Below are 52,079 nucleotides of genomic sequence, written 5' to 3'. Positions count from 1 at the left end.
TGTCTGTCTTTTTATTGACTTTCTGTTCTGCCTTCTCATTGGTTGTAAACCCAGCCACATGACCTCCTCCTCACTGCCTTTCTATACAGACCTCCAGGTCTCTATGGTTGGTATTGAGATTAAAGGCGTGTGTCTTCATGCTGGTGGTGTCCTTGAACACACATAGAGATCTGCCTGTCATGTGATCGGGATTAAGGTGTGTGCTACCACTGCCAGACTTCTGTAAAATGGCTTGTTATTAGCTCTGACCCCCAGGCACTTTTTATTAACATACAAATAAAATCACATTTCAGCACAAATAAAATATCACCATACCCACATGACAAAGGAGAAAATTGACTCCCTCAAATTGTCCTACACATGGGCTGGAGAGATGGCTCAGAGGTTAAGAGCACTGCTTTGTTCTTCCAGAGGTCCTGAGTTCAATTCCCAGCAACCACATGGTGGCTCACAATCATCTGTCATGAGATCTGGTGCCCTCTTCTGGATTGCAAGGACAGGTGCAGGCAGAACACTGTATATGTAATAAAAAAAATGTCCTACACACACAAACACAAATATATATAATAAAATATAAAAATTTGGAAGTATAATCCTTGATCAGAGAGTCTTTTATTTTTAACTGAACATTTGTTATTTTTTGTATCTTAGGACGTTCTTTTTTTTTTTTTTTTTAAAGATTTATTTATTTATTATATATACAACATTCTGCCTGCATGTATCCTTGTACACCAGAAGAGGGCATCATATCTCATTATAGATGGCTGTGAGCCACCATGTGGGTGCCGGGAATTGAACTCAGGACCTCTGGAAGAGTAGTCAGTGCTCTTAACCTGTGAGCCATCACTCCAGCCCAGGACACTCTTCTTTTGGTCACAGCATACTCATGTCTTTAGAGGTCTCAGTGGGTCAGACAGTCAAGGCTTTATGCTTTCCCTTATTCTAGAGGTGGCCTGTGGAATTCCTTTACACTGTGTGAATATATGTCCAATTGGTTTAATAAAGAAGCTGACTGGCAGGAGAGCCAAACTCAGAATGCTGGGAGGAAGAAGGGCAGAGTCAGAGGGGTAGCAAGCAAGCAGATGCAGAGACATGGAGCAAGATGGACATGCCATACTGAGAAAAGATGCCAAGCCGTGTGGCATAGATAAGAATTGTAAGCCGGGCAGTGGTGGCACATGCCTGTAATCCCAGCACTCGGGAGGCAGAGGCAGGTGCTGTGGATATCGCTCTGTGTAAATAAAGTTCTGATTGGCCAGTGGCCAGGCGGGACAAGAGAGAAGAGAATTCTGGGAAGTAGAAGGCTGGAGAGACACCGCCAGCTGCCGCCATGAGAAGCAACGTGTAAAGACACTGGTAAGCCACAAGCCATGTGGCAAAGTATAGATAAGCAGAAATGGGTTAATTTAAGATAGAAAAAGTAGATAACAAGAAGCCTGCCACAGCCATACAGTTTGTAAACAATGTAAGTTTCTGTGTGCTTTCTTGGTTGGGTCTGAGTGACTGTGGGACTGGTGGGTAAGAGAGATTTGTCCTGACTGGGCTAGGCAGGAAAACTCTAACTACAGGCAGGTGGATCTCTGTGAGTTCAAGGCCAGCCTGGTCTATAGAGCTGGTCGTCCAGGACAGGCTCCAAAGTTACATCGAAACCTTGTCTCAAAAAACCAAACCCCCCCAAAAAAATTATAGATTAATTTAAAATGTAAGAATTAGCTAGTAATAAGCCTGAGCTATGGGCAGGACATTTATAATTAGTATTAAGCCTCTGTGTAGTTACTTGGCAGTGGCTTGCAGGACAGAAATTTCTGCCTACAGTGGCCATGTGAATGAACAAAAGTTGGTCAACTAGGAGAAAACACGGGAAGCATAGACCCCCAAGTTCTAATCTCTTCTATTTATGAGTAACCTTAATCAAGTTGCTTCATTTCTTGGTACCTCAATTTTCTCATGTGTAAAATGAGAATTGTATTGTCAGCATGGTGGAGACACAGCCCAGCATAGTCACCAGGAGCCTGAGGAATTCCCTGCTTAGGGTAAAGAAGGATGCTTGACTATGCTGAAGAATTTCAGGACCAGTCAGAGTGAAGCAAAGTTAGTGATTTTGTTAAAAAGAAGTAAGATGAGGTTGGAGAGAAATTCAGCTGGTAAGAGGACCTGTTGCTCTTACAGAGGAAACAGGCTGAGTTCTCAACACTCACATAAGGTTGCACAACAGTCTGTAATTCCAGTTCTGGGGATCTGATGCCCTCTGCTGGCTTCAGAGGACAACTGAGTGCATGTGGTCCACAGACATACATGTAGGCAAAACACATACAAAAATAAATTTAAAAAGGAAATAGGCACATGCCATGTCTTGTATAATATTAGGGGGACTAGCCTTAATATTATACATCCCAGGGGCTCAGGAGAGAGAACTACTAACGGCAAGGACTATTTTCAGGAAATAGAATCTCAGCATACCGAGCTCTATAGTCCACTTGCTTTAATTCCTCTGGCATAACATCCTATATACACACAGCTTCAGTTCTGTTCTCCTGCCTAGCTCCTTTCTTGCCTGATTTCTCTGTTTATCCACTGCTCCCTCTTAATGGAAGAACTAGATGGGTAAGAACCTGAGAGGAACAAACTGAGATGGGAAGTTAGTTTTTATAGGCAAAACCCACAAAATTTCTTAGAGGGGAGGGGGTTAGTACGGGTCTGTCCCTGATTGGTCCAGGTTTTTCCGGGCCTGGACTTTGTCTTATTTCAGCTTATCTGTTTGCCCTGTCAGGAGTTTTACAACCCATCTCCGGGGTCCGGTCATGTTATCTCCAGAGAGGGGCATCTCGTGGTTAATCGGTCACCACCGTTTTTGGGGGAACTGTGTCTGGGCCTTTGGTGGGGAGATATATATATATATGTTCTGTGGCCTTCTAAGTCACATTGTTCAGCGGATGTAATTTAAAGAAAGGTTTAAAGACCAAGACCAGTTTAAAAATTAAGTAAATCCTAGAACTGGTTTACTTATTTTTCTTATCTTGAAATTTTTCCGGTTGAGCATGGTGTTACAAGTCTTTAATACCAGAACTCTGCAGGTAGAGTGGGAGGGTCAGAGTCCAAGGCCAGCCTCTGCTATACAGTGAATCTGAGACCATCCTACGCTATGGGAGTCTCTGTATGAAGACATAAAACACCTCCAACAAAATTCTTTGGGCAAATGAAATATAAAGTGGTTTTTTAAGTGCATTGTTTATGTCTAAGGGGCACAAAAGAATGCTAATGTAGTTAAACTCAAGAACACAATCATGCTGGTCTAAAGTAACTACATTTTGCTGTTTTAAACACCCTCACGAGTCAGAGATTCTGGTGTTCCTTTCACCCCAGAACTCAGGAGGCGGAGGCTGGCACATCTCTGGGAATTCAAGGCCAGCCTATACTACACCGTGAGTTCTGTGTATGGCAGGTGTTAATCATGAGAACATGTCTCAGGAAACCAAACCCTCTCATTTGAGATGTCCTCATGAAGATGAGCACTGCTTTGTAGGCGACATGGTTTGATCAGTTGTGTGGGGACTTCCTGTCACAGTCATCTGGAAGCACAAACTCAACCCCAAAGTGTTTGCTTCTTCCTCCTTCCCAGGTCCCCTGAATTTTTTAATCTTCTTCTCTTGCCTCAGTATTAGATTTGTTTAAAGATGGAGTAATTAAATTAGTGAGAAGTTTGGTGCATTTGCCACTCACAAAGCAGTGTTAGAGAAACACATTTCAGAAAGAGTGGTTAACTTAGAAACTATGGATGTCTTTACTGCCCAGCTTGTGGTCAAAACGAAAAGCAAGTAGGGCTTCTGGGAAAAATGGCTAATTCCAGGTTTGAGGCTGCCCCAAATGAGCCTTTAATTTCTAGGGAATCTGAATAACTTCTCACTGGCCAAATAATGGATAATTTGAATCTCTATATGTATAACAAATCCAGCAAATTGCCCCCGGTGAATATGTGTAATTCATGTACGAATATATGAGATGTGGAGGGACTGGGCTGTAAAATTAGAAGGTTGAGATTATGGAAGTGTTACAGTGTGGTAGTTTGAAGGTAATTGGTCCCCATAATCTCATAGGGGGACAGTTTTGTTGGAGTGGGTATGGCCTTCTTGGAGGACGTGTGTTACTATGAAGGTGGGCTTTGAGGTTTCCTATGCCCAGTGTCTCAGTGGACTTTCTGCTGCCTGCAAGATGTAGTTAGTACTCCCAGCTACTTTTCCAGCACCAGGTCTGTCTGCAGGCCGCCATGCTCCCCACCATGATGATAATGGACTAAACCCCTGAACTGTGAACTGCCACCTCAATTAAATGTTTTTCTTTCTAAGAGTTGTTGTGGGCCGGGTGGCGCACGCCTTTAATTCCAGCACTTGGGAGGCAGAGGCAGGTGGGTCTCTGTGAGGCTAGCCTGGGCTACAGAGCGAGATCCAGGACAGGCTCCAAAGTTACACAGAGAAACCCTGTCTCGAAAAACAAAACAAAACAAAACAACAAAAAAAAAATTGCTGTGGTCATGTTGTCTCTTCACAGCACAGAAACCCTAAGACATACAGCGATAATGACAACATCTGGGCTTTCATACCATGTGAGTGGATACGTGGAATGGAGGACAGACTGACAGGAGAGAAGGTCAGTTAACTGAGAGGCCAGCATATTTAAAATGTCACGTACATGGATACTGATATCACCCAAACCTCCTTTGAGAAATGTCAGGTCTCTGAACGAAGTCTCAAATCTCGCCAGAAGGCGAAGAGAGGACTGTGCTCGAGAAATGAAGCCTCACATCTAGGGGAACAATCAGAGGCGAGTAGCCCCACCAGAGACCCAATAGTTGGCACTGAATGGAAGGCAAAGCTGTTGGGCAACGAGAAAGCAGATTTGTTGCAGGTGTGAGGGGCGGGGGCACAGAGGAGTGAAAGTCGGGACTTGATAAGAGAAAGCCTGAGAGCATCTTTGGGATCGCTGGCAGAGGCTACACAGGTCCTGTGAAGTACCAGGATATGGAGTGCTGCTGGTAAGTGGCCATTTTGATTGGTATGTGGGACCAAGTCTGACTACAAAGGCAGATAAGTTAAGCCCTAATGGAGGAAAGCACATTCATTCTCCATGAGTGAGGTAGAGAAGATCCAAGGGCTGGAATCTCTATCGTCCCAGAAATTGATCGAGGACTGACTAGAAGGCACAAGCTGCTCAGTGGACCATCATCCAAAAAGCAGGGGCCAATGGGCTAGGTGGTACCAGGACTTTGAGAAAAGCCGGAAGGCGAGGATTGAGCTTGAGAAACGAAGCCTCATTCGTGGGGAATGGCCAGAAGTGGGGGGCTTGCCAGTTGTCCCTGTTAGACGGAGAATCCCAGAGATCCTGATCTGTTAGGTGGCAAAGTAGGGCTGTTGTGGGTGGACCAGGTTCCAGGGTCCCAGCATGTTTCAGACTGCCAGGAGAGCCTTTCCCAGTCAGGGAACCAATGTTGTATTTTAAAAATAGCGCGGGAAGGAGTCGCACTATACAATGGGGCCAATGTATGAAGTTTATTGAGGGAAGGGGTGAGAAGGGGCAGAGAAGGGGGCAGGAACCTGTCCCTGGAGACAAGAGCGAAGGAAGAGAAAAAAAGAGAGACTGGAGGTGTACAAGGCCCGCCTTTTATAAGGAAATGTAGGGAATGTGCACTGGGGGTGCTCTTAGTGGCTGCAGCTGAGGTATATCCTGTCAGGACCCTAAGGGCAGGCCAGTACAGATGCATAAATACTAACAGATGACCTTCACACCAACTACACAATGTTAATTTCAAAGGAGATGGTGCTTTTAGTAAGTCTGGAGGCAGTAACTGCTTGACATAGTAATGTGAAGTATGGTATCTTCCATCCTGCATATTAGAGAAACATGAGCCACATCAATTCAGAAGGCTGTCAGAGGGAAGTGGTGTGCTTAGCAGAGAGCCTGATTTCTGGTACAGCAAGATGAAGTCTGGCTGGTGGTGCCTCCCACTAATCCCAGCATTTGGAAGGTGGAGGCAGAATTAGGAATTCAAGGTCATCCTCCACTGGAATGGGAGTTCAAGGCTAGAAGGTGCTACAAGAAGCCCTGTCTCGATTCCCAACCTCCACGACCAAAGAAACATTTGATATTATTAATTCTGCCAAACACCGGGTAGAGGTGAACAAAAAACAACTCTGCTGGATGGGGAGGCTCTTGCCTGTAATTCTCGCACAAGGGAGGCAGGTACAGGATTACAGAAAGTTCGAAGCCAGCTTGGGCTACATATGGAGTTCCAGGTCAGTTAAAGCAACACAGAAAAATCCTGTCTTAAAAACAAAGGTAAAGGGCAGGGCGGTGGTGGCGCATGCCTTTAATCGCAGCACTCGGAAGGCAGCACAGGGATGTCCATCAGCTTGAGGCTGTTTACAGGCTATTTCCTAGTTCCAGGATAGCCAGGGCTACACAAAGATCAAGCCAAATCTCAAAAGATCAGCCAAAAAACCCAAAGGAAAAGGTGACTTGTTCAGGGCCATACGCCCGTGTTACTCAACCGGAACCTACAATAAGACTGGAAGAATCTGGAAACCATGCCTCGCGGTGTTAGCAAAATAGCTGTTCCGGGACCCTGGAGCAAGTCTCTGGCCACGCAATGCTCTATGGGTCTCGTAGTTTTCTCAGAGGGAGACAAGGGCGCATTGCATGGCGGGAGATGGAGTCCTCTTAGGAAGCCCAGTCCCGGAAGTCCTTGGGCGCCGGCGCAGTGCACTCTTCCGCAAGCGCGGGAGTCTCGGTTTGCGGGTTCTGCCGTAGTCACTGGTTTGGTTTCCCGGGCGCGTCCGGCCTTTTGTGGTGGTTATGGCTCCCCGCGTGGAGGTAGCGGGCGGCCGCAGCAGAGGGGTTGCCGACACTCCGGGCTGCTTGTAGGAGGAGTGGCAAGGGTCTTCAGGGGTCGCAGCGGCCTTGGCTTTTCTCCGTCGCAGTCGCTGTCCCTACGGAGAGGATGAGTTCGGCCTGGGACGCTGATTTCGAGAAGCGGCATCTCTGGATGTACCTGCAGGCACTGGGCTTGGACCCGAGCGTAGGCGCCACCGTCGGCGGGAAGTTGGTGTCTCACGCGCGCCTTGGAGAGTAAGGAGACCCGGGCGGCTGCCGGCCTGTGGCGGGGACCGGTCGTCACCAGTGTAGCGGGTGCGGGGTGCGCCTTAGGCGTGGCCTGCAGTTGGGGCAGTACCGCGGGGACCGCTCACCCCTGCCTTTGTGGTCCGCAGCTGGTGGGAGGCGCGGAGGAACTATCGTGCAGACGCCTTACAAGTAGTTAACTATGGGTTTAACTTCTTATCAGGGAACCAAAACATGTTACAGTGTTACAGCTAGAAAAAAAAAAAAAAGGGGTGGGGTGGGGTGGGGGGGGGGGGGGGGACATATTTAAAATGAAAGTCAGCCTGGCGGCGGTGGTGGCGCACGCCTTTAATCCCAGCACTGGGGAGGCAGAGGCAGGCGGATCTCTGTTGAGTTCGAGGCCAGCCTGGTCTACAGGGTGAGTTCCAGGACAGGCACCAAAACTACACAGAGAAACCCTGTCTCGAGAAACCAAAAAAAAAAAAAAAAAATCAAAAGCCGCTAGCTACCCTTTCTTTTGACACTTCTGTTATTGTTGTGACCCAAAACGAAATATTTTGTTTTTATTTGTGAACTTCAGACCTGGGCTTCTTAGACTTCTGGCTCCAGACACTTGTTCCGCTTTAGAATTTCTTTTTTAAAATTTCTTTCTATTTTTTAAATGTACATTGGTGTTTTGCTTGCGTGTATGTCTACATGATGGTGAGCTGCTGTGTGGGTGCTGGGAATTGAACTAAAATCCTGGAAGTTCATTTAGTGGTCAGGGTGTGTGTGTGTATCAGGAATCTTAAAAGTTCTTATTAATAAAAACAAACCTGAAGCCAGTTATTGGGATAAATGCTGGAAGATCAGAGAAGCAGAACAAGCCACAGCTTCCTCACCTCACCAGTTCCTCAGCTGTTTCCTCAGACTGGAAGCCTCTCAGTCCTCATCTAGATGAATCTCAGCTGAACTGCTGCTCCAAAGCCTAAAAGTTTAACCAGCCAAATGCTTCTAGTTTCTGGTCTTCACAACTTATATACCTTTCTACTTTCTATCATCACTTCCTGGGAATAAAAGCTCGCTTTCTGGGATTAAAGGAGTGAGTCACCATGCTTGGCTGTATCCTTGAACAGATGGATTTCTGCCTCTGGAATGCTAGGATTAAAGGCGTGTGCTACCACTGCCTATCCTCTATGTTTAATATTGTGGCTGTTCTGTCTCTGACCCCAGATAAGTTTATTAGGGAGCACGATATTTTGGGGAACACAATACCACTGTGTGTGTGTGTGTGTGTGTGTGTGTGTGTGTGTGTGTGTGTTTTAATAAAACTCCAGACTGTAACACAGAAACACTGACAGTACTTTTTAAAATCAAGCATTCCATCAGAGGCGGTGGTACATATCTAATCCATACTCCAATGGTTGGGAGGCAGAGTTGCTGAAGGGTGGAGGCCAGCCTAGTCTACATAATGAATTCTAGGCCAGCCATGGCTACATAGTGAGATTTTGTCTCAACACTCATGTCTCAGCATTAGTCCAAAGACATACTATTTTTGATACTTAACACCCTAAGGCATGGCAGTAGGAATTCCATAATGAAACTATTGTGTCTCAGTAAAAACAGGGACCTGTATAGTAAAAACATGTACAACATGCAGTGGTATTGAGTCTACCACGATGTTTGAAGTAGCTGCTGGGTTTGAGTGATGGCATGCACAGCCCAGAGTGCATGCATGCTGTTGTTTGGAATCAAGGCAGTGGTGGTACTGCATGATGCAACATGGGCAAGCAGCACAGAAACACCTCTGGCTTATCACCATATGCATGTTCAGAAACTTACTGTTACATTTTTCAGGACCCTCACATTCACATATGCTACCCTAATAGGGTATTGCAGCTTGGAGTTTCCAGAAACAGGGCTGGAGGCAGTTTTTATTTCACCAAGGGCAAGAAGAACTTGGGATACATTAGTTATCCTCTGTTGCCCCCATCTATCTGTTTTGTGTCCTACCCCCCACCCCCCAGGTTCTCACTAAGTAGCTCTGGCTGTCCTGCAACTCACTATATAGACCAGGCTGGCCTCAAAACTCACCAAGATCCTACCTCCCAAGTGCTGTGACTGAAGACACGAGCCACTACGCCCAGTTTGTTTTGTTTCTTGATACAGTATCTTACTCACCCATCTAGCCTTGTGCCTGTGAAGATCCTCTTGAACCCAAGTCCTCTGGAAGAGCAGTCTGTGCTCTTAACCTCTGAATCATCTCTCCAGCTGTGTGTGTGTGTGTGTGTGTGTGTGTGTGTGTGTGTGTGTGTGTGTGTTTAATGCAGTATAAAGTATACCTGAGGGGCTGGAGAGATGGCTCAGAGGTTTAGAGCACTGAATGCTCTTCCAGAGGTTCTGAGTTCAATTCCCAGCACCCACATGGTGGCTCACAACCATCTGCAATGAGATCTGGCACCCTCTTCTGTATACATAATAAATAAATAAATCTTTAAAAAAAATAAAGTATACCTGAATGAGAAAAATTAATTTGCCTTGACCTCTTGAATAGAATGAAAAATACCAGTTTGAGTGCCATGTCTAGACAGTTTTTGATGCTGTATAGCTTTATTAATCATCTGTCTTTGCTTCTTTCTCATTTGAAACCACTAGGAACATGTTTGACAAACTGAACCGTGATGCCTTTCATATAGTTTCTTATTTTTTATTTCAAACACTGGATGAGTCTCTTGCCAAAGAAGTTTTCAGGTAGGAAAAAATTATTTCATTTTCTTCTTTTAGTTATTTTCAGATTTGAAAATAGACTATTTCTTTTTGTAAGCCATTATCTTGTTTTAAATGAATGTGATAAAATTCTGGTGTGAGCCTTAGAAATGTAGTGCTTAACCTTTTTTTTTTTTTTTTTCCCCCTGTCACCTTTTTTTTTTTTTTTCCCCTGAGACAGGGTTTCTCTGTGTAGCTTTGCGCCTCTCCTGGAACTTGATTTTGTAGACCAGGCTGGCCTCGAACTCAAAGAGATCCACCTGCCTTTGCCTCTCGAGTGCTGGGATTATAGGTGTGCGCCACCACTGCCCGGTTTATTTTTTTCTTTTTAATAAGTAAGGTCTCACTGGTGCTCTATATAGATTTTAACTCAGAGGTCTACATGCCTCTGCCTCCCTGGTACTAGGAATAAAGGCTTGCACCAAAATTGGTATATTTTTTGGTAAATATAATATATAATTATTTATAATAAACTGAACTCAGCTTACAAATATTGACCTAAGAAAAAGAACTATTTTCTCATATAGTGTTTTTAGTTGATTCTAGGAATACTAGTTTAATTCATTTTGCCTTAATATTTCTACTGTGGGGAATAAATTTCATGTCTTTTAAATTTTGCTAAGTTTTTTTTTTTTTTTTTTTTAAGGAGGGTTCATTAGTCTATTGCTTTTATGTTTTTAAGAGATTGCTGGCCTCCATTTGACCAAAAACATGACACAGAATTCCGGAAGCATTGCTGTGAATGGTTAAAAGAGATTTCTGTAAGTATTTTCTTTGTAAGGTAGAAGATGCACACTTGAAGGTCCAGGCATGCCTGTAATCCCAGTCCTTGAGAGGCAGAGGCAGGAGGACCCATGGTGGTCTTTGCGGTGGGTTCCAGGCCAGCCAGAGTGACGTAGTGAGACTGTCTTACAAAAATCAACAACAACAACAACACCAACAATCCCTTAAGAACGAGGATATAGCTCAGTAGTAGTTCATGTACCCAGCATGTGTAAGCCCCGTGTTCCATCAATAGTACTGCAACAAAACCATCCGAACCAAATCAAGAGCAACAAAACAGACTACTAAACTACATCATTCTTTTTGTAAAATGAAGCCTCTGTGTGTGTCTGTGTCTGTCTGTCCCTGTCCCTGTGTTTGTGTCTGCGTAGGCCAGAGGTTGACTTTGGATGTCTAACTTGATCGTTGTATACTTTTATTATTTATTTCTCTATGTAGCCCTGGCTGACCTGGATCTTATTCTGTAGACTAGGCTGGCTTCTGCCTTCCGGTTCTAGGAGCAAAGGTGTGTGCCACCATGCCTGGCCAAAGTTGCTTCTCTTGCTGAAACTGGAGCTTGCCCATTATTGCTGGTTAGCTAGCCAGCTTGCCACCATAAATCTTGTTTCTGCCTTCTAGAGTTCTGAGATTACAGGAACTGCTCTGTCTGTCTGGCTTCTCTTTGGATTCTGGGAATTTTAACTCTGGTCTCTTATCTACTGAGCTATCTTCCTAACCTCCATGTAGTCAGAAGGTTTCTCTGATCCGGCCCCCACAGTCCAGACAAATCTCTCTCACCCATGGTCCTGAGACCCAAGTAAACATTGGGTAAACATATATTAATTACCAATTGCATGGCATATGGCAGGCTTCTTGCTAGCTAGGTCTAATAACTTAAATTAACCCATTCTATGAATCCATGTTTTGCCACATGTTCCATGGCTTACCGATCTGCTGGCATGTTGTTCCTTGGGTGGCAGGCTGGCAACTCTGCCTTTCTCTTCCTGTCTGTCTGCTTGGATTTCCACCTGCCTCTAAGCTGCCTTGCCATAGGCCAATGCAGCTTTATTTATCAACCAATCAGAGCAACACATATTCACAGCATACAGAAAGACATCCCACAGCACCCGTAAAGTGAAATCTTTTTTTTTTTTTTTTTTTTTCTTTAAAGAGACAGGTTTCCTATGTAGCTCTGGCTGGCCTGGAACTGACTGATAGGTAGATCACGCTGATCTTAATCTCATAAAATAAAGTCCTTTATTTCTGTCCCTAACACTGGAATTATGTGTGTAACACTGTACCTGGCTTTTTTAGGTTTTTAAAAGTGGTAGGAGAGTGGGCTGGGGGTCATAGCTGGTTGAAGCTTTATGTTTCCTGACTATTCTGTATTCAACTATCGAAATTGATCTTTGTAAGCCACTGTGCTATAAAGGGGGAATGTTGCCGGGTGGTGGTGGTGCATGCCTTTAATCCCAGCACTTGGGAGGCAGAGCCAGAAGGGTCTCTGTGAGTTCTAGGCCAGGCTGGGTAAGTTTCAGGAAAGGCACAAAGCTACACAGTGAAACCCTGTCTCGAAAAACCAAAAAAAAGGAGGGGGGTGTTGATGGTTTACTGTCCTACAGTGAGGAGCTCATGTGTGGCCTCCACTGCAAGATCACCACACACCCTTTAAAAAAGCAGAGTGATGGGGCTGGAGGGACGGCTCAGTGGTTGAGAGCCCAGGCTGCTCTTCCAGAGGACCTGGGTTTGATTCTCGGCACCTACACGGCACCTCACAAGCACCTGCTCCAGTAAACTACAGTTCTAGGGCATTTGGTGCCCTCTTCTGGCTTTAGCTCCCAGTACATGTACCTGGTACATAGACATACATGCAGGCAAAACCCCCATACAAATCATATAATAAAATTTAAAAAAAATAGTGATTAAAAATGTGGTTGTTGTTGTTGATTGAATCATTTCATGTCTTCTCTTAGGCTGAGTGTGGGAGTAGTTTTCCTCAAGTTGTTGGCTCACTGTTTCTCTTTCCTGGTGGTCCTAAGTTTATTCATCTGATGTATCATTTTGCAAGATATGTTGCGATCAAATATATTAAAACAAAATCTAATGGTAAGTTTACTTACACTTTATTTTGCTTTTTTCAAAACATCTGTGATCATGCTTTATAAATACATATTTTCAATTTAATGCAACATTAACATTGTGTCAATTTTTCTGTAAATAGATGATTTATCCCAATTACATGTAATCCAAGCTATTTTATATAAAATATGTATAGTTGGATTTTTCATTGCTTTGGAGTAACCCTGGCTGGCCCTATTCTCACTCTGGCCAAGGCTGACCTTGATATTCTGATCTTCCTGTCTGTACCTCCAAACTCCTGGGATGATAGGTGTGCACTACCATGCCTAGCTAAGTATTTGGATTTAATAAGAATTTATTTTGTATTTGGGTTTTTGAACATAACTTCTTATTTAAACTAATTTTAGTGAGAGTTTCAGTTTCTAGGTGACTTCTGAATCCAGTGAACTAGTTTCCTTCAAGTAATAAGACATTGTGGAGGTTTCTGTGCAGCATGCTGGGATGTGGATACATTTTTTTTGTTGTTTGTTTTTTCCAGACAGGGTTTCTCTGTGTAACAGTCTTGGCTGCCCTGGAACTCAGGTTGTAGACCAGGCTGGCTTCGAACTCAGAGATCTACTTGCCTCTGCCTCTTGAGTGCTGGGATTAAAGGTGTGTCTACCACCCGGCTTGGGTAAGTTTTTTGGTTTTTTGAGATAGGGTTTCTCTGGGTAGCTTTGGTGCCTGTCCTGGATCTCGCTCTGTAGACCAGGCTGACCTCGAACTCAAAGAGATCTGGCTCTGCCTCCCGAGTGTGTGCCACCACTGCCTGGCCTAGGGTAAGTTGTTTTAACTGCAGTGTGGAGACCCTGCCTAGGAGAATGTCCTTATCTTTATCGTTGATCTGTCTTTACAGTAGTATTTACAGATAAATACCTGACCTCTGATATGTTTGTATGAGTTCTTCATTGGTTATCAGTAACAAAGTGAAGAGTTGCTTAAAAAATGGCACAGGTTTATTTTATATTATTTTTCTCCTGTTTGTCTTACTGGAAAGAGGAGCTCATGGCGATGCTGTCTGATCTTGTCTTCCATATAGATTCTCAACGTTTTGCAGAAACATTTAATGTAAAGTCACAAGATATGCACAAGTGCATTGCCAGAAGCCATGTAGCACGTAACAGATTTTTACAAATTTTGCAAAGAGAACATTATGTTACCCAAAAATACCAGGAAAATGCACAGTAAGTAATATTTTAAATTTAGAAAATAGTTTTCTTTTTAAATAAATACCAATATAAACAAGCCTAGATATAATTTCTGCCTACTTCAAATTCTTGGCTATTAATATTGTATTTTAATTATATAGTTTTTAAAATTATTAATTTTTTTATGTGTTTGGGTGCTTTACCTGCATGTGTCTGTACGTCACAGGTACCTGGTGCCCACAGAGGCCAGAAGAGGTGTTTGTTCTCCTTGGAAATGGAGTTACAGACAGTTGTGAGCCAGCATGTGGGTCCTAGGAATTGAACCAGAGTCCTTGAAGGCAGCAAGTGCTCTCAGTTGCTTAGCCATCTCTTTGGTCCTGGAGTTGTAAACTTTTCCATGTTTCCATTATGTATTTAATGTTTATTTCATAGTTTGAAGAGATAATTTTATACCTCTCAACAAGTACTCCATATTAGTCATTCTATAGTAGACCATCATATTTAGTGGTTTGTTTATTTGTATGGTTATTTATTTGTTGTTATTTGGGAGGGTATTTCCATGAAGTCCTGGTTGACTTGGACCTTGCCATGTAGACCAGGCTAGCATTGAACTGTGTTCTTCCTCTACATCTGGAGGGTTGGATTACAGGCATGTGTATATACATGAGTATATGCACACTCCAGTTTATAGTACTTATATATGTTTATCTGCTTAACAAATCTTTTTTTGTGTGTGCACTGGTGTCAGAGCATGAAATGAGACAGGCAAGACTGTCACAGAATAGTTTGTCTCTTTACTTTTACATGTAAAAATAAACATGTGTGTACACTCCATATTGTGCAAGTGGAAGTCAGAGGACAGCTTTTGAAAGTTGAGTCTCACCTCTGCTGTATGTTCTGGGGATCGAACTCTGGATGTCAGGCTTGGAGGCTAATGCTTTTCCCCATTGAATCATCTTGCCGTCCCTTTAATTTTTACTATTAAAACATTATAAAAGGAGAAAATAAACAAGTGGGCCATACCAGTTCATTATAACGGAAATGTTCTTTTCTGTTTTTTTCTTGCAGTCTGTCTGTTAAACAAGTACGAAATTTGAGATCAGAATGCATGGTCCTACAAAACCAAATTAAAAGGTAAGTGACTTTTAGAGCTGGAATTTACCTCACGCAAAGTTTAGATCTTGAATTTTATGAGTGATGAAACCACTGAAAATAGAAATAGAATAACCTGTCATTAGCTAGTTGATGCTAGGACTAGAGCATGTTTTTTCTCACTTTTAATAAAGTTCTTAGAAATTATTATTGCTTTGAGGTTGAGTTCTTTTTGTGTTTGTTTTTTTTTTTTTGAGATCGACTCTCACAATGTTTGTAGCCCTGTCCGGTCTGTGACTTTATATAGATCAGGCTAGCCTTGAACTCAGAGATCTGTCTGCCTCTGCCTACTGAACATTAGGATTAAAGGTGTGCACCACAGCATCCAGCTGAGAGCTTCACTGTCACTATCATCGTCGTCATCATTTTTAATTGAAATGCCTGTTTGTAGATTTGCAGATCAATTGGTTTCTTGGATGTAAAATTACCATGTGAATATTTTATGACTAATTCAATTGTTTAATTTTCTTTTTTTTAGACTAGACCCCTGTGATGACAAGAGTAATATACAAGAAAAAATTCAAAAGGTGAGATACATTTTTTTAAATAGCAGAGGGTCTGTTCATTATGAAAGTCTATAGGGTATTAATGGTAGTATTTTTCTAGATCAGTATATTTCAGAAACAGAACAATATAACTCCAAGTGAGAAGCAGCGACAAAGAACATATGTGTGTGTGTGTAATATATATATATAAACTTTAGTTTTGTTTAAAAATGTAATTTATTTATATACATGGGAGATAACAAAATGTTAATAGTAGGGCATTGGTAGAAAGGTTATGTTTTCTAAATTTTCTAAGTTTTCTATAATGAATCTTTAGCATATGAAGGCAAAATGTTACTTGAAAAAACAAGAAAGATCAGGAGAGAATGCTCAGAGGTTGAGAGCACTGCTCTTCTGGAGGACCCAGGTTCAGCACTCATAGAGCCAGCCCCTCATAATCACCTTAACTCCAGTCTCAGGAGATTGGATGTCCTTTTCTGGCCTTAGCTAGCAGTGGGTGAATCTGGTACACAGACATACATGCATGCAAAACACTCAGACACCTCATCATCATCATCATCAAATGTTAAAAAAATAGGAAAATTATTATTTAAAAAAAGACCTTGCCGGGCGGTGGTGGCACACACCTTTAATCCCAGCACTTGGGAGGCAGATCTGTGAGTTCAAGGCCAGCCTGGTCTCCAAAGCGAGTTCCAGGAAAGGCACAAAGCTACACAGAGAAACCCTGTCTTGAAAAACCAAAAAAAAAAAAAAAAAGACCTCATTGCTTTCAAAAGAAACTAAGTTCATATGTTTACACTAACTTAACTTCACTGTGAACAGGCTATTGTTTCTCATTTGCTTTTGTGCGTGTTTGCTGACCTACTCCTGCTTACTTATTTACTTCATCTTGTATTTTTTTGAGATAGGGTCTGGATACATAGCTGTCCCGGAAGTCAGTATGTAGATCTTACTGGCCTAGATCTCATAGAGATCCATCTGCCTCTGCCTCCTGAGTGCCTTAGAAGGCAAGTGCAACCACGCCCCTGACATTTGTTTTCTTCATTTTTGAGCTTGCCATATGGAATACAATTCTTGAATGGTAGTATAAAGATTTCTTAAATTTGTTGAAAATTATATAAGCTATATTTTCCCTAAGAAATTCTTCAGGTCAGCTGTGGTGGCACAAAAAGTCTTTAATCGTAGCACTATAGGCAGACTCTGAGTTGGAGGCTAGTGTGGTCTAAGCCAGTTCTTTGCCAGCCAAGATTATGTAGTAAGACCCTGTCTCAAGTCCCTTCTTCCCAAGACAGGGGAAAAAAATCAAGAAAAACATTTTTTTCAAGCCCTTTTGGAGATATATCAGTACTTTAAACAGTTACATTACAGTCACCTAATTTTCTTTCCGCTATATTTCTTTGGTTAGTAGGGGTGAACACATTTATGCCAACATTTTTTTAGAGCACATATATGTTATGTGTGGATTTTATATTTTGTTTTGTTTTCAAAGGTTCGGTCTTTGTGGACTACTGTGAATGAGATACCTGTGTTTTTGGAAAAGGAGAAAGAAGTTGTTAGTTCAGTCTTTAGTCATGTTAACCAGTGTGCTTTGGATGGAACTAATGTTGCTGTTAATATTCCAAGGCTCTTACTTGACAGAATCGAGGAGCAGATATGTCAGGTAAGCTTTACTGTTAAGGAAATGTGTTTTCCACATTTACACTTCCTGTCAACTCAGTGATTTCTCCTGCTGCCCGAGGTTGTGTTTTTTATTGTCTCCAGTGAGGCCGTCATAGGGTCCTGTCAAAGGTGTGTGCGTTTGCAAACATTTCCTTTTGTTCTCTCTCCTCCTTTGTACAGTTTTGTGTAGTATAGAGAACTTAAGATGGCAAAGTGTGAAGACAGTACTGTTTTGGTTCTTGACACTTTGTGTGTGTGTGTACACATGTATGAATGCACACATGCCATGGTGTATATTTGGAGGTCAGAGGACAGCTTATGGGAGTCTATTCTTCATGTTTGTCCTGGGGTTGAACTCAGTTTGACAGGCTTTGTGGCAAGTGTCTTTATCCCTGAGCCATGTAACTCCCTCTGAATTAGTTTATGAACTCCCCCTTGCTCAGCCTCCCCAGCTGGGATTGTGGCCCCATCAAGCCCAGCTCTCCTTGTGTCTCTTGTTTTGAGACAGGATCTGCTATATAGCTCTGGCAGGCCTGGAACTGGATTTGTAGACCAGGTCTGCCCCTGTCTTCCAAGTGCTGGGATTAAAAGTGTGCACCGATATGCTTGGCTTCCAGATGGCATTTTATAAATTCTGTATGCTCTGGCTTTTTTTTTTTTCCCTTCTTAAACTCATCTCTATTTGTTTTTAACCAGAATGTGACTTGGGAAGTCTGTTTTCATTCACAAGCTTTGCTGAGTTTCTTTACAAGTCTTAGAAGGATTTTGTTCTTCAGTACTTTGGAAAACAAGTCATGGGAGAGATTACTTCCAAATTGCTTCCTTTCCCTTATCATTTTTTCCTGTGGGTTTTCATACTGCTGGTCCCCTCCCCCATCTAAATTCTAAGAGGAAGGGCAGGTTCTTTATTGTTTTTGTGGTTTTTTGTTGTTGTTGTTTTGAGATAGAGTCTCTCTATGTAGTCCTGTCTATCCTGGAACTTGCTATGTAGACCATGCTGGCCTCAAACTCATAGAGATCTGCCTGCCTCCTGAGTGCTGGGATTAAAGATAAACACCACCATGCCTGGCCCTCCAAATATATGTGTATATTTTATGCCCAGTTTTCTTTCTGTCGCTGTCATTTACCTACATTTTCTTAACAGTGCCATGGTTTCAACAGCTTCCTTCCTATTAATAATTTTGTTTTGTTTTTTTTTCCAAACATCGTCTCATTGTTTCTGACTGGCCTGGAACTAGCATTGTAGACCAGGTTGGCCTTGAATATATGAATTCATAGATATCCACTTACCTCTGCTTCCTGAATGCTAGGATTAAAGACATGCATCACACCATCTGGTCCCTATATGATACTACTAAACTGATATTTCTAGTCCTACCATCTGTGTATTTCTGTCTTCGTATGGGACATTTTAATTGTGTGGCTTACTTATTTTTCCTTAGTAAGTACAGTTTATTTAGTACCTCCCACCTATGCAGTATTGACTGTAGTATATAGAAGTTTCATAGATAAAATATTTTGTGAAGAGATTTCACTTTAGGATGCATATATGTACATCAAATTCATAGTATGTAACACTCAAGATGTATAAATTCAGATTCCTATAGAGTATAGGCAGGTATCAGAAAAGACATTAATTAAGCTGAAAAATACAAGTAAGGCAGGAAATGGTGATGTCTTTAGAGAAAAATCACTATTAACTTTTTTGTTTTAGATAGTCTTACTGTGTAGCTCTGGTTAGCTTAGAAGTCATACCAGGCTGGCCTTGAACTCCCAGAAATCCGCCTGCCTCTGCTTCCTGAGTGCTGGGATTAAAGGCTTGTAACACCATGCCTGGCTTCCATCTTGTTTTTGGAGACAGGTTCTCACACTGGGACCAGAGCTTACTGATTAGGGTGGATTGGCTGGCCAGTGAGTTCTAGGGATGCTCCTATCTTCATTTTGCCAGTGCTGGGATTACAGGTAGTTGCCACCATGCCCACCTTTTCTCTGGGAAAAGGGGCCCTCATGTTCAGATGGCAAACCCTATAAGGATTGAGTTCTCTCTCTAGCCCCCTAATTTGTTTCTTTTCTTCCTCTGTGCCTGTGCGTGCACTTGTGTGTATGTGTGGGTGTTCTTAGGTACAGGAGCACGTGAAGGCTGGAGGACAATTCAGGTGTCTTGTCTTGTTTTCCAGGTGCCAATCCATCTTATTCTTTTGAGACAGGTTCTCTTAGTGACCTGCAACTCACCAAGTAAGCTAGGCTGGATGGCACTTGCAACTTTTGTTAAAAAATAAATTTGTCACTTGGAAAGCAGAAAATGGCAGATCTCTTTAGTGCAAGGCCAGCCTGGTTGACATAGTGAGTTCTAGTACACCTGAGCTACATAGTAAGAACCCGTCTCAAAGAAAAAAAGAAATTGTGACCTTATTTGCAAATCTGCTTTTTCTCTTTAGGTTTAAAAAAAAGAAGATTGATTTGTTTTACTTTTTATGGGAATGAGTGTTTGCCTCTGGTGTGTGTGTGTGTGTGTGTATGTATGTATGTGTATGTATATGTACACTGCATGTATACTTGGTGCCCAAAAATGCCACAAGAGGGAGGCATCTGGTTTCCCAGGACAGACATGAAGAAGAAAGACAGTTGTCAGGAGCCGTGTGGGTGCTGGGAACTGAACCGAGTCTCCAGCCCTCTATTTACTTTTCTTTCCATCTACTTGTGTTTACTTTCTTTAGCTTTTTGCATAATAGAAAAAAGTTGTGTGAATTCTTTGATAGTTTTCATTGGATTGAAATTATTTATATAGTTTAATGTTTGGTGGTAATTGATTTTTTTTCTTTTTCTTTTTTTTTTTTGTTTTTTTGAGACAGGGTTTCTCTGTGTAGCTTTACGCCTTTTCCTGGAACTCATTTGGTAGTCCAGGCTGGCCTCGAACTCACAGAGATCCGCCTGCCTCGGCCTCCTGAGTGCTGATATTAAAGGCATGCGCCACCACCGCCCGGCATGATTTATTTTTTAATCTAATGTTATATAATAGTGAAAAGCATAAGTATGTAACAGTTTATTACCATAAGAACCTACAGATTTTGCTTTTTTTTTCTCCTTCTGAATCTTTAGTTGCAGATGGGAAATGTTTATGAGGCTGGAAAATTGAACCTTTTAACAATTATTCAGTTGTTAAATGAAGTCTTGAAAGTAATGAAATATGAACATTGTAAGGCTGGCCAAGCAAGATTGACAATAGACCTTCAGTACCTTGAAAAAGAAACCAAATTTCAGAGGGAAAGATTATCAGATATGAAACATATGAGGTACACAGAACGATCTTTTGTTATTTCACTGTCGGGTGAATAGGGTGGTTTTCCCAGCAAAAGTTGTGTATAATTCTTCAGCTTTGGCAAATAAGTTAAGAAATATTGGTATTTAAGAGTCTTATATGAAATGAATTTCCAGAGAGACATGTGAGGTAAAGGACAAATAATATAGTTTTTATCTTTTTTGGAATAAATTATTTCCCGTATGATAATTCTTTCTGTTTTTGAGACAGTGTCTCACTTTGTAGGCCTGGCTGACTGGAACTCAACAATGTAGAACAGGTTAACCTTGAACTCATACATGGCAGTAAATGCCTGTAACCCTAGTAGTTGGGAGGTTGAGGCACAAGGATTTGAATTTGGGGCCAACCTGCTCTAATAGTGAGATTCCCCTGAAAACTGAACATGAGAAAAGATTCTCATTTGAACAGAGACCACGAGCTTGGGCTCCTTTTAGGGGTTGATCGAGGAGTGGAGGAATTCAGAGTGATGATTAGGGTGAGGGTGGGGCTGAGGGAGACAGGGACTATGCCTTGTGACAGAAGCTTGTAATCCCAGCACTTGGGAGGAGGGTGAGGAGCTCAAGACCATTTTCTGCTAAATATCCTAGGCCAGCCTGCACTCTATGTGACTCCGTCTCAAAAGCTTGTTTGTAGATAAGCAGAGTAGTAGATGTATGATTGCTTTTTTGTTTTAAGAGGGGAAAAATAGTATTTGAAGTTAATTCAGTTTCTATGTAGGTTAATGGTTAATTTTTGTTTTATATTCTTTCCTGCCTTAGTACTATTGTTTTAAACTGTGCTGTATTTTTATTTGTCCTTCAAATACAGTTATTTCTTATATCATAGGCATAAACTAAAAGAGAACGTCACCGCAATAAGACATTCTACCATTGAAAAGGAAGGAAAATGGCATAAGAAGTGGGAAGGATTTCTTGGTCTGTCTCCTTTCAGTCTAGTTAAAGGCGGGGCTTCAGTAAGTACTGTAGACTTGTGTTTGGAGAAGTCTTTTAATTTATAATGCTACAGTAACCTAGAAATTTCTGTGTATGCATGTATTTATTGTGTTTACATTGAAGTCAGAGTTGTTTTTCTTCTCCCAATCATTGTATGTTATTGTATGTTTGAGGGCACAGGATGATTTATGGAGTCAGTTCTTTCCATCTCTTTCACCCGTGTTCCTGGAATTCAACTCAGACTCTTGGGCTTCCTGGCAGGTGCTTTTACCTGCTGAGCCATCATTAGCTCAAGTTGTTTTGTGTGAGACAGTTTCATGTATTGCAGGTTAGCCTTCAACTTGCTGTGTAGCTGTTGAAGAAAATGACCTGCTTGATCCTCTTGCATCCGCTCCCAAATGCTAGAAGTATAAGCCTGCACCACCATGCTTGGCTTTGGGTTTTTAGACACGGGTACCTCTTGTGTAGATATGTATCCCAGGCTGATCTGGAACACATGGAGCCTAAGCTGTCTACATCCTAGAATTATAGGTGTGTGCTGCTGTGCAGTTCAGATGTTTTAAATAATTTCTATAAATTTCCTAAATAATAGTTCTTCATCAAGCTACTATCACTTATAGTTATTTTAAAATTGGGTTAAAATACTATTAAATAAAATTTGAAACTTTTTTATACAAGTATTATATTCCTTGATTTAAAAAAAAAAATGTTTGTAGGGCCGGGAGAGATGGCTCATCAGTTAAACCCATTGGCTACTCTTGCAGAGGACCAAGATTTGAGTCCTAGCACCCACTTGGTGGCTCATAACCAGCTAAAACTCCAATCTTAGGGTATCTGATACCCTCTTCTGGCCTCCGTGGGCACCAGGCATACAGATAGTGCATGTACATGTAGGAAAAACGTCCAAACACATAACAATAAAGAAATACAATAGTCACAGGATAAATGTTTGGTAATTCATTGTTAGGGGAAAACAATCCATTCATAGATGAACTTTAACTTTGTCATTGTGGTTGTTTGTGAGCATTTACTTTATTATTGTGAATTCTGTATTTTAAGGCTGTGGATCTTTTGCCTCCCATGTCTCCCCTTTCGTTTGATCCTGTGTCAGAGGAAGTATATGCAAAGAGTGTACTTTTAAAGTATCCTGCTTCACTTCCAGGTTGGTAAGCTCCCCGTAGTCCCTTTTAAAGAAAGTAAATTGTAAAGCATTGACTACCTTGGAATGTACTGTGTAGACCAGGCTGGCTTGGAACTTGGAGCTGTTCTCCTGCCTCTGTCCTGAGTGCAGGTATAAGTGTGCACTTGGTTTATTTCTAATTGTATATGATAGTACAACTGGGTTCTCTCTTTTTACCATGTAAGACCCTAGAAGCAAACTCAGATAATTAGGCTTGGTGGTAAAGTGCCTTTACTACTGAGCCATCTTGCCTGCTCTTCAGTTATTTTTACTGTGAAATGTATATAGCATAAAATTTTGGTGACAAAAATGTCATGAAAAAAGGGTAGAACCCGACCTATCATTTGCAAAACATGAATGCTTGAGCCTATCTGAGGGTTGGGATTAAGATGTGAGACATTAAACCTGGCATTTACTCAGTACTGAATGTTATGACAAATCATCTCAGACTTCGATGGAAAAGTGGTTTCCTGCCTTCTGTTTGTTCTCTCTGACATATTGACCGCCTGTCTCATTGTCATTCATTTGTACAGTTAGGCTATAATTTCTGGTTGCTTATAGGACTTTTCTTTTCATGTTATGCTGGTTTGTTGGGACATGCCTAAATGTAGGTTTGTTTTTAATCTATTTGGGTTGTGTATGTTTTCTAGCAGCTCATTATTTTCCAAGTCTTTTCTAATATCGCCTGTCTTTAATTTTTAAACATTTTATATATGTGTGTTTGTGTGTGTGCGAACATGTGTATGAGGGTGCCCACGGAGGACAGAAGAGGTGTCGAATACTCCAGAGCTAGAGTTAAGACATTTTTGAGCTGCTTCATGTGGGTGCTGGGAGCCAAACTCTGGTCCTGTAAGAGCAATAAGCTGTAGTTGGACTTTTTTTGTTGGGACTGGACTGTTGGCTCCCTAATAATGACACAGAGACTTATTATTGTGAAAGCCTGGCCAATAGCACTAGTTCTCATACTCAAATCAACCCATTTCTATTCATCTATGTGCTGCCACATGCCCTGTGGCTGTTCCCTCTCCTCCTACATGTCTTGTTCTCTGTCTCTACATCTCTGCCCTTCTTCTTCATAGCATCCTCTGTGCCTGGAAATCCTGCCTAGCTATTGGCTGTTCTGCTTTTTATTAGACCAATCAGAGTGACAAATCTTTATACAGTGTAATCAAATGTCTTGCAGCAATAAGTACTTTTAACTGCTGAGCCATCTCTATCTTCATCTTTCATTTTTGAATCCTTTCCTTCTGGAACTCTGTCTTAGTTAGGGTTTCTATTGCTGTAAAGAGGCACCATGACCTCTTCTTATAAAGGAAACAGTTAATGGGGTGGCATGCAGTTTCAGAGGTCCATTATTATGTAAGGTGGGACATGGAGGCATGTAGGCAGACATGGTGATGGAGCTGAGAGTCCTACATCTCTAGCAGCAGACAACAGGAAGTGGTCTGAGACACTGTGCATAGATTGAGTATATATGAGATCTCAAAGCCCTCCTCCACAGTGACATACTTCCTCCAACAGGGCCATACCTATTCTAACAAGGCCACACCTCCTAATAGTGCCTCTCCTTTTGGGGGTCATTTTCTTTCAAACACAGAAAAATCCTATTAGGATTCTGTTTTGTCATTGTTGTTACTCATTGTATTTTAGGCAGTGTCTAACTGGCACACTAGGCCAGCCTCAAACTTGGGATTCTGGTGCCTCAGTTTCCCAAATGCTAAAATTACAGGTATGTGCCATCACTTGTGGCTAGAACATCGAATTCTGTCTTTCATCTCTGTTAAGTTCTCATTTTTATATACAAATCTTCTTCTTCTTCTTCTTCTTCTTCTTCTTCTTCTGCTTCTGCTTCTGCTTCTGCTTCTGCTTCTGCTTCTGCTTCTGCTTCTGCTTCTGCTGCTTCTGCTTCTGCTTCTGCTTCTTCTGCTTCTGCTTCTGCTTCTGCTTCTTCTGCTTCTTCTGCTTCTGCTTCTTCTGCTTCTTCTGCTTCTTCTGCTTCTGCTTCTGCTTCTGCTTCTGCTTCTTCTTCTGCTTCTGCTTCTTCTTCTGCTTCTGCTTCTTCTTCTGCTTCTGCTTCTTCTTCTTCTGCTTCTTCTTCTGCTTCTGCTTCTGCTTCTGCTTCTGCTTCTGCTTCTGCTTCTGCTGCTTCTTTCTTCTTCCAGCCAGGGTTTCTTTGTGTAGTAGCCCTGGCTGTCCTGGAACTCACTCTGTAGACCAGGCTGGCCTGGAATTTACAGAGATCCACCTGCCTCTTCCTCCTGAGTGCTGGGATTAATGGTGTGCGCACCGCCCGGCCAGTTGTTTACTTCTTATTGCAATACTTGGTTGCTATTTTACCTTTGGTGGGTCTCTCCAAATGGAGGAGTCCATGTTGGCCTGGAACTCTGTAGCATAAGATAATCTTGAGCTCAGCTTTCTTTTCTTTCTTTTTAAAAATGATTTCTTTTTATTTATGTGCATTGTTATTTTGCTTGCCTGTTTGCCTATGTGAGGGTGTCAGAAGCCCTAGAACTGGAGTTACAGACAGTTGTGAGCTGCCATGTGGGTGCTGGAAATTGAACCCAGGTCCCCTGGAAGAGGAGCCATTTCTCCAGTTCTGAACTCTGCTTTCTAAGTGCTGGGATTATGAGTGAGCCACCACCTCTTCTTTATTTGCCAGAAAGATGAGTTTCAGCTCTGCCTACCAGCAACAGTTGATATTTATAGTGGTGTGTAGTAGTTTGTTTGTTTTTGTGGTTTTCTACTAGTTTTGTGATATTTGTGTTTCTTCTTATTTGGGGAATGTTTTGTGATTCCGTTATAATCAAAGGTGCAGAGGGTTTTGAAAAGGTTGAGGTGGAGTCTGGCAGTGGTGGTGCACACCTTTAATTCCAGCACTTGTGAAGCAGAAGCAGGAGATCTATGAGTCTGAGGCCATCCTGGTCTATAGAGTGAGTTTCAGGATAGCCAGGACTACACAGAAACTCTGTCTTGAAAAGACAAAAATGAAAGAAAGAAAGGAAAGAAAAGGTTGAGTTGATATACTATGAATACTACCATAAGATGAAGGAAAAATCTTTACATAGCATTTGCATTGGCTTATGCAGTGACACTTTGGTTAAATGTTTAAGTATGGAAAGATTCTTAGATGTTAATGTCTTAAAAAGGAGGGGCCCCTAGAATCTCATTTGCCAGTCTCCTTTCCTGGCGTGTCTCAGTGGTGGTTATCTCTTCCTCAGTACCATAAGCCGTGGCCCATGCTCTTGCAGATGAAATCTGTACCCTACCCTCCTCTTGGTGCCTGAACGTCTTCTTTCCGCTCTTTCTCTGGGACTGGTGTATATCTTCTGCTTCCTTACATACTTCTGGCATACTGCTGTAGCAGTAGAACAAAGCACTTGAGTCACCACTATCCTAGACTGACTGCTTGGTGTCAAAGTCTCTACCTTTTATTTCTTTGCTGAGTTAGTGTAGTATGGTAGTGACGTAGTTATTTAATGCTTGGATGGTGAAAAAAATGTGTAGGCTGAGTGATGTCATAAATGATCGAAATATAGTAAGTACCTTTTGTTTTTGCTTGCTTATATTAGCACATGATTTATTCACTTAAAAATGAAACATGATTATATAACTGAATTTGGTGCTGATGAGCAAACTCAGGGCCATGCACAACATATATCTAGCACCCCCTTTTTTGTTTCAAGATGAGTTTTCTGTAGCCCAAGCTGGCTTCAGACTGCATAGTGGAAGCTGGCCCTGAATTCCTGCCTTTAACTTCCATGTGCTGGGCTTGTAGAAGAACAGAACCATGCCTGGTCGGCTACATTGTTCTTTTTATAAAAGCCTGTTACCAGCAATCTGTTACTTCTTTATTACTTTGTCTTAACAACTTGTTGGTTATTTTTCTCCAAATATTTTGTGTATGCATGCCCACTACAAAGTGCATGTGGAAATCAGCATCCAACTTGTGGGAGTTAGTTTTCTCCTCGTGTGGGTGGAGAGAAGCTAATTCAGTTTGTCAGGATTGGTGGCATGCACCCTTAGCTGCTATGCCAACTATCTTACTGGCATTAGGTTTACAAAAAAAACTTTCTTGTGTGGTGGCTGTGGGTGTGTAAGTATGGGGCAGGGTCTCTTGTTGCTTTTTTACAATTCTGCAAGGCCAGTTGACCTGCAGTCCCCCAGTTTTTGTATTTCTGTCTCCATTTCCTGCAGGGGTCCTGGGGTTGTAGATATACTATGCCTTGGGCTCTGGGGGTTGAACCAAGTATTCAGTTTGTATGACAGGTTGTTTTTTTTACCCACTGAGCTATCACCTTGGCTCCTTACTTGTGTTTATAATATCTTTCTGGTTTTTTTTTTTTTTTTTTTTTCCCATTTAGAAGCTATTCTAAACAATTCGGCATGAAGCTCAATGATAAAGCACCTGTGTAACATTAACAAAACTTGTGTTTGAACCTTGGTTTCAGGGGGAAAGTATAGGTGTTGTACCATTTCTAGAGGTCCTTGAATATTAGCACACAAGAACATAACTAAAAAATAATTTTTGCACTTCCTTAGATACACATGAAGAACATAACCAAGAAAATGGTAGCAGAAAAGAAACTGATACCCCAGGAGGTGTGTGTGATCTAGCCAACAGGTAAAGCATTTGACTTTTATGCTGACTTGATTTGAGTCTCATTCTGAGCCAGTTTAGAACTTTCTGTACTGTAGAATAGTGTGTTGCTTTTTCCTCTCAACCAGACAGGGTTTTTCCTACTGCAGACCCACATTACAGAAGACATTCAATACTTGCTGTGCCTGGGCATTTTTTCCTTCTGTTTATTTGAATATTGGGTTATATGGGGATCATGTGAGTTTTGAACAAAGTACAGATTTGGAAATTGCATAAGGTAAGTTTAGGAATTTTTGCCCTGTTTTCTATGTGTGTGAACTATTTTTGAAATCACTCTTAACTATTGAGTCTAAACTTCGGGGCATTTGTGGTCATCTGGTTTGGTAGGGAACTTTCAGACCAGTGCTTTCTGTTGCTATGGCTGAGTTAATGTACTTCATTTGGTCCACCCTTTCCTGCTTTAGCCTGCACAGCTTGCTGCTTTCATCTGTATTCTAAAAGTTGTTTTTTAGTTTATGTTCTATTATGTGTATGAGTGCTCTGCTTGCATGAATGTAAGTGTACTGAGTGCATGCCTGGTGCCCTTGGAGGCCAGAAGTGGGTGCCACATCCCCTGGAACTGAAGTTATAGTTGTGAGCTGCATTGTAGGTTCTGGTAACCAAACACTCTGCAAGAAGAGCAAGTGCTCTAGAGGGCGAGGCCTTTCTCTGACCCATGTATTGAAGGCTTTTTTCTTATTATTTTTGTTTTTTGTTTGAGACAGAGTCTCACTGTGTAGCTCTGGCTCTCTTGGAATACATGCTGACCTTGAACTCACAGACACCTGTCTGCCTTAGTGCTAGGATTAAAGGTGTGCATACACCACTATACCAGACTTATACTGAAGTTTTTGATATTTTATAGAGAGTTAACATTCTTTAGGAAACATATTAGAAAACATCTGATTTACTCAAATCCCAAATTTAATATGGAAAAACCTAAACCTATTTTGTTACCACTTCCTTTAGGAATTCAATTCTATTTTCTTTATTGCCCGTTTTCTGTTAACCCATTTTAGCTTTTATAATCAGTGCCTGATAGGAAGTAAGAAACTAGCTGGATGGTGGTGGCGCACGCCTTTAATCACAGCACTCGGGAGGCAGAAGCAGTCGGATCTTTGTGAGTTTGAGGTCAGCCTGGTCTACAGAGCGAGATCCAGGAAAGGTGCAAAGCTACACAGAGAAACCCTGTCTCAAAAAAACCAAAAAAAGAAAAAAAGAAAGTAAGAAACTGATGACCAGTGAGATAGCTTAGTGATTAAAGGTTTTTACTACCAAGCCTGAGGACCTGAGTTCCATCCTGATCCTTCAGACTCACATCCTGGAAAGAGAGAATTAACTCTCCCAAATTGTCCACTGACTTCCACATGTGTGTTGTGAAATGCACAATGCCCCCATGAATTAAAAAAAAAGTAAAAAACTGTGAATTAAATGTATGTAATCCACATATTTTTTTATTGCAAGTAAGAATTATTTTTTTTAAAGAATTTATTTATTTATTATGTATTTAGCATGTATGACTGCAGGACAGAAGAGGGCACCAGATCTCATTACAGATGGTTGTGAGCCACCATGTGGTTGCTGGGAATTGAATTCAGGACCTCTGGAAGAGCAGTCAGTGCTCTTAACTTCTGAGCCATCTCTCCAGCCCAAGAATTATTATGTATCAGTGAAACAGGTACACTGAACAGATTCTTGGATTTATGTGTACATGTATGCTTTATTTATGCTTTATACTTGTTATGCAAGTGTGTGTGCTATGTGCGCACACACCCATGCATGTATGCATATGTGGAGGCCAAAGGTCATCACCAGGTGTTTTCTTCTGTTACTCCCCACCATATATTTTGAGACAGGATCTCATTGAACCTGGATCTCACAAATCAGCCACGTTGGGTGGCTAGTGAACCTTTGAGGTCCTTCTGTCTCTGTCTCCTAGGATTATAGGTTTTGGGCTGCCATGTCTGACATTTTTATGTTGAGGCTCTGAATTCTGGTCTTCCAGCTTGTGCAGGAAGCCCAGGAACCATCTCTCCAGCCTTTGTATTGTTTTTCACACTTATTTTGAGTTGGTTCATTCCTTCCTTCTACAGTGTTAGTTCCAAGGCCCAAACTCAGGTTGTCAGGCTTGGCCACAAGTGGCTTTACTTGCTGAGCCGTCTTGACAGTACTATTTTTTTTTTCCCCTTAGACAGGGTTTCTCTGTGTAGCTTTGGAGCCAGTCCTGGATCTCACTCTGTAGATCAGGCTGGCGTCGAACTCACAGAGATCTGCCTGGCTCTGCCTCCCGAGTGCTAGGATTAAAGGCATGCGCCACCACCGCCAGGCTCCTATTTTTTTTTTTTTTTAAAGATTTGTTTTTAGTATTTTTAATTATGTGTGTATGTGTATGGGGGTATGTGCACATGAGTGCAGGTGCCTGTAGGGTTCAGAAGAAGGTCTCAGATCCTCTGTAGTTAGAGGTTCATGTTGGGAGCTGCCCAGTATGTATGTTAAGAACTCGGCTTGGGTCCTCTGCAAGAGTAGTACTGCTCTTAAGCTTGGGGCCAGAGCTCCAGGGCCACATGTATTATTTGATTGATGTTTGGCTTATGTAGATTTCATTAGTCCAACTTCCCCAAGTGGAAGAGAAACATAAAAATAAGTTATCTATGAAAATTGTGAAGGGAAGATTATTGGGGAAAATGATATGAATTGAAAATAACAGTTAAAAACCATAGAAAGAGTACAGTTTTTAGAGTATTTTCAGGCCTTTTCACATTCACTTATCACAGGTAATCAAAGCACCCTAAGTTTTATTGTTGGTTTTGATTAGAGTAAGCTGATAGAGATAGCATTGTACTTGAATCAATAATTAATATTCAGTAGTAGTAGATTATTCCTTTGTTGTTGTGAGCACTCTCTTGATGGCAATTTTTACAAAATTCCCAGTGTATAGTGGTGATGCTATTTTCTTGATTTGTTTATTTACTTTTTGATATTTTCACTTTTTGAATTGCTAGTCTTCAGTTGCTATATAGACGAGGCTGACCTTGAATTTACAGAGCTGTACCTGATTTTTGCTTCCTGAGTCTTGGAATACAAGGGATGTGACATCACACCCATGTTTTCCTCTTTCCTTACATTGACATTCTTCCTAAACTTAGGTAAAAAACTAGATTCTAGTCTTGGCTTTCTTTTTTTTTTTTTTTTTAAGCTACACATATTTTTAATTAGAATATATTGACTAAACATAATGGTTTATTATATATTCATACATCATCCATAAATATTTTTATTAATTTGTTGAGAATGTAATACAGTGTATTTTGATTCACTACCCTCTCCCCCAACTCGTTTTGGATCTACCCTACCTCCCTACTCACCCAATTTCAAGGTTCTCCTTCCTCCAGTTGCTGAGGGTGTTACACCTATTACTAATTGATTTGTTTTAAATTTTATTTTGTTATTATTTAGTGTGTGTATAATGGGGTGATGGTGTGTGTGCACATGGCATTGTGTTCATGTGGAGGTCAGAGAACTTCTGGGGGTTGGTTTTCTCTTCCAGGGTGTTCTAGGAATTGAGCTTAGACCTCCAGTCCGGCACAGCCAGTACTTTTACCCATTGAGTCATCAGCTCCGACCCCCTTAAAAGATTAATTTTTATTTATGTGATATGTATATGTACATAGTTGCCGGGGAAGTCAGAAGAGGATGTTGGATCCCTTAGAGCTGAAGTTACAGGTGGTTGTGATCTGCCTATGTACATGTTTGGAACTGAACTTGGGTCCTCTAGAAGAGCAACAAATGCTCTTAACCATTGTGCTGTCTCTCTAGGCACCACCCCACTTCCAAAAACAAACAGAAAGAAAGAAAAACTCTGTGCATGATATTTAAAAAAAAACCCAACTCCGTTCTATTATGTAGTTCTAACTGCCCTGGAACTCAAGACCCACCAGATTAATTAGCAAAACTTTGTATTGTCATGAAGAGTAAGCCAAGTGCTTGCTCTTGGCAGTGCTCTCCCTTCTCGCTCGCTCTCTCACTTTCCCTTCTCGCTCTCTCTTCTCCTCTCTCTCTCTCCCTCTCTCTCTCTCCCCCTCTCCCCCTTCTCACTCTCTCTCTCTTGCTCTCTCTCTCTCTCCCCCTCTCTCTCCCCCTTCTCTCTCTCTTGCTCTCCCTCCCTCCCTCCCTCCCTCCCTCCCTCCCTCCCTCCTCGCGCGCGCGCTCTCTCGCTCTCCCTTCTCTCTCTCTCTCTCCCTCTCCCCCTCTCGCCCTCTCTCTGGCCTTAGAATTTAAAAGAGCTTTTGAAATTAAGATGAGACTTACTCTTTTCTTTTGTAACTGGGTCTCTTGTAGGCCAGGCTAGCCTCAAACTTGCTCTGTAGAAAGGATGATCTAGGCTATCCTTGAACTACTTTTTCTGTTTGTTTGTTTTTAAAGAAAGTTTATTTATTGTTTATGTGTGTACCTTGTGAGTTCTCACACTTGGGTTGTAAATGCACGGACCATGGCACACATGTGAAAGTCAGTAGATAGCTGACCTTCTGGGTCTCTCTTTCCACCTTTGTATGGGTCCTGGGGATCAAATTCAGCTTATGAAGCTTGCATTATGAGGTGTCAGGTGCCTTCTTCACACTTCTGACCTTCCTGTCTTAACCTACAGTTTTAGAATTACAGGCACATGGCTACCACTACACTGTTTATGGGGTGTTGAGGATTGTGCATGTTATGCGAACATTCTACCAACTTCATCCACATTCAGCCATATCCCAGGGTTACTTTAAAGTTATTTCTTTTAAGGTTTTTAAAGTGTAAAATAACTTGTTTTATAATTAACCTGAAAAGATACCATGGCATTTTAATGTTTGTGCAGAAGAGCAGAGGAATCTAAAAGACTACGGCACAGGCAGAATGAAGTTATCGAGAACTCTGAGCAAACAGTTTCATTCCATATGTAACAAAGTTGTCATAGAGCAGGAGTCACAGGAGAAACTGATTTTCAACATGAAACACCAAGTCTTTTGTTAGTTAAGGAATTTCGATCCACAAAATTAAAAATTTTATGATAATAAGAATCTCTGTACATGGGAAGAAGAAGCCCTTAGTGTGTCTAATCTCTGAAACAGATTAGTAGCTTACAAATTACTATTTTTATTATTACAACTTGTACTTCCATGAACATACATATTTTAGTTACTCTATTGTGTTTTTTCATGGCCTGAAAAGGAAGCAGTGTAAAGAGTATGTAATACAGACACACTAGCATTGGAGGTTTAGGTGGGTGGACTGCTAGTTGCTTTTTTTCATATTTAAAAAGACTATATTATTCTTTAATTGGTGCTGGAATTTTCAGGATTTCATGCAGGTCAGTATACTTACATTTTATTCTTGCTATGGAATTTTAATCTGTAGATGCTATAAAAAAAAAACTTCCACCCCCCCCATGATAAACTAAAATAAATATTTAAAAGGAAAAAAAAAACCTTATTATTATGTGTGTATCGTGGGGGCACAAGTGTGTCTGTGTGCAAAAGTTAGAGGACAACTTTTGAGAGTCTGTTCTGCTCTACACTGGGATCTGGAGATCAAGCTCAGGTTGCCAGGTTTACATGGTGAGTGTTTGCCAGTGAGCTATCTGATATTACAGGTGTGCGTTACCACGTCTGGTTAAAAGAATATTAAGGTCTCATGTACTGTGAAATTGTATTGACATGCTGAGCACATTGTAATAATGCAGTTCTAGTTAGTTGAATTTGGTTTTAAGTTGTATTGAAATTGTGTGTCAAGTGTGAAAATATTGACAAAAGTTATAAAGTAAGAAAGTTTGAGTTAATTGGGAGAATGATACACAGATTGGGCAGAAGTACTGCTCTAATTGTCACTAGACCTCCCTAGAATAAATTGCCTTTCGATGACCAGGACGAATTGAGTGAAATCGTCATGGACAGATACGGGGCAGACAATTTCTTAGATATTCAGATACACCAAGTTAGTTAATGTCTTCCTACTCATAACTGGGGTTTGCTGTCTTTTTTCTTTCAGCCCTGCAACTTTCCCCTTACAGTGTCCTTCGTCATCAGATACAAACAGTTTCACACTACTTGAAAAGGTATATTGTAAAACAATTTTCATTTTCGTTATGAGACACTGTAGGTCGAATTTCTCTGTGTCCCAGCAGCCACTCCCATATAAACGTACAGACACTTAATGTTAATTATAAGTGCTCAGCCAATAGCTCAGGCTTGTTACTAGTTAACTCTTGCAACTTAAATTAACCCATATTTCTTATCTAAGTTCTACTACATGGCTCATGGCTTGTTAACTTCATTGTCTACACATCCTGCTTCCTCTGTGTCTGGCTTGTGACTCCTCTGACTCCGTCCTTCTTCCCAGCATTCTCTTTGCCCCAAAAATCTCGCCTAGCCATTGGCCAATCAGCTTTTTATTAACAATGAGAGCAATACATATTTACAGTGTACAAAGATTGCACAAAACAAAAGTTGCACAGCAAGACATGGCCTTGCTAATTGACCCAGGCTCTTGTCTTGCACTTACTGTGTAGCCAGGCCAATCTTGAACCCATGGCAATTCTCTTGTCTCAGCCTCCCACGTATTGGGATTACACAGGTGTTTAATGCCTGGCTTTCAAAACAGTTTTAATTAATTGTGAATATAGTGATTTATAATAAAATATTACTTTTGGTGACATAACTTAATTACATTCAAAGCTTTTTCTCCCATTTTTGTACTTTTTTCTATTCTATTGCTAAATAAGAATATGGAATTATTTAGCTCTGCCAGTGAATGTATACTTCTATAATAGAATTGTCTTTTGTCAGTGTGGTGACACACACCTGTGAGCCTGGTGCTTGAGAGGCTGAAGTCTTCTGGTAAGGCTAGCTTGGGCTACATTGCAATTCAAGATTAGCCTGGCTACTTAAGAAGACTCTGTCTCAAAAAGTAAAACAATCCCACTTTTAACCCATGGAATGAAGAGAGCTTCAAAATCGGCCATGATTATTGAGGTTATACTGTATCTCTCTTTTTCAGGATCCAATTATGAGAACTCTCAAAGAGAAAACCATAATGACTTCCAGGAAAGTGCCAGACCCTGACATGGAAGACTCTCCTTTATCAGATACTTCAAAGAACATGCAGAGTAGTGGATTCAGAGGCAGAGAGCCAGTGACAAAGAGTGATCCATTCCAGAAAGAGCAAGATCATCTGGTAGAAGAGGTTAGAAAAAGATTATTGACAAATACACTTATGTATTTGTTCTTTTTCTTTTTTTTTCTTCTTTTTTCTTTTTCCCCCAAGACAGGCTTTCTGTGTGTAGTCCTGGCTATCCTGGAACTCACTCTGTAGACCAGACTGGCCTTGAACTCAGAGATCTTCTGCCTCTGCCCGGATGAAGTGTGTGTGCCACCACTGCCCAGCTTCATGTTTCATATTTGTTATTTTCTAAATGGTGTTGGGATCAGAAATGGAGTACAGTTATTGAGTAGCAGGGGTAATTTTAAGTAAAGGAAGTCACAGATAATAAAAAGTAAGGCTAGGGCCTGGAGAGATTGTTCAGTGGTCAAGAGCATGCACTGTTCTTGCAGAGGACCTGAGTTCTGTTCCCTGCACCTATGTCGGGTGGCTCACCACTGCTTGTAATTCAGTAGTCAGTGAATTTGATGTTTTCTTCTGGCCTCTTTGGTCACTGGACTCATGGGCATGCACATAAGACATAATTAAAAATAAAAGTAATCTTTATAAAATTCAAGACTATGGGCTAGAGAGATGGCTCAGAGGTTAAGTGCACCGACTGCTCTTCCAGAGGTCCTGAGTTCAATTCCCAGCACCCACATGGTGGCTCGCAACCATCTGTAATGAGATCTGGCACTGTCTTCTGTCTACCTGATAAATAAATAAAATCTTAAGGGTTTGGGAAGGCCCAGGGTTCGATCCTCAGTCGTCCCCCCCCCAAAAAAAAAAAATCTTAAAAAAAACCAACTCAAGGCTAAAATAAAATCAGCCTTCTTAAAAAGTAAAAGTAGGGTTGGGGATTTAGCTAAGTGGTAGAGTGTTTGCCTAGTAAGCACAAGGCCTGGGTTTGATCCTCAGCTCAAAAAAAAAAAAAAAGTAAAAGTAGATTTCTTGTAAATATATTTAGTTAAGATTGACATATTATTATTAGTTTTACTTCCCGTTCTATAAATATCATTCAGTGTATAAACGTAATACATATCCAGTAGTTTATGGATTAAACCATTACATAAATTTTCAGGCAAATGCCCTCAATGATTATAGTTATTTGAGTACTTATTTGTGTTTCTTAGCTGTTTTTAAATATAAGTACTAAAATTCTGTGATACCATAGAGGGAAGGTTTTGTTGACTTTGTTTTCTAAATATTCCAAAGTGACTAAAGATGTTGATAACAGTTCATTGACTTTTCTTTAAAGTTTTTTTTTTTATTTAGTTAAATTCTTTTTGTGTTTGCCTATATGTATGTAATGTATGTATGTATGTGCATCATGTGTTTGGTGCTAGAGGAGGCCAGAAAGAGGGTGTTGGATCCCTTGGAACTGGAGTTAGATTGTTATGATCCACCATGTGGTGCTGTGAACTGAACCTAGGTCCTCTGCAAGAGCAATGCATGCTCTTAGTTTCTGAGCTCGCTCTCTCTAGTCCTTGATTTTTTTGGTTTTTCAAGACAGGGTTTCTCTGTGTAGTTTTGGTGCCTGTCCTAGATCTCACTCTGTAGACCAGGCTGGCCTTGAACTCATAGAGATCTGCCTGGTTCTGCCTCCTGAGTACTGGGATTAAGGGCATCTGCCAACACTGCCTGGCTATTTTAATATTTAAAATTTTTTAAATTTATTTTTTATGCATGAATGTTTATCTGCATGTACGTATGTGCATCACATGTGTGCAGTGTCTGAAGAAGTCAGAAGCTGTTAGAGCCCATGGAGGCAGAGTTACTGATTGTGAGCCATCATGTGGGTACTGGGAACCAAACCTGGGTTCTCTGCAGGAGCGACTGCTCTTGTCTGCCAAGCCATCTCTCTGGCTCTTTTAATTTTTTTTCAATGAAACAGTTCTTATGTGTGTGTGGGGTGTGTGTGTGGTGTGGTGTGTGGTTGGTGTTTGTGTGTGGTATGTGTGTGTGATGTGTGGTGTGTGTATGTGTGGTGTGTGTATGTGTGGTGTGTGTGTGTGTGTGTGTGTGTGTGTGTGTGTGTGTGTGTGTGTGTGGTGTGTGTGTGGTATGTGGTATGTGTGTGTGTGATGTGTGGTGTGTGTGTGTGTGTGTGTGTGTGGTGTGTGTGTGTATGTATTCCATAGCATGTGTGTGTGTGTGTGTGTGTGTGTGTGTGTGTGTGTGTGTGTATTCCATACATGTGTGTGGAGGTAGAGGACTACCTGGAGGAGTAGGGTCTCTCTATTGTGGGTCCCTGGAAGCAAACTCAGGTCATTGTGGCAAGTGGCTTTCCCTGCTAAGCTGTCTTGCCACCCTCTAATTTGACTCCCCTTAGGTAGTCCTGTTTTGATGTCAAATGACTTGATCAGTACCCACAGGTCAGTTTATACAAACTAAATACTCAGGCTTTTCACCGTTGCTATCTTGACTGTTTTATTATTTAGCATTATTTGAATTAATATTTGATTAAACAATCATAGTATATCACAATTTACTTCCAAGTGACTTAAAAATAGGTTTTAGACTGTATTAATTCGGGTTCTAGTGTCTCTTTTATCAGTTTTGACCTTATTAAATTAGCACTGTACAATATCAGAGAATGGGATTAGTGCCTATTAATTTAACTATTTGTAGCATGAGGCCAATTTCGTGGTTTCTGAGTGCTTCTAAGCCTCTAATATTCTGTTAATTCTCTTTATTGACTACACCAAAAAGATGATCAGTCCTTTTAAAATTGGAATTCCTTAGTTATGGAAAATAAGGTACATTTTCAGTTTAATAGAATTTAGATTGCACTTGGGAAATGGAGGTAGGAATGTCTGGAATTCAAGGTCGTTCTCTGCTAAATAATGAGTTTCAGGCAATCCTAGGCTACATGAGACTGTCCCAGCAAACAAAACAAAGTAAAAAAATACGGGCCTGAGAGATGGCTCAGTGGTAAGAGCACTTGTTGCCTGTCCATAGGATCCAGGTTTGATTTCTAGCATCCACATTTTGGCTTACAGCCACCCATTACCCCAGTTTGAGGGCATCCAACAGTTGTACATGTGGTGCATATACATACATGTGTGTAGGCAAAAACATTCATACACATAAAACTAAAAAAATATAAAAAAAATAAGGAAAAGACCCCAAAACACAATAAAAAGAATTTAGATTAACAATGGAATAGGGTGGGATAGAAGAAGAGAATCCTTAAATCTCATGAGACTTAAAGTAAAATGAATATTTAGTGGTTTGAGACAAGTTCTTTAGCCCTAGCTGGCCTTGAACTCATGATGGTTTTCCTGTCTGGCTCCGAAATGCTGGTATTACAGGTAAATTCTAGGACAGCCAGAGCTACACACACACACACACACACACACACACACACACACACACACACACAAAACCCCTTGTTTTAAAAAACAAAACAACAAAAACAAAATCTTCTGTGTATAATGGACCCCCCCTCCCCAGCCCTCTGCCCCTCCCCTCCCCTCCTTGACTCACTCTCAGGGTTTCAGTATGTAGCTCTGGGTGTCCTGTAACTCACTATATAGACCAGGCTGGTCTTGAACTCAGATCCACCTGCCTCTGGGATTAAAGTTGTGCACCACTATGCCTGGCAGAGTATAAAGAGTTTAACCTGTTCTTTCTTCTTTCGTATTATCCGTTTGAGATTACAACAAGAATACTCTGGTGTTCCCTGTTGCAGCAGGATGGTACTTGGGTTATGTGCAGCCTCTCGGAGCGCCTTTGTCGTCTAATCTGCTGTCTGCTAGGGCTGGGCTGCTGCCTGTGATGTACTCCCGTCCCTACTGGAGTTTCTGTCATAGTTCTATCAGCTCGGTCATTTGGTTTTTTTCCTTTTCTGTTGCAGGTTGCCAGAGTAGTTCTGTCTGATTCACCACAACTCTCTGAAGGCAAAGAAGTAAAGTTGGAGGAGCTAATTGACACTCTAATTTCTAACCCTTTCTTAACCAGGAAACAAATTCCCCGAACTCCAGAAAACTTGGGTAAGTTAATGCTTTCTGCCCCGGTTCCCCTTTCTAAGACACTAGACTTAGGGTCTGACAGTTACTTGGAAACAATCTTATTTCTTGTTTCATTGGCAGTGGCTTTTTATTCTGATATAATGGAATTTTGTTGAAGTATACAGTGTGATCACTCACAGTTATACAACAGTCTTGCATCAGTAATTTTTTGTGACTTCAGTGTACCCACACAGAAACATAATCAGTCCTGATACTATAATCTTGTTTTAATTGTGTTACTTGGCTATTTTTCTGGAAAATACTTTATTTGGTCACTTGAAAAGAATTCTGGGGCCAGTTGAGTAATCTTTTACAGGGTGGAAGGGGAGAATGGACTTCTGGGAGTTGTCCTCTGACCTTCGTACCTGTACCACAGTATGTGTGCACCTGTGCGCGTGCACAAAAACAAATGTGTTTAGTGAGTATGGGGATTATGGTTTTTAGTCAGGAGTCATACAGAACTATCACACTGCTTGCATAGATTTTTACTCCTTGGCAAAAATAATCAGTGTTAAATGCTTCCCCTTAATACATAACAGTTGGTGTAGGCAAATGTCTGATACATATTTCCTTATTTATCCAGTGTAGATTGTTTGGGTTCAATGATTAAATACAATCTCTTCTTTACTGCTGATTTAATTCATACTGAAGTGAGACAGCCTAGGTTGTTGTTCTTTGGATGACAACCAGTGAAGTAAATAGGGTCCTGCAATATGTATGTGTGTGTGTTTTTAATTATGTTTAACACAGCCTTGCTCACTTGTTGACACATTGTTTATAGCCATTTCCATGCTACAGTGGCAGATTTGAGGAGTTGTGGAAGATCAAATAGCCAACAGATCCTAAAATATTAGCATCTAATCCTTTATCAAAAAAAATTCTGCCCATTTCCGGCATGAATGGACAAGAAAATGTGGTTTTTATGCATGTAATCACATGTATTGTGTAGAGGTATATGTGTATTTCAGGAACAGCTGTTGTGTGTACTGACTTGAGTTTGGTCATTTGGAGATGAAGTTTTCTGATGTTCAGATTTCTCTTCCTGTTGGCATGTGTATGGAACTTGGACTGAGCTTTATTTTCAGCACTAGAATAAAGATTTTAGTTGCATGTCCATGTTTTGGGAATATGTAAATAGTAAAATTTTTTTTTTTTTTCCTTCCCACCTTGATTAGTAACTGAAGTCAGGAGCTCATGGAGAAAAGCTGAAACTGGAGCTAACAGAAGTTCAGATACGATTCTGGTAGACACCGGAGGTAGAGAAGTGTTACCAGAGTCTTCACCGGCACTGCACAGCCAAAGGGACCTAAGCATGGCGATTTTTTCCTCAGATTTTGATCAGTCTTACTTGCCTGAACAGAAAGCTGTTCCAGACCAGCTCAAGAGTGTGCCTCAGAAACCTTTGATAAGTCAGATCGGTGAACCCCCAACAGAAGATGAGTCTGACTTGATAAATAAAAAAATGCTTTGTGAGCAAGATTTAGAGTGTGCAACCACCAGGCTTTCAGACACTGGACAAATGGAGACATTCTCCCATGCTATGGGCAGTGGAATAGATGTGATGGGTAGAAGTGAAGAGGACTCTGTTCGCGTATCGGACCACTCCCAGGCTTCTTGCAGTGAACCTTCCACACGTAAAACTCTGTTATGGGACTCTTTTCAGAGGTTGAGTGGCATTGGAATATTACACGAGACTCTTCCAGAAGAAGTTGGTCACCTAAGTCTTAATAGCTCTACTAGTTCAGAGACCAATTTTAGACTGGAACCCAATAGTTATGTGCAAAGTGATGCTTTTCCTGGTGATGCTGGAAAAAGACAAGCCACTGCAGAAGTAGGTTCCAGTTCAAAGGCTATTTCCAGTAGTTTGGAGACTCTGAAGAAATCCCTTAACAAAATAAGGAAAGAATCTCACCTGTCTCATTCCAAGACACTTGAACAACACAACTTAGATTTGAGCCCTGTAGCCAAAGACATGCAAGCGGATGATACACATACTGTTTTGGGCACTCAGGATTTGTTTATTGACTACACAAAGCCATCTTCCCACATACCTCTCGATGAAAGAACACAGTCTGTATCACCACTAACTAAGGTTTCTCTGCTGGAGCAAAAATTGAGGACTGTGTTACCTTGCAGTCTCAGGGAATTTCTGCCTAACTTAAAAGGTAAGCATTAACCAGACCTGTGCATATACCCTAGGTGAACCGTCTCAACTTTTTTTCCCTTCTTAAGACAGTACCTCAGCATTGTATCTCTGGCTAGCCACAAACTCACTGTATAGTTCAGGCTGGCTTCAGATTTACCATGTAGCCCAGGCTATTTCTAATCTCCTGTTCACTTACCTTTTCATAAATATAGTACAAAGTGAATGTTGCACGATCATGGTGGGTAATATGCTAAATATAACTTTTATACTTTCATCTAAGCTAAGAGGAATGAGCCCTCACTTTATGGGTACTTTGAGAATCCCTCTGATTATATATATCCATGGAGAGAGACAGACCAAGTCTCTTTCCAAATATAGTCACAGTGTCTTGGTGGGCACAGTTCAGCCTACAGCAGTATAAGTTATTGAAGCCAACTGGACAGCACATTTTATTAATTATAATTCTCTTATTTTCGTGTTTTAAAAGTTGTATAATTATGGGTTGGGCATTTAGCTCAGTGGTAGAGCGCTTGCCTAACAAGCGCAAGGCCTTGGGTTCGATCCAAAAAAAGTTGTATAATTAAGTTGTAAAGAATTAAAATTATATTTCAGTATTTTAGGACCGAGGTAGGCCTTGTTTTACTGATTCCTTCCATATCACTTTGACTTTCCCAGAATAATTAAACACTATTGTTTGAAAAGTATTCTAAAAGGGCATTGATTTTTTTGGAGAGAAGGCATTTCAGTAGAAATGGTAATTTTATTCATTATTTATTAGTGAGTGTTGCACAAAGTGAGCGTTCTCGAAGTCAAGAAATTTGCTATTACTTGGAATTGTTCTTACTTTTTTTTGTAATGCTTATTTTCCTCCTTTAAAAATCAATTTTGCAGAAGAAGAAATCTCAAATAAGAGCCTTGAAGCAAGAGAATCTCTGATTTGACAAGATGAAGCAGTTTCCAGTTAATTTAGCTGTGATGCTAAAGCTGAAGCCTTGTCACTCAACTGCAGCTGATCTAGACACATGCATTGGAAGTATAATACTTTTTTCCAGGGTCAAAGAAGTTACGAATGCAGTTTGGCCTCTTGTAATGTCTTTAGGTGTTTAGCTCTGTTTTTGATAAATATAAGAGGTTGAAATGTGAAGTATTTAGAAGTAGCAAATGTCAAGTTTTGCAAAACTATTTTGATTCCTAGAATAATCTTGTAACATAAGTTAATGGCAAATGTCAGTTTTGTTAAAATATCAGTTATTAACTTAAGGGTGAGTGTGTAATCTAATAGCCACTGAAGAGCCTCATCTTTCATTTTAGAGAAGCAAACCATTTTATTGGATCTTTATGGAATATTTTTGTACTAAGAAAAAATGAGTGCAATGTAGTACCTTTGGATGTATAGAAAGAACAACAGATTTTAAAGTTTGTGAAATTGTAAACAGGTTTAATGAATTCCAAGTGTATTGATCCTGAAGAATGATGTTGATGGGATAAAACACATGTTATAGGTAAAGACAAGACAGAATGAATTGAGAAAAAGAGTAAAAGTAGATGACCAGACATTTAAAGAACACTGTCAAACTGTACTATTTCATCTATGTAGATTGAGAATTTAACCCTAGTTTATATTTAACAAAAACAGAAATGAAAAAGTCACAAATCTGTTTTACTATTGTTGCCTGTGGGGGTATTTTTGGGAAAAGCAGTAAGTTTTATGTTACTGGTCAGAATCTATTAAAGTTCCCTAGTGCCTACAGAATATCCAAAAATAATTTGAGAAAAATGAACATGGATTTAAGAAATTGTAACATTTGTACATTTTGTAACTTTTTGCCTTATTGTCCAGGCCTCTGGCCCAGAAATGGGTTTGTTTGTGACATCCAAGTAATGAGTACATGCGTCTGAATAAGAGTGACTAGAAGAGACACTGAAAGGTTGATTTATCTCCTTCAGTTCCGTGTAGATCCTCACTTTGTAATATCAAAATCTTGTTCCCAAGTCTTGTAGAAAATGAGGGAGGAGAAAGGTTGGAGGAAAGAGTACCGGAAGTGGGTGGGTTGAGTGTCAGAGGACCGTGTCACAGCTCCTTGGCAGTGGAAAGAGAGGACGAGTTCCAAAGGTGCCGGGTTTCACGAATACAGCAAAACGGACTGTACGGTCTACTGGGAAACCATTCTGTTGTCTGTTTTACAGACAGCCTCGTATCTAAATTCTGAGTAGCGTATTAGGTAAGACGAGTGACTATCAACACTCTGGCATGCCAGAGCCAAAGCTCAGTGTTTAATATGCATGTTTATTTGGCCTTCATAATTGAGGTAGCAGGTATGCCGAGCCTGCGGGTACTGAAGCTAGGGAGATGAAAGGCTGGAGTGGAACGCAGGGGCCAACTGTGTTAGGATCATCTGGGATGTCTTTTTAAAATGCTTGTCTATGAGAGGGCCTAGAAATCTCATCTCAGATACAATTCCCTGGTAATTTATAAGTTCTGAAGGAGACCCTCAAGTAGTAGGGGTTTCCTCCTGGACCCTGGACTAGACAAACCACAGCCAAACACCTGTTTTCACAGAGAGATCCTTCATTAAGTGGGGAAGAAAAGCTAAAGTGGTTGCAGAAAACAGCAGCAAATGACCTTGCAGGTGTAACTGTGAAGGAGAAAAAGGGGAGGTCTGTGTTAGAATGGGCTTGGATGTGGTGGTAAAGGAGGTTACGAAGGGGAAGGGGACAAGGGAAACGGGGAAGGAGTATTTGTCCTGGAGGGACAAAGGACTGCCTCTGGATAGAGCGGAGACAGATGTGGCATATAAGCAAATGGCAGTTTATAAAGTTAAAGGGGGAAACCCTGTGTTAGGATGAGGTATTTAATCTTAATTGGGCATGTGATTCTGTTTGCTGGGTTTAATACTTGGATAACTGGACCTTGGTAGTCAACCTCAGGAGGAGGAAGTAGCCAAATAAGAAAATAGACCTAGATGGCTAGCTTTAGGAATGTAATTTTTTTTTTTTTTTAGGTGAGGACCGAACCTAGGGCCTTGCGCTTGCTAGGCAAGCGCTCTACCACTGAGCTAAATCTCCAACCTGGAATGTAAAGTTTTATGGCAAGGCAGAGGGAATGTGAGGGAAGGGCAAGGCCTGCCAGAGCCACATGTTCAAATGGGCTAGTATCTCTTCAAATTCAAGTTTGTTGCTAAGAGGTTGCGATTCATATTAGCCCTGAGGTATAAGAAGTGGTATGCTATTGTATGTGTATTGTTCAAAAGATCAAGTGTCTGGATATTTTGGACTTGTGAGTCACTGATATTTACCTGTGGTCTGCTGAGTGTTCCTGACATGCTTATTTCCTGTTTTCAGCACCATGAACAAAATCCCAAATCTGTAATTTCTCCAAAACTGATTATAACTTAGTGCTTTTGGCACCTTCCCATCCAGTGTCCCCTGAAGTTTCCTTTGATGATAAGGAATTACTTTGATCATGTCAGGTCCTTGCTTAGAAGTCCATTCTAGAATAGGGTTCTGATTTAAAGACAGTTCTCCTCTTCTTCCTTCCCTGGGACTTTACCTTGCCCTTCCAGCTCATCTCAATTCTTTCCTTATTTTGACTTGAAAAATTTAAAAACCTTTAATTATACCAGTTAGAGTTATTTGTTAAATGTTGTTTTCATGTGTGGATGTTTGCCTGCATGTCTATGTACCACTTCAGTGCCTGGTCCCCACAGAGGCCTGCAGAGGGAGTCAGATCCCCTGGGACTTGAGTTACAGACTGGTGTTAGCTTCCATATGGGAGCTGGGACTTGAACCTGGAACTCAAGAATGAACAGCCAATACTCTTAATCACTGAGGCATCTCTCCAGCCAGTTATAGTTCCTTTTAAAGCTCAGAACAGCACTTAAACCCTTTAATTAATAAACATTTTAAGCCAGGCATGGTGGTGTACGCCTTCAATCCTAGCACTTGGGAGGCAGAGACAGGCGGATCTCTGAGTGAGTGGACAGGATAGCCAGGGCTACACAGAGACAACCCCTCCCCCCCAAAATACACACACACACACACACACACACACACACACACTCATACTCACACTCACACTTTAATCTCAGCTCTCAGGAGGCAGAGGCATTTGGATCTCCAAGTCGCACGGTCTACATAGTGAGTTCCAGGACGGCCAGGGCTTCAGTGAGACCCTGTCTGGAAAACAAAGCTTAGAACAAATCACATTTTTCACTTGGAAGTCTTAATCTGCCCTCCCTAGATCCATGGTCTTATGTCTTTTCTGAAGTGTATTGTTTAACTTTTGTTGTTTGTTTTTTATTGGTGTGTGTGGGGTAGGGGGAGAGGGGGATCTTGCTGTTTTGTTCAGGTTAGGTTTAGCTCACAGCAATCTTCCTGCCTCAGCCTCCCAAGTGCTGGAACTATAGGTGTTTGCCTAGCTTTCACTTAGTGTCTTATTAGACAACTCCCCAAATTGTATGTGATCTCTGATCACAGCAGCTGTGTACAAACTTAGATACCTACCTTCTTACCTATATAGATGTCTCTGGGGTATGCATGTGCATACACATACATATCCCAAGGGTCACAGATACTTAAGTGTTGGAATTTTGTGTGCCTCTATGACCGAATAATAGAAGGGGTAAATAAGTTTTTTCTTAGGTTACATATACTGTACCTTGTTCTCTTCACCAAGATTAAAAAGCTGTGCAAATGGACTTCTACATCAAGTAAAACTTTAGATGCAAGTGTGTTCCAATTATTGTGGGGGTGGGATCAAACCTGTGAGTGCTAAGGATGCACTCTCTGTCCCTGAAAATTAAATGTTTCAAGAGGGCAAGTAACACGCACGTAATGTTGCTGAGCATGAAAAAAGTTACCAAATGTTTGAGAAGTTAAAGAATATTTGAATGGCAGGGATTAAATTGAACAATATATATTTTGAAACCTTTACTATATTTTTCTTAATTATAAGGCATACCATTTATTTTATCTAAAGTGTAAACAGGAATTCTTGAGACCCATATAAAAGCAAACTATTTTTCCCCTAGTTCACTTAAAAAAAAAAAAATTTGTTCAGGACATGTTGTTTAATGTGTGAAGACAGTATAAACTTCAGATGCCTGGTTGCTCCAAAGATCACTTTATTTATGCACCGAGAGCTGGCAAGTCCATACTCTCAAGTGGAAAATGGTCTGTTTCCTAGGGACTGTTTATAAGTGTGTTCCTCATACTACTGTCTAGAATAAACATTCAGTGTTGTACCACCTGTCTAGGATTCTCTGTATTTCAAAAAGAATTATGTCCTGAACACACCATTGAATTACCACATATAAAAGTACAATTTGATCAAAATAATTTGAAAGGCTCAGTGATACAGGTGTAAGAGTACTTTTTTACTGGTATTTTAATCCGGAGACTCTAGATTTACTACAGCAGATTTTATTATTTTTTTGAGGCAGGTGCATGAAACTCCCTGTGTAGCCCAGGGTGGCCTAAGTGAAATTGGTCTTGCTGCCTGCCTCTGAGGGCTGGGATTATAAGGTTGTGACACCATACCTAGTTTATACCATATATTTCGTAGCTTCTTGCTTTTCATGGGTAGGGAACCTGTCATACTCACTGGTAGTGTTTAGTACATAATGTAAAAAGCCTTAGCAATTTTAAAGCCCTATCACATGTATTGCCTCATTTGTAAAATGAAAAGCTCCAAGTTGATCAGAAGTCTCTGCTGTAAAAGAAACTACTTAACACAGCCATTAAGCTGTTATTAGAACTGGAATGGGGCAGTTTATGTCTATTGTTTTTACCATATAATATGGCCAATGCACATAGGAACCTCAGAATCCTCCCCCACAAAGTAAGTGATCTACAAATCTGGTCAGTGTCATGTAATTCCAGGTAAATACAAATGGGAAAATACTAATTCTGGGGCCTTAAGTTTCTTCAGTTTATGAATTTGGAATTACACAAAGAGATTATACATAAAATGATAGGGTCTTTTTTTTTTTTTTTTTTAAGGCAAGGCCTTACTATAAACCAGGCTGTCCTTAAATTCATGGTGATCATCTTACCTTAGCCTCCTGAATACTGGGATTACAGGGAATGAACCAATGCCTAGCAAAAGCTAGGTTTTTATTTTTTGTTTGTTCTTTGAAATAATCTTTCTGTTAATGGTGGTAGTGGGGTATAATAGGAAGGGCAGAGGGTCTGGTAAGAATGCCTTAAGTGTCTCACCTTAAGTTTCTTCATGTATTAATGACAGAAGTAACCATCCCTCAGGTTGTGAGGATAAATTAAAATACATGCATGTCAAGTACTTAATGACTAGCATTTAAAGGGTTCAAACTTAGCCAGATATCACATGTAGTCATTATAGGACTGGCTCAGTGGTCAAAGCTTATCAGGCACACTATTCTGGATGCTTTCTGTGTTAAAGTTTCTGGCAGTCATATTCTTATTGGACCTACAAACAAGGGAACAGGCACAGTGAAATCAAATGTCTTGCTCACCTTCAAAGTAAAGGATCAGAACTGGGATTTGAACCTGTGCTAGACAAGCACCCTACCATTGAGTGGATTGGGGGTGGGGTTGTCTCATGGTATCTCTGCTATTCTCAAACTTCCTGATGACCTTCAACTCCCAGTCCTCCTGCCTTCACCTGGGATTACAGGCATGCACCACTGCTCTGGTTTTTTTTATGTGCTGCTAGTGTCTGAACCCAGGATCTTGTGCATCGCTAGACAAGCCATCTGCCAGATGAGCTACATTATATGAATATCCAGCCCTTGAATCCAATTTTTAATTAAATTTTTTTTTTTTATGTGTATGGCTGTTTTGTGCCTGGTGCTTGCAGAGGCCAGAAGATGGTGTTGGATCCCCTAGAACTGCAGTTAGAGATGGCGGTCAACTGCCATGTGGGTGCTGGGAATCCTGGGAATCGAACCCAGGTATTCTGGAAAAACAGTGCTCTTAACCACTGAGTCACTGCTCCATCCTTTAAGTCTTAACCACTGCTAGAGCTGCTAAGAAGCACTGCCAGAGTGGTGGAGGCCACCCTAGCAAAAATGGGAAGTTTGCCAGTTAAACAGTACTTGTGGATAATCAGAATATTTACTAATTATTTCAAACAACGTATTTTAAATTGCTAATAATAAATGTTTATTCATGATTGAAACCGAGGATTTAGAAATACATTTTAATATCTTGCTGATAAAATAGTAACATTCCACCTTTGTGATCTGATAATACAGAAGATAACTGCTTTAATACTCTTATCTATTATAACCAGGTAACCAGAACACACACACAAACCACCTACTTTAGTGTTAACACCACACCAACTTTTCATAAAGGCCGTCTTGAAGCTCTACTGGGTAGCTGAGTAAATAGCGTTCAATGCTAAGACTAGGAAAGAGATGGGATAGTAAGCACACGTTTCAAAGCTCACTTTTAAGCACACGACATGAACATCAAAAACAAGGGATGCAAAGAAAAACAAAAGGTAATTCAGCATTTTACTAAGGAGCATTTGGCATTACTCAACGCATGAGGAGGCTGTGTTTGGGGCCATCTACTCTCTCTAGCTTCTCAAAGTGTTTCCTGGCATTACGAATGTTGATCAGAGTAGCTGCAGAAGGGATGGATGGATCTGACATGACCACCATCACATACGTGTTTGATGTGAAGATGTCGATGAAGGCAGCGAAGTTAGAATTCCTCACTTCCATGCTCTGGAAAGAAGCGGCCAATTTACTGCAGCTTAGCTTGAACTGCTTGATGATGTTGCTGATCTTCTCAAAGCGGTGCACATCACGCTGCTCTTTGCATTGGTAGTGGGAAATCACCAAGAACGTAGCTCTCTCGAACAGCAGAACTTCATCGGCCTCAATAATCTGGGCAAAATTCCTTAGGTTCATCTCCAGCTGCTGAACGTTGGGGATCAGCTGGTACACGATGCTGGACCAGGCTTTGTAGAGCGTCTCATCCCAGATGGACGTTCGAAAACAAGCGCACTCCAGCGGGCGAGACAAACGCCTCAGGTCTTCCTCTCGCTCTTTAAAAATCAGGTCACGTTGATCTTCCTGAACCAGATCCATTTTGTGCACTAGGCAGAAGATTTTGGCATCAGGTGAATTCTGGAGGATGGCTTCCAGACACGACTGGTAATAATGCATGTCTTTTTCCAGTTCGCGGCTCTCGACGTCAAACACGTATATCAGAACCTCCACATTACGGAAGATGTTGTCCCGCTGGCTGGTGAAGTAATTTTCCATAAAGGTGTCCTGGCCGCCACAGTCCCACAGGTTCAGCACCAGGTTCCCCAGGAATCGAACGTGGGAGTGCTCCACGTCGATGGTGGCACCCAGGCGCCTGGTGTCGCGCGCAATGTAATTTGCAAAGATGATCGACCTCATGCTGGTCTTCCCCGACCCGCTCTTCCCCATCAGCAGCACCTTTTTCTTCATGGCTGTATTTGGCATCACCTGCCGGCGTCGCCACGGACTGGGCCTGAGGCGCGGCCTAAGGGCGGACCGACCGAGGACGGCGACGGCGGCTCCGGAGGCTGGGCGACGGGCACCGCCGGGCAGCGGGAGGCCGAGCGTGCGAGCTCCGGGCAGGAGAGACCGCTGCGAGGCGAGTCCTCAGAAAACAGCGCCGGAGGCAATGGCTACAGCCGCTCCGAGCTAGCGAGAGCCGACCAGTGATGCGATCAGCTCCGGCCGGGCCGCCACCCACTTCCCGCCGATATCTCGCGAGAACTCCGAGTTTCTGCCGCCACCCACTTCCGGTGGTGACCTCGCGAGAACGTGGGCTGAACCTTGACAGTCGGCGGAATTCGGAGAAACGGCTTCGTAAATGCAGCCCGGTGGTGGCGGGCACAGCGAGTTAAAAGGGAAGGGGACGCCCACAGCGGTGTTCTCTTCTGTTTAGGTTGGCCCGGGGGGTTGCAGGAAGGTTCGAGCGAGCCCGGCAGGGGCAGTGCTGCCCTCGCGTGGCCGAGAGTTCCACACGCCCACTGCCGTAGTCACCTCCCCCGGAGATGTGCTTCTAGGCGGAAGAAGCAGGCAGGTGGAGGCAAGGTCTAGTTTGTCGGCCCACGTAGGGATGACAAGTGAAAACCAACGTGAAAAAGGCTTTGAGAAGCTAAGTACTTAATTGCCCAGGGCTGGGCAGTACCCTTACCTGTTAGTCCTCTTTTTACTTCCAGACGAGTTCCTTTTTCATATCCTATTTTCTCGTCATCTCAGACTAGAGAATTTGTAATTAGAATCCAGAACCCGAGGAGAGGGTAATATGGAACACCATGCATTAGCTACATCCTCACGCTAACTGCGTGGACAACCATTTTCAAGGGAGGAAATTAAACCGTAGGAGGTTAAAGGGTCTCAGTGACTTACAGGGTTTGCTCGCTTAGCCACAGGTCACATTGCCTCGTGGAGATAATCAGTGGCATTCAGTACATGGAGGATGAATCAGTAGGTCACCAGGGCACTCCAGATTCCTAAGTTAGAGCACTACACTTACTGTAAGCCTTCTTTAGGCTGTGTACCACACTGTACCAGTAAAGACATTTCCTCACCCATTCACTCAAAATTGGACGTTGGGCCTGGAGACATGGCTCTGCAGTTAAGTGTACTCGCTGCTTTTGTAGAGGGTCAGGGTTCAGATATGATACCCTCTTTCGGCCTCTATGGTTTCCTTCACAGATATGGTGCACATAAACTCACACAGGCATGTGTGTATGCACACACTTCTCTTCAGAGATCCTGGGTTTGGTTCCCAGGACCTGCCCTGGCTCTTTGAAACTTAACTCCAGTCCCAGGGGACCTGACGCCCTCTTCCAATCTCGTGGGTACTGTATGCACGTGATGCACAGATTATACATGCAGGCAAAACAGCCATTTATATGAGTGGTGTTTAACATAAGCAAGAAAGTTCAAAAAGTGACCATTGCTCCTTATAATACATTTGTGTGTGTGTGTGTGTGTGTGTGTGTGTGTGTGTGTGTTAAAACAGATGTCTTATTTAGGGCTGGCCATTCTATAGTCCCTTGCTCTCAGTACTTTGACCAATTGCGAGTCTGCATTAACTGCTGTCCACTCCAGAGAGAATCTTCTCTATGTGGCTGAGGGCAGCACTAATCTATGTGCATAAACACAAACTTTTAGAAGAGAGTTTGACATGTTCATTTAGCAAGATAATAGTAGATTCCTCAAGTTTACAATACCAGGCCCATCTAAAACACCTGATGGTCTAATAAAGCACTGAACAGCCAATAGCTAGGCAAGAGAAAGGGTAGGTGGGGCTGGCAGGCAGAGAGAATAAATAGAAGGAGACAAGGAGAAAAAGAAAGAAGAGAGAGCAAGAAGAGGAGAGGAGGATGCTAGGTGCCAGCCAGCTGGCCAGCTGGCCACCCAGCCACCCAGTCACCCAGTCACCCAGCCACCCAGCCACCCAGCCACCCAGCCACCCAGTCACCCAGTCACCCAGTCACCCAGTCACCCAGCCACCCAGCCACCCAGCCACCCAGCCACCCAGTCACCCAGTCACCCAGTCACCCAGCCACCCAGCCACACAGCCAGCCATGGAGTAAACGTGAAAGTAAGATTACAGAAGTAAGAAAAGGAAAAATCCCAGAGGCAAAAGCTAGACAGGATAATTAAAATTAAGAAAAGCTGGCAAGAAACAAGCCAAGGTAGGCTGGGCATTTATAATTGAGAGTAAACTTCCATGTGTGATTTATTTGGGAGCTGGGTGGTGGGCCCCCCAAAAGAACAAAAACAACCAAAAACAGACAAGCTGAGAATTAACATGTAATATAGTGAGTAAACATAACAGCACCATTTTGGCGTCAGTAGTTCTGTGTCCTTGTTATCTCCTCAGGTCAGTACCTTATTTTTCTGCTTGGAAAATCTCCTCTTCATGGGTTTGAAATCTATTTTTAGATGTTTTATTTGACTGGTGGTCTCTGGAATGCTGTCCCTGGTCAGATGCATTGGAGCAGGAGACATCTGGGACTTTATTCATTTTCTGGAAAGATACAAGCATAATCTTACCCTGCTGTTAGAACAACATTGGGCCCTTTCCATTGATTAGTTTCCAGATCTTTCCACTTAACATATACTTTAGGCTGTGTTTTCTTTAGGGCAAAATGCTTTTGGGCAGTAGAAGCAGCATTATCCTTTAAAGTGAAAAAATGTGAAGTTAGCATAGCTAGATGTAGCATAGTTAGTGGGGACTTAGGTGGGTATATGTACCTTCTTTTTATTTTTAAAATTTAAGTATTTGAAGGTGTCGTTCTACAATAGCCTGACCCTGTGGATTGTAAGGGATTTCAGTAAAGTGATTAATACTATACAAATTGCAAAATTCCTTAAGTCATTTGCTAGTATAAGCAAGAGTAATACTAGTTTTTAGTTGTGATGGGAGTCCCAGAAAGGAAATGAATAAAGAGCCACTTGACAAAGTCAAGTTCCAGATATGACACAATGGTATTT

The 52,079-nt window shown here is 41.5% G+C and overlaps 2 protein-coding genes and 1 non-coding gene across 5 annotated transcripts; 2 read left to right on the top strand and 1 right to left on the bottom strand.

Annotated features, from left to right (window-relative positions):
• Window positions 1-6,746: 6,746 nt before the first annotated feature.
• On the top strand, window positions 6,747-42,401 carry Haus6 (HAUS augmin like complex subunit 6). Of its 3 annotated transcripts, XM_036179240.1 has the most exons (17): window positions 6,747-7,119; window positions 9,745-9,840; window positions 10,538-10,616; window positions 12,591-12,723; window positions 13,775-13,919; window positions 14,952-15,017; window positions 15,514-15,562; window positions 17,031-17,201; window positions 20,300-20,493; window positions 21,345-21,471; window positions 22,511-22,613; window positions 27,171-27,252; window positions 33,292-33,358; window positions 34,300-34,485; window positions 38,300-38,435; window positions 39,629-40,618; window positions 41,491-42,401. In XM_036179240.1, the coding sequence occupies exons 1-17, from the start codon at window positions 6,992-6,994 to the stop codon at window positions 41,538-41,540; spliced, it is 2,802 nt and encodes a 933-aa protein (XP_036035133.1). In that variant the 5' UTR covers window positions 6,747-6,991; the 3' UTR covers window positions 41,541-42,401. The 3 variants fall into 3 exon arrangements, with proteins under 3 accessions (XP_036035133.1, XP_036035134.1, XP_036035135.1); XM_036179241.1 differs by lacking the exon at window positions 17,031-17,201 and having other exon boundaries at window positions 6,758-7,119; XM_036179242.1 differs by lacking the exon at window positions 6,747-7,119 and having other exon boundaries at window positions 9,751-9,840; window positions 10,540-10,616.
• LOC118579008 lies at window positions 33,084-33,214 on the top strand. The gene has a single exon (XR_004944380.1).
• Window positions 42,402-47,715: 5,314 nt separating the features above from the next.
• Window positions 47,716-49,337, bottom strand: Rraga (Ras related GTP binding A). Its single transcript, XM_036178689.1, has one exon. It carries the CDS (start codon window positions 49,059-49,061, stop codon window positions 48,120-48,122), a length of 942 nt encoding a protein of 313 aa, XP_036034582.1. The 5' UTR covers window positions 49,062-49,337; the 3' UTR covers window positions 47,716-48,119.
• Window positions 49,338-52,079: the final 2,742 nt, after the last annotated feature.

Source organism: Onychomys torridus, chromosome 2, assembly GCF_903995425.1.
Source record: "Onychomys torridus chromosome 2, mOncTor1.1, whole genome shotgun sequence".
Classification (NCBI taxonomy): Eukaryota; Metazoa; Chordata; class Mammalia; order Rodentia; family Cricetidae; genus Onychomys; species Onychomys torridus.
Note: the sequence above shows the minus strand (reverse complement) of the source record. Positions and strands in the feature narration are given on the sequence as shown.

Coding starts and splice junctions, on each gene's coding strand:
- Rraga (XM_036178689.1), bottom strand. CDS start 49,061: ATGCCAAATACAGCCATGAAGAAAAAGGTGCTGCTGATGGGGAAGAGC.
- Haus6 (XM_036179240.1), top strand. CDS start 6,992: ATGAGTTCGGCCTGGGACGCTGATTTCGAGAAGCGGCATCTCTGGATG. Junction 7,120..9,744: donor TCTCACGCGCGCCTTGGAGA/GTAAGGAGACCC, acceptor TGAAACCACTAG/GAACATGTTTGACAAACTGA. Junction 40,619..41,490: donor ATTTCTGCCTAACTTAAAAG/GTAAGCATTAAC, acceptor TCAATTTTGCAG/AAGAAGAAATCTCAAATAAG.